Source organism: Jaculus jaculus, chromosome 6 (assembly GCF_020740685.1).
Source record: "Jaculus jaculus isolate mJacJac1 chromosome 6, mJacJac1.mat.Y.cur, whole genome shotgun sequence".
In the NCBI taxonomy this organism is placed as follows: Eukaryota; Metazoa; Chordata; class Mammalia; order Rodentia; family Dipodidae; genus Jaculus; species Jaculus jaculus.
The window spans coordinates 108,189,843-108,261,717 of record NC_059107.1 but is presented as its reverse complement, the minus strand read 5'-3'; the positions used below and the strand labels follow the sequence as shown (position 1 = coordinate 108,261,717).

The 71,875-nt window shown below is 43.8% G+C and overlaps 1 protein-coding gene across 1 annotated transcript; it reads left to right on the top strand.

The window, feature by feature from the left end:
• The first annotated feature begins 12,194 nt into the window (after positions 1-12,194).
• On the top strand, positions 12,195-60,751 carry Gns (glucosamine (N-acetyl)-6-sulfatase). The gene is made up of 14 exons (XM_004650058.3): positions 12,195-12,507; positions 18,685-18,744; positions 24,023-24,229; positions 25,766-25,831; positions 26,216-26,314; positions 27,818-27,985; positions 30,022-30,104; positions 32,318-32,436; positions 34,734-34,837; positions 43,285-43,386; positions 51,678-51,785; positions 52,560-52,670; positions 54,487-54,647; positions 58,288-60,751. The coding sequence occupies exons 1-14, from the start codon at positions 12,313-12,315 to the stop codon at positions 58,364-58,366; spliced, it is 1,662 nt and encodes a 553-aa protein (XP_004650115.1). The 5' UTR covers positions 12,195-12,312; the 3' UTR covers positions 58,367-60,751.
• Positions 60,752-71,875: the final 11,124 nt, after the last annotated feature.

Here is a 71,875-nt window from a genome sequence, read left to right as displayed (position 1 = left end):
TGGTTAAGATGCTTGTTTGCAAAGCCTAAGAACTCATGTTCAAATCTCCAGGTCCCATGCAGCCAGACGCACACTGACACAAAGCACACAATACTGCACATATGCCACAGGGAGGCACACACGTCTGGAGTTCATTCACTGCTAAGCCCTCTTCAACCCATTCTTTTTTCATTTTTAATGTTTTCCGTTAATTTAGTTATTGGTAAGCAGGGGGTGGGGGATGGTGCAGCAGGGCCTTTCTCCCTGCAGACAAACTCTAGATGCATGTGCCACTTTGTACATCTGGCTTTACACGTGCACTGTGGAATCAAATCCAGGGCCATCAGCCTTTGCAAGCAAGGATCTTTAACTGCTGAGCCAACCTTCCATTCCATCATTTGGGATTTCTTTTATTTTAAATATTTTCTTCATTTATTTATTTGCAAGCAGAGAGAGAATATGAATGGGAGCAACAGGGTATCTAGCCACCTCAACTGAATTTTAGATGCATGCACCACTTTGCACACCTGGCTTTATGTGGATACTGGAGAATTGAACCCAGGTTGTTAGGCTTTGCAGGCAAGCACCTTAAACTCTTAGCCATCTCCCCAGCCCCTCATTTGGGATGCCTTTAACCATCTTCACAAGTTATAGCAAATGTCATAAGAAACACTACAATGTAATTATTAAGCCAGCTACAGTTTTACATTTGTAAAATTATAATAACTTACAATTTAAATTTATAACTAAATTCAGACGAAACTGATTTGTAAGAAAAGTCCAGGACTGAAGAGATGGCTTAATGGTTAAGGCACTTGCCAGCAAAACCAAAGAAGCCGGGTTCTATTCCCCAGTATCCACATAAAGCCAGATGCACAAGGTGGCAGCTATATCTAGAATTAATTTGTAGGGGCTAAAGCCCCTGGCATGTCTGTTGTCTCTCTCTCTCAAATAAGTGAACAAAATATTTTTATAATGAAAAGTTCAGTGTTTTCAGAAAATTGTCTCACAAGAATCATTTCTTCTATATGTTTTAAAACTTGTCTTTTATGACTGATTGCAATTCTGTGCACTTAGTTGAACAGATTGTAATTTTTCTGATATTTATTTATTTATTGACATAGGGTTTCACTCTAGCTCAGGCTGACCTGGAATTCACGATGTAGTCCCAGGGTGGCCTCGAACTCACAGTGATCCTCCTACCTCTGCCTCCCTAGTGCTGGGATTAAAGACAGATGCCACCATGCCTGGCTCTGTTGTTTTTTTGAGGTCGGGTCTCACTCTAGCACAGGCTGATCTGGAATTTACTATGTAGTCTCAGGTTGGCCTCAGTCTCACTGATCCTCCTACCTTGGCCTCCCAAGTGATAGGATTAGAGGTGTGAGTCACCATCCCCAGGAAATTTTATTAGCACGCATGCCAGTGTGTGTGTATGGGCACTCCAGGGCCTCTTGTCACTGCAACAAATGGCCACCAGACACTTGTACCACTTTTTTGTTTGTTTGGGTTTTGAGGCAGGGTCTCACTCTAGTCCAGGTTGATCTGGAGTCCATTACGTAGTCTCAGGCCAGACTCAAGCACCTAGTGATCCTCTTACCTCAGCCTTCAGAATGCTGAGATAAAAGGTATGAGCCACTATTTTTCAAATTTATTTGTATATTGGTGTCTTAATTTCATGATATAGTGGTCAGTGAACATACGTCCCATTATTTTTATCCTTTTAAATATATTGAGGTTTACTTTATGGCTAAACATGTGATCAGTCTTGGAGCATAAGGGTACCTGAGAAGAGTGTTTTCTGCTCTTGTTTCTCTTTATGGTGCATGTCACACTCAGGGCTTTGCACATTGTAGCAGTTACCATCAAATTGCTGAGACAGAACACCTCACCAAAATCAATCTATGGAAGAAAATGGTGTATTTCAGCATACAGTCCCAAGGGGAATTTTCATCATGGTGGGGAAAGCACAGCATGAGCAGGAAGCTGGCTCACATCATCATACATCAGCAAGAAAGAAGTAGTCTAAGTGAACTAGCCTGAAGGTGGGCTTTACTACCCCAAACCTGCCTCCAGCAAGGCTCCACCTATCACAACTTTTCCAAATTGCCACCAGCTCATGTGATTCAAACCATGTAAGCCTATGGGGGGCATTTTATTCAAACCATGACACACATGTTGAACATTCTACCACAGTGCAACAACCTCATACTCCCAGCCCCTAGCTCTGCCCATTTTATTATGTTGCCTAGTTGCCCACATATTCTGTCCTTATTCATCTTTTGCCTAGCTGTTCCATTGAATTTTGTTGGTATTTTTTTTGTCATCCATTATTTTTTAAACAAGTTCTGTCAAATTTTATTAAAGAATAATTCACATGGTTTACTTTTTACCAGTCTGTTCTAGCATGATTCTAATGTCAAAAATCACCTGGGCAGGTATTGGAAAGGATGAACAATTTCACTTTGTCCTGTCTGATCATCTTCAGAGTCTGCCTCTACCCCAGCACTTACTTTCCACTTTTATTGTACCTCAGAGCCTGGAGAGGATGGAGTCCAGAGGTTTCTTCTACCACCCAAACATTTCACACAGCCCTGAAACCTCATGTGTGCCACCTCAACATCAGATCCAGTCTTCTGAAACTGAGTCCTTCAATAAAACCTCCAAAGCCATGGAGGGCCTCCTTAGCTCCCTTTGCAATCCTTCAAACATCAATGGCATGCTGTCTACCTGAGTGTTCAGGTCTACTAATTCAGCTAAGACTCAGCCCTCCATGTGAATCAGCAACTGGCTCCACCTCTACCCATTATTGCAAGAATTGAAGTTTCCAACTTCTGTCAGTTGTTTTTTTCATGAATCTTGACACTATTATTAGGTACATAGGTATTTAAAATTATTCTTTTGTTTATCTATTTTGAGACAGGGTCTTATTTTAGCCCAGGCTGGTCTTGAACTGATAACAAGATGACAATTCTCCTATCTCAGCCTCCCAACTGCAGGGATTAAAAGCTGTGCCACTGTGCCTGGCTTCTATTATGTTTTTTTGATACCAGACTGATTTTTTTTTTTTTTTTTTGAGATAGGGTCTCACTCTAGCCCAGCTCAAGCTGACCTAGAATATACTATGTACTCTCAGATGGGCCTTGAACTCATGGCAATCCTCCTACCTCTGCCTCCTGAGTGCTGGGATTAAAGGCATGTGCCACCACGCCCAGCCAACACTGATCTTTTTATCATCATAAAATGTCTCAATTTTGTGTTTTATAAATTTTGTTTGCTATTTAATTATTTCTTTGAGACAGTCTTACTCTGGCCTAGGCCTGTCCTTGAGCTCACAGCAATCCTTCTGCCTCAGCCTCTCCAGTGCTGGAATTATACATAAGAGCCACCGTAGTTGACCCTCTTGGCAGTTGCTGTTCTCATCCCTCTGGCCCCATTCTTTTACTGCCACTATTGTGTCTTTGATTCTAAAGTGTGTCTCCTCTAGATGGCACAGAGCTAGATAAAGGTTTTCTTTTGCTTTGTGGAATAAGACAAGCACTCAATCAAATGAACTATACCTACCCAGTCCCCTAGACCTGGTTCCACAACCTCTGTGTCTTACTGGATTAATATATTTACACTTAATGTTGGTGTTGATACAGCTGATGTGCGCTCACCACTTGTTTTCTACATGTCTCATGCTTTTTCCTTTATTGCTTTTCACTGATTCCTGTTCCATAAGGTAAATATTTCCTAGTACAGCATTTTAACATTTTTTCCCCTTCCTTCTTCTCTTCTTTTTCATTATTCTCTTGGCGATGGCTCTAGATCTTTCCATATCCAACTTACCGAAAGCAGGTTCAGATTTGTGCTCACTGTAGTCCATGAGCTAAAGAAACGTGTGTTCACTGTACATGTGTGCACACTAGATTCCAGTGAGCTATGTAGAGCTAAAGAGAAACACGTGTGATCATTGGATTCCAGTGAACTACGGAGAAACATGTGTGATCACTGGATTTCAGTGAGCTATAGGAACATCACTTCTCAGGACCTATTCCCTTCCCTTTTTGTAGTAGTATTGTTACACATGCTATAGCTGTAAATGTTTCTGTAAATTGATATAAACATCCTGCATGTAATTTTGCATATTTTAAAATTATTATTTTAATTAATTGACTGATTTGCCAAAGAATGGGCATGTCAGGGCCTCCAGCCACTGCAAATGAACTCCAGATATGTGCACCCCCTTGTGTGTCTGACAAATGTGGGTTCTGGGGAATTGAACCTGGGTCCTTTGGCTTTGCAAGCAAATGCCTTAACTGCTAAGCCAGCCCTCCAGCCCCAATTTTGCATAGTCTAAAGCAGCTAAGAATGCAAAGGAATGAAATGTATGTTTATAGTTTTTGTTATATGAACCTTCTTTTGATTATTTCTGATAATCTTCACCTGATCTGTGGGTTTGCATTTGGTTTCCTTCACCCATTGCTATGGAGCCATGGATTTGTTTCACTCAGCTATTTTCTGAACCCAGTGCAACTTTGATCTCATTAGTTTTCTTTGTGCTGTTATTGGCAAGACATTCATTTAGCCTGTCTTTTATCATTGTACAGTTATCTTTACCAGGGCTCTGTCTTCTCTGGCTGTTTCATACAGCCAAAGAACTTTATATCTTTTAAGATAGATCTGCTAGCAACAAGTTATATTTACTTTTTTTTTTTTTGAGGCAGGATCTCACTCTAGCCAAGACTGACTTGGAACTCACTATGTGGCCCAGGCTGGCCTCGAACTCATGGTGGTATTACTACCACAGTCTTGCAAGTGCTAGTATTATAGCTATGAACCACCACACATGGCCCCAATTTGAGGGGTTTTTTTGTTTGTTTTTATTTTTGTTTATCTTAATACTTATTCATTTAATGAATTTATTTATTTATGTGCAAGCAGAGGGAAACAGACAGAGAATGGGTGTACCAGGGTCTCTAGCTGCTGCAAATGAACTACAGGTGCATGCATCACTTTGTACATATGGCCTTCTGTGGGTACTGGGGAATTGAACCCCAGTCACTAGGCCTTGCAGTCAAGGGCCTTAGCTCATGAGCACTCTCTCTAGCCCTATTTTTATGGCCCTCCTATCTCAGCCTCCCCAGTGATGGGATTACAAGTGTGAGCCACTATACCTGGCTTCACCTTCATTTATAAAATAGTTTTGTATATAGGATTGTTGGTTGACAAGACTTGGGATTTTTTTTAGCATACCATCACCTCCTCTATTATTATTACTAGTATTATTAATTTTTTTCCAAAGTAGGGTCTCACTGTAGCCCAGGCGGACCTGGAATTCACTATGTACTCCCAGGCTAGTCTTGAACTCACAACAATCCTCCTACCTCTGCCTCCTGAGTGCTAGGACTAGCTCCTCTAGTATTTGCGATTCATTTTTTCCTCATGTGTGTGTAGGATGTATGTACACTTGTGTGTGTGAGTACAGATATGCACATGCCATGGCACGCACATGGAGATCAAAGGACAGTCTCCCACCTTTGTCTTTGCTTTCCTCCTTGCTTGAGGCAGGGTCTTTTGTTCACCACTGCATATGTCAGGTTACCTGGCCTAAGAGCTTCCGGAGATTCTCCTCTCTCTCTCCTATGCTGGAATTAGAAACCTGCCCTACTATATATACCCTGCTTTATGTGTTCTTGGAATCTGAACTCCACACTTGCACAGCAAGTCAGATGATGTTCTAACAGCAAGGTATGTGGGCGAGAAAATGAATGCCCCAGGAGCTAAGGTCAAAAACTGTAACTCTAGCTGTAACATGGTGGTACATACCTTTAATCCCAGCCCTTGGGAGGCTGAGGTAGGAGGATCACTGTGAGTTTGAGGTCAGCCTGAGACTACATAGTAAATTTAATATCAGCCTGGACTAGAGCAAGACCCTACCTCAAAAAAAAAAAAAAATTGTGACTCTAAAATGTTCTATTCCCCTGGACCTTGGTGATCTAGAACTCTTCTCTCTACAGATAGAGCAAGCTAAAACCAAAAAGTTTACTGTTGCAACTCAAAGAAGTTTCCAAAGTGCTAATTAACTAAGAATATGTAAGTACACACACTACGGTGCCTGAGATACAAGTTCTTTCTCACTTACATACACACATAAAAAGACGATACTGAAGAGTATGTCTGCAATTTCATAGCGTAGAGAAAAGGGCTTACCATGTCCAGCTTTTGGAGGAAATTGCATTTAATGAAAGACCTTAATGTCTGAATCACCAACCCTGCATGTGGGAATCCAACCAAACTGCAGAGAAAGCCTGTGGTAAAGGTTATTGAGGAGGGGAGCACACCTTCCTCCCTCCATGATCACATCTGGACTCAGAGTGCCAAAACACTGATGGGGTTTACACAGAACCTGCCGGTTCGAGGCCACATTGCTAAAGCAGAGAAAAGACACTATGGGTGAGGGGTTTGGGCTGGGGTAAACATGGACTCCTTTCTTTCTTTTATATTTATTTAGTTTGGTTTTTTGAGGCAGGGTCTTACTCTACAGCCCAGGCTGGCTTGAATTCACAGTAATACTCCTACTTCAGCTTCCTAAGTGCTGCTCTTAAAGTCATGAGCTACCAGGCTGGGCAGGCTCCATTATTTCTCTCTCTCTTTTTTTTCTCCCCCCAAAGATAGGGTCTCACTCTCACCCAGGCTAACCTGGAATTCACTATGTGGTCTCAGGCTGGCCTCGAACTCACAATGATCCTCCTACCTCTGCCTCCCGAGTGTTGGGATTAAAGGTGTGTGCCACCACGTCCAGCCAAGCTCCATTATTTCTAATGAGAATCTACTAGTTTTGATGATGTTCCCTTTTTAGTAATGAGTCTTATTTCTCCTGATGCTTCAAGATTTTCCCCTTTGCCTTTCAGCATTTTTTTGTATGTGTACATGTATGTGGTGTGCATGTATATGTGTGTAGGTAGTGTATACAGGCATGATTGCACATATGTGCGGGTGCATGTGGGGGTCACAAATCAACATCACGTGTCTTCCTCAATCAATCTCCAGTTTATTCTTTTTGTTGCTTGTTTTTGTTTTTGAGGTAGGGTCTCTCTCTAGCCCAGCTGTCCTGGAATTCACTATGTAGTCTCAGGATGGCCTTGAACTCACAGCGATCCTCTACCTCTGCCTCCTGAGTGCTGGGATTAAAGGCGTGCACCACCATGCGTGGCTACTTTATTTTTTGAGAAGGAATCACTCACTGAACACATTCAGCTTAACCATCTAGCAAGCAAGCTGTAAGGATCCTCCTATCTCTTCCTCCCCAGTGGTGGAATGATAGGTGCAAGCACACCTGCCTTTACATGGGTATTAGGAATTCAAACTCAGGTCCTGATGCTTGTGTAGCAACCACTTCACTGACAAAACCACTTCCCCAGCTCCCTTTCAGCATTTATTTTGTTTGTTTGTTTGTTCATTTTTATTTATTTGAGAGTGATAGACACAGAGAGAAAGAGGCAGATATATAGAGAGAATTGGTGCGCCAGGGCCTCCAGCTACTGCAAACGAACTCCAGGTGCATGTGCCCTCTTGTGCATCTGGCTAACATGGGTCCTGGGGAATCGAGCCTCGAACCGGGGTCCTTAGGCTTCACAGGCAAGTGCTTAACCGCTAAGCCATCTCTCCAGCCCCTTTCAGCATTTTTGATCATGCTACATCTGTCCATGTATTTCTTTTTTTTTATTAAAATATTTTATTTTTATTTATTTGAGAGTGACAGACAGAGAGAAAAAGAGGGAGAGTGAGAGAGAGAGAGAGAGAGAGAATGGGCGCGCCAGGGCCTCCAGCCACTGCAAACGAACTCCAGACGCGTGCGCCCCCTTGTGCATCTGGCTAACGTGGGTCCTGGGGAGCCAAGCCTCGAACTGGGGTCCTTAGGCTCACAGGCAAGTGCCCTTAAACCCTAAGCCATCTCTCCAGCCCAGTCCATGTATTTCTTGGAATATTTATTTTTCCTTCTTCTGAACTGGCCATAATCTTCAGTGACATTTTGAACAGCAGTATTAAGGGCAAATATTCTTGTAACTGACCTAGGAAGGTAACATTCAGTCTTTTACCATGAAGTGAGATGTTAGCTGTAAGTTTTTCCTAGAATCTTTCTTTTTGGAAGTGGGGGAGGGAGAAATAGGGAATCAAAAGTGGGTCCTTTGGCTTTGCAAGCAAGTGCCTTAACTGCTAAGCCATCCCTCCAGCTCATATTTTAGATATTTGATATTGCTATGTCTTCAAGTTGACTTATAATTCTACCATTGTCTAGACTTCTGCTCATTTAGCCAGTGAATTATTTTGGATGTTATGCTATTCAGTTACATTTTTAAAAAAATCTGAGCTTGATGTAGTGGCATACACCTTTAATCCCAGCACTTGGAAGGCAGAAGTAGGAGGATCACCATGAATTCGAGACCACCATGAGACCACATAGTGAGTTTCAGGTCAGCTTGGACTAGAGAGAGAGACCCTACTTTGGGCAGGGTGGCGGGGGGGAACTTCCACTTTTCAGTGGGTTCATGTTTTCCTATGAATAATTTATCATGGTTCTGACAGGTGAACTTCTTCATCTCTCTCATTATGTTTTAAATGACAGGTTTTTTTCCCCTTCTGGCTATGTGTCACATTCTCCTGCTTTTATTGACTGCATGATACCATAAGTTACATAGCATTATCCAGATTTTGTAGTCTTCCCTTAAAGGGTGTTGGACCTTGTTCTCAAGGCAAAGTGTCTGCAGATCTCCTTGATCTTTTGAAGTGTGTGTTTTAGTTGTGTTACTTAAGTGTGGAATGCTTTCTGATAAGGAGAGATTGGCCTTTCCGCCAGCCTCACTTTGCCAGGTACTGTACTGATGGCTACTGCTGATCTTAACCTTTCCCTCTGCCTGGCCGGATCATGAACATCTCCAACCCTTCTGAGAATTGTCTCATGACATCACCATAGCCATTCTCTAATCTGATAGAAAAACCAATTTCACACCTGGGGGATGGAGAGATGGCTCAGTAGTTAAGGTGCTTGCCCATAAAGCCTAACAACCTGAGTTGGATTCCCCAGTACCCATATAAAGCCAGATGCACAAAGTGCCATATACATCTGGACTTTGTTTGCAGCAGCTAGAGGCACACCCATATTCATTCTCTGTCTCTGTCTCAAATAAATAAATATATAAACAAAATAGTTTAAAAGACTCACACTCAGCCAAGTGTGGTGGCACGTCTTTAATCCCAGCACTTGGAGGTAGGAGGATCGCCGTGAGTTCAAGGCCACCCTGAGACTACACAGTGAATTCTAGGTCAGCCTGGACTAGAGTGAAACTCTACCTCCAAACAACAACAACAAAAGATTCACACTCATGCTGGGTGTGGTGGTACACACCTTTAATCCCAGCAGTCAGAAGGCAGAGGTAGGAGGATTGCCATGAATTCAAGACCAGCCTGAAATTACATAGTGAATTCCAGGTCAGCCTGAGCTAGAGTGAGACCCCACCTTGAAAAAACCAAAAAAATAAAAATAGAAATTAAAAAATGACATTCATGGGGTTGGTGTGGATGTCTGCAAAAGCATGAGTTCAGACCTTCAGCACATAAATGCTAGGCTGGGCATGACCACTTGCCTGTAATCCCAGTGCACAAAAGGCAGAGACTAGAATTGGTTGGGGCAAGATGGCTAGTTATATGAGCTGAATCAGTGAGCTCTAGGTTCCAGTAAGAGACCCTACCTGAGTAAAATAAAGAGGAGAACATTTGAGGAAGACACCCACGTCAGCCTCTGTCATGCACACACACACATACACACACACAATCATGCTTGCAACAATGTAGAATATTATTAGATCCTAACCTGCCCCCACAAACCAATTAAAAAAACCAAAACTATTCTTTGCTTTAATGGCAACAGGGTGAGAGCAAACAGACCTCTTTGACCCTATGTCCAACTCCCTTCTTGGAAAAAAGCCTCTGTTAAAACTTTGCTTGGAGGTTGGAGAGATGGCTCAGCAACTAAGACACTTGTCTACAAAGCCAAACAACATAGGTTCAATTCCCCAGTACCCACATAAAGCCAAATGCACTAAGTAGCACATGCATTTGGAGTCTGTTTGCAGTGGCTGGAGGCCCTGGCATGCCCATTCTCTCCCTCTCTCTCTCCCCCTCACTTTCTGCTTGCAAATAAATAAAAATTAGAAAAAAAAATTTGCTTGGGTTTCATGTTCTGTGCCTTACGTCATCATCACTTGCACAGAAGTTTCCACATCTCCTATCACTCCTTGCTGTTCTCTGGTTTAGGGTCTTAGTGACAGCTCTTTGTTTCCTGCACACGTGGGGCACAGCGTTGCACTGCGTGCTGCCCTCTGTGTGGACACATATTTTCCCTGTTTCTGGTTGTTCATAGCAGGAGAGGTGGTCTGTCACCGTCATGGTGAGAGGTGGGGTTATAAAGTGATTAGAAGTTTAAGTGCGGTCCATGTGTGGTGTCATAACCCCTGCAATCCCAGTAGTCAAGGATGCTGAGGCAGGAACATGAAGTTTAAAGCCAACCTAGGCTACTTGGCAAGTTCAAGGTTAGCATAGCAAGCCTAGGAGGCAAAGCCCTGTCTCCAAGGAAAAAAAGATTAAGTGAGAGATTTATACTTCAGATATCACAGGAGAAGTAATGTTCTCATAATAAAATTTCATGGGAAACGTTTTACCTAATAGTTGGATTTTAGCCATTTTGTTTAAAATCTTAGGGGAAATGCCAAAAATTTTATATATATATACACACACACATACATATACATACATACACACATATACATATATATTTGAGAAAGAGACAATAGAGACAGAGACAGAAATCTCTCAAGAATGGGCACACTAGGTCCTCTTTCCTCTGACAACAAACTCCAGATGAATGAGCCACTATGTGCATCTGGCTCTAAATATCAGAGAATTCGGAATGATAGGTTCCCAGCTGATGGTGATTTGGGAATTAATGCCACCTGGAGGCAGTGTATTGTTGGGGGTGGGCTTATGGGCGTTATAGCCAGCTTTCTCTTGCCAGTGTTTGGCACACTCTCCTGTTGCTATTGTTGGCCAGGAGGTGATGTCTGCCCTGTGCTCATGTTATCATATCCTGCCAGCAATGCAAACCTGACTGCAACAGCCACCATGCCAGACTCAGCAAGATTCTTTTTTTTTTGCAAAATTCTGCATCAGTTTTCAAAAATATTTTTCTTAACTTCTGTAGACTTACTTTAAAACTAAAACAAAATAATAAGTGCTGGGGTTTTAACTCGGTGGTAGAGCACTAGGTCGGCATGCACAAGGGGGGTAGGAGAGAACAAAACAAAGGCCTGTGTCCTTTTGCACAAGCCCTATAGCTGTGTAGATTTCAAGGTGTTTCCAACAATTACTTTTACCTTATGGGTTTTAAGTCTTTTCTTATCTCCTTCTTGCTTAGAGAACACTTTGTTACTAGCAACAAGGTACATCTTGTATTGAGTTGAGGCTATAACTTGACAATTTACCTTACCAGGGATATCTCTTTTTTATAGTGTGAACAGACAGGCAAAGTAGGGCTGTCCAGAGCTTTCCACAGACATATCTAAAGCTCCTAATTTTATGCAATTGTTTCCCTGAAGAAATTGTTCAATCGTTCATACTTCGACAGCTTCCAAAAAGACTTGCAAAAGTTCACCAGGGAACAGTAGATAGAGCTGTCATGATGGCTAAGGTGTTTGTGTGCGTTGCCATGTCAGCAGAAGGAAGTGTTCTATCATCACGCTTCAGAGCAAAGAGCCCTGACTTGGGCTCCAGCTCCACATCTTAGCACGTGAGCCGAATGGAATTACTAAGCCCTGTCTCCTAAGGGCGGTGCAGCGTGCTCAGGGATGAAATATGGAGCTGACCTTACAAACATGGTAGGTACACTCCTCTTCCTCTCATTCGACTACTCTGCAGGCTCATGCCTGCTCCTCATCTTCTCTTCCCTCCCCTCTCTGACCTTTTCCACCAGCCGCCAGAACCCGGTCCTAGCAGAAGGCACCGGGAACCCCGTCCCGGGGCCAGAGGAGGTCCCCGGCTCCCCCTCCCGCAGCTACCCGGCGCTTCCCGCTCGGCGGCTCCCGAGGCCCCGCCCCCGCCCGCCCGTCACGTGACGCGCGCCGAGCTCCGCCCCCCGCTCCGGGCTCACGTGATCGCGTCCGCGGAGAAAACGCCTGACCCCGGCCCCCGGCCTTCACCGCGCAGCCTTTTCCGCCCGCGGCTCTTCGGCCCGGTCGCCCTTCGGTCCCCGGAGCCCTCGGTACCCCGTGCGCGGGTTCGTCCCCAGCCCCGACCGCCATGCGGCTCCTGCCCCGGGCCCCAGGCGGGCCCCGGTGGGGCAGCGCGGACCACCTGTCCGCCTGCCGCCCTGCCCTGCTGCTGCCCCTGCTGCTGAGCGGCTGCCTGGGGCTCCCGGGGGTGGCGGCGGGCGCTCGGAGGCCCAACGTGGTGCTGCTGCTCACCGACGACCAGGACGAAGTGCTCGGCGGCATGGTAACGCTCCTCTTGCTGCCCCGCCCCTCCACCTTCCTGGCCGACTCGGCTTCTTGCTCTTCCCAGACCCCCATCCTCCCACACTGGCCGCCTTGACCGTGGGCGGGCGGGTCTGGGTTTGTCTCTGGAGGCCCTTCACGTAGGTGTAAGTGGGCCCCGGGACTCCTCTGGGTTGATTCGCGTGCACGCACCGCACGGGAGTTTGCATTCACGTCTCGGGGTGGACTCCGGAGTCCCCTTAGGGATCCGAGTGAGTTCGCGAAGAGCAAGGTGATGGGAAGAGCTCACAGCCCTTGATGACTTATGTCCCTTCGGGATTATTGGAGCAGTAGCCCCCACGTCCAGCCTCCTTTCAGGAAGGACCTTCTAGGCCACTGGTGCGTTTGTGCCTAGTCGAGGAAATAAACCAGTCTGGTTGGTGGGCTGTGGAACTATCGAGAGTGTGTTTTGCTTCAGAAGAATCAAATCAATTAGCCTAATTGAAAACCTGGCCGAAGCGTTAGTCAGCTCCATTTACTAGCTGATGAGTGTTATCATGAGACTTCCTTGCAATGAGTTACTTTTGCACTTGTTCTGGAATTTGACTTGTGGGAACATCCACACCATACCCCTTTACAGGGGTGCGAAAGGCTTGTCCACGGCACCAAAGCAGTTACCTCAGACCTCCAGGCAGTCAGGACAAACTCTCCACTGCTCCTCTGATCCTGGGACCAGCTTTGCTGTTGCCTGTCTCTGTCTGTCTGTCTGTCTGTCTGTCTCTCGTTTGTTTTAAGCACTTTGTTGCTTGCTTCTTTCAGTTCCCTTTTTGCTGTCACCTGAGTGCTAAACTGAAACCACGCAGAGTAGGTTTAACTTTTTCTGTGTGATAATACCCTAGGGTCCAGTGTCCTTCAGATGGTTGGTCTGAACACATGAGTGAGTTGTGCAATCACTTTAGTGAGTAGCTACCAACATTTTTTGCTTCCCTGTGGCTGTGAAATCGAAATGTGTGTGCACATTGCATGTGATTATGGTGAGCACATCCATACATACAGTTGCTGGTCACATTGGGGGTTCAGTGGTAGAAGTCTTGCCAACCATATACTTCCTGGTTGTGAAGTAGCAAATATTTTGCACTTAGTGTGTGCCAAAGGCTTTTCTAGCTGACGTTTGAGGCACTTGGTTCTACCTTTCTTTCTCCTTCCACATGTCCTTGCCATTCCTGTCCACTAGGCCACGAGGATACCAAAAGTTGAGATAGGGTCATGTGTATCTCAGGGTGGCCTTGGAACTGGATATAGAGCCAAGGATGACCTTGAATTTCTAATCCTCCTGCCTCTTCCTCCTCTTCCTCCTCCTGAATGTGAGTGCTGGGATCACAGATGTATGCCATCACACCAAGTTTGTGTTGTGCTAGGGATTGAACCCAGGGCTTTGTGCGTGCCAGACAAGCACTCTGCTACCCGAGCTCCAGCTCCAGCTCTGAGAGTCTTGACTTAATTTCCCTCCTAGGTTTTATTCACATTGCAATTCCTGTACTTCCTCCCGCACCCAAAATTGTTTTTTTGTTTTTTAATTTGTATCCTGGTAAAGAGTTTTGTCAACAACAACAAAAAAAGCTGCTTCTACCAATAACTAATGTATTCAATAGGTCAAGCTTTAATGTCTGTTGAGAATAAAATTTATTAGCTGAATATAAGGTGTTCCCAATTCATTGTCTTTCATTCTTTTTTAAAAAATGTTATTTACTTGAGAGAGAGAGAAAGAGACAGATAAAGAATGGGCATGCCAGGGTCTGTAGTCACTGCAAACAAACTCCAGATGCATGTGCCTCTGGCTTATGTGGGTATTTGAGGAGTTGAACCTGAGTCCTTAGGCTTTGCAGGCAAGCACCTTAACCACTAACCCATCTCCCCACCCCTCATTGTCTTTCATTCTTACTGACCTCAGCTGTTATCTGTGTATATTGAGGTCTCACCTTTTTTGGTTTTTCAAGGTAGGGTCTAGCTGTTGCCCACACTAACCTGGAATTTACTATGTGATCTCAGGCTGGCCTCAAACTCAAGGCGAACCTCCTGCCTCTGCCTCCTGAATGCTGGGATTAAAGGTGTGCAACACCACGCCCTGCAAGGTTTTGCCTTTTAATATTAATCCTGCGTGCTGCTTTTAAGCCAGTGGCAGCTCCTTTTTTTAAAATATATTTTATTTATTTATTTATCTGAGCGAGAGAAAGAGGCAGAGAGAGCAAATGGGCTCACCAGGACCTCCAGCCACTGCAAATTCCAGATGCATGTGCCCCCTTGTGCTTCTGGCTTACATGGGTCCTGGAAAGTCAAAGCAGGATCCTAAGCCATCTCTCCAGTCCTTTTTTAAAAGAATTGTTTATACTTGCCAGAGGAGCCAAAATCAAATGGAGGAAACAAATTAGGCTTACTGCTGTCAACTCTTCAGAGAATTATGACTTTTTTTTTTGCAGCACCTTTCAGAGTATTCTGCCATTGTCAGACAGAACTTTATGCAGAAGAGCTAAGGTGGTGACTATGTTTTGAGAGCCTACCTGGTGACAGGTAGTGTGTGAGATGTCTTATATTTGTACTTCAGTCATCACAGCAGTCCTCTGCTGTAGATTCTGTTGTTTCCCTAAAAAGGAAAACAAAACAAAACAGAAATCCTCAGAAGTATGGAAGTAAGTTGGCCAAGGGTCACATAGCTAGTAAGGAGCAAAGCTTGAATGTTTTATGACATCCTGCTTTTTCTGCTGTACAAGAATACTGTGGTAGTTCTGTCTGATCACATGTTATCTTACATACCAACACTTTCACTTACACTGTAGATCAGAGATTCTTCTTTTTCTTTAGTGTCTTGGTAGTTCTGTCTGATCACATGTTATCTTACATACCAACACTTTCACTTACACTGTAGATCAGAGATTCTTCTTTTTCTTTAGTGTCTCGTGTAGTTCAGGCTGGCCTCCAGACTCCTTATGTAGCTGAAGATGACTTTGAACTTTTGATCCTCCTGCCTTCATAGGGTCATAAGCGTGCACTATCACACCCAATCTATGTGGCACTGGGGATCAAACTCAGGATTTCATGCCCGCTAAGCAGGCACTCTACCCACTGCACCACACCCCAGCCTAGATGTGAAATTCTCTAGAGGACATTCTGGAGTACCAGCAGTAGGTTGTCCACGGCCCTTGATTTGTATAAAACTGTATGTAGTCCATTTTCCGTGGAAGGGAGCTCTGTGACCATAGCTGACAAAGTAAGCACTGGGAAACTCCCTTGGACTCTCAGGCCAAAGAATTATAATACTTGTATGATTTTGGCTTGTATCCCTGGCTGATCAGGAACTTGATATGTATGTAGATCAGGCTGGCTTCAAACTTGGCAGCAATCCCCATACCTCTGCCTCCTGCTTAAGTGCTGGGATCACAGGCATGTGCCACCATGCCCTGCTGATATGGAGTTTTTCAGTCATCTTTGATACTGTCTTATTGATAGTCCCATCATCTTTAACATTTCACTGTATCTTTCCCAGGTATCATCTGAGAGGCTCTGCTTTTAGTAGTTTTCTCAGGGATCAGACCCTTTCTGGTTTTTTTGTTTTGTTTTTGGCTTTTCGAGGTAGGGTTTCACTCTAGCCCAGGCTGTCCTGGAATTCACTGTGGAGTCTCAGGGTGGCCTCAAACTCACGGCGATCCCCCTACCTCTGCCTTCCAAGTGTTGGGATTAAAGGCATGCGCCACCATGCCTTGGTACAAATAAATATTATTATTAAAAAACAGAAACAGGCTGGCTTCCTTTCTGTTTTTTAATAATAATATTTATTTGTACCAAGGCATGGTGGCGCATGCCTTTAATCCCAGCACTCAGGAGGCAAAGGTAGGAGGATTGCTCTGAGTTCGAGGCCACCCTGATATTACATAGTGAATTCCAGGCTTGGCTACAGTGAGTCCCTACCTCAGAAAAACAAATGGCCAGGCATGGTGGTGCACGCCTTTAATCCCAGCACTCAGGAGGCAGAGATAGGGGGATCGCTGTGAGTTTGAGGCCACCCTGAGACTCCACAGTGAATTCCAGGACAGCCTGGGCTAGAGTGAAACCCTACCTCGAAAAACCAAAAAAAAAAAAAAAAAATTACATATGTGTATGTATGTATGTATGTATATGTGTGTGTGTGTGTGTATGTATGTGTGTGTGTATATATATATATATATATATATATATATATCTATCTATATATATATATATATAAAATTTGACAGAGAGGAGAGAGAGTAGGTGGTGGTGGGAGGGAGAGCACACCAGGGTCTCTTGCCTCTGCAAACAAACTCCAGATGCATGCTTTATTTTGTGCATCTGACTATGTAGATACTAGGGAATCGAATGCAGGATGGTAGACTTTGCAAGCAAGTGCCTTTTACCACTGAGCCATCTCTCCAGGCTCTTTTCTATTTTTTTTTTAATTTTATGTAATCATAATTATAGTGTGATGGATGCACTGTCATTTACAGAAGCAAAGGTGGTTCTTTTAAAAATCATTACTAGGAAAAAGTAACATTTAGTTAACAGTATCAGAATTGTCAAAACTTTGAAAGTGACTATGCATGGGACCAGGAATGTGAAGGACTCTTCAAGGATCTTATGGAAGGGATTTTGTTTGGGATAAGTAAAATGACACATTGCTCAAATGCAAGTGAAAGTGACTGCTTCTTAATTCTGTCATATGGTTTCCACCTGACCAGCCACTGTCGGTTCAGATTAGCTTGAACACATGTTTTCAGCATCGTGTGGTCTCTTGTTTGGGACTTGTTCGGTCAAGCAGAGACTATGGTTATCACTTGGACTCTTCTAGCAGCATAACAATTATGGTTATTAGTGTGAAGTTCTTAGGCTAAAGTCAAATTCCTCTGCAGTCCTGCATTGCAGCCAGGTCGTAATGCTTTTCCCCCTTTGCCTTTTGAGCTGCTTGTTCCACAATGGCCTCCTTTCTGTTCCTTCCTATGGTGGGCTTTGTGTGTGCCATTCACTAGGCCTGAAAGCATCCTCTTATGGATCCCTGCATGATGGACTATGTGGCTCTCAGCAGTAAGGTCCCTCCTAAAAGAGGACTTTCCCCACCACAAAGTAGCTCTCCCTTCCTTTCCACCAGCTATGTCACGTCAACTTGCCTGATTCTCTCCATGGTGTATGTCACTACCTTCAGTGATTTAGTGAGTACCTTGAATTGTTCAGGTCCCCAGCTGGAGTATCGTGAGGGCAGGACCTTGTTTTATTGGTGAAAAATGGTCAGCGCCAAGTTCAGTGAGAGACTGTTTCAAGGAAATAAGGTAGAGGAATGATAGAAGTCTTCCTCTGGCCTGCCCATGTGTACATATGAGGCACACACTGCATATGCGCGTGCGTGCGCGCACACACACACACACACACACACAGATTTTGAACAAATGACAAAAAGGACATAAAGTGAAGGCTGGGCAGATGCTCATTGAACCTGTCTCGACTTTGCTGCTTGCTTTATGTGGCAGTGGTCCTCTGCTGAGAGCAGCCAGCTGGTACCTGAAGCTGTATGTGTGCTTTACTGAAGGCGGAAGGTGTTAGGCAGCCTCAGCCTCAGGACCTCATCTGGCTTTCAGAATCCAGGTGTTGTCTTCCTTCAGAAAGTGGAAGATGGGGGCTGGAGAGATGGCTTAGCGATTAAGGTGTTCTGCTCCCCAGGACCTACGTAAGTCACATGCACAAGGGGCACATAAATCTGGAGTCAGTTTGCAGTGGCTAGAGGCCCTAGCATGTCTATTCTCTCTCTCTCTCTCTATACGTGTATGTGTCTTCTATCTCTCTCTCTCTGATTGCAAATAAATAATTTTTTTTTAAGTGGAGGATGCCTTTCATATTACCATTTACTGTGTTGGGGCTGGTGGCAAATTAGAAAAGCACTAAAATGTCATCATATTGAAATAAGTACTGATGGGCATTGGTATCAGCTGGCAACATTCCCTTTCCTGCCTGCACTGTCGCATAGGGTATACCCACCTGTACTCATTGTTGATTCATGCCAGAGTCATATGCCTCTCTGGACTGCTGCTTAGTGTTAGAGCTGATTGGGAATAAATGTTCAAGATGTAACAAGACATGAATTTTGGTTTGTGTATTTTAATGTGTCAAATTGTCTAATGGATAATTATTTACTTTATAGACACCACTGAAGAAAACCAAGGCCCTCATTGGAGAGATGGGGATGACTTTCTCCAGCGCTGTAAGTACAGAAGCGAATGTGATCTTGTTAGATTTGGGGTTTATATTCTAAGAAGAAAGCCACTTCTAAAGATAGAGTTCAGTATAATGTGTGTGAGTGTTTTGTTTTTTTGTTTTCCTTTTCTGGTCAAATGTCTGATTTGAAGGTCTTTTATTTACTGTGATAAATTTTTTGAATATAAATATTCTTATCAATTGAAAATTAGTTGATATGTCTAAGCTGTTCTGCAGCTCATAAAACTTCACTATTTGAGATTTGAAAATGAATTTTACTTTGTCAAGGAACAAGTTAAAAAAAACACATTGTGGGCTGGAGAGATGGCTTAGCGGTTAAGCGCTTGCCTGTGAAGCCTAAGGACCCCGGTTCGAGGCTCAGTTACCCAGGTCCCACGTTAGCCAGATGCACAAGGGGGCGCACGTTTCTGGAGTTCATTTGCAGAGGCTGGAAGCCCTGGCGTGCCCATTCTCTCTCTCTCCCTCTATCTGTCTTTCTCTCTATGTCTGTTGCTCTCAAATAAATAAATAAAAAATTTAAAAAAAAACACATTGTATCAATCTAGAACATTTATGCTTCTAGAGCCAAAGCTCAGTTAACCATAATAGCCAAGTGTGACAAAAATAATGGAACTAAGCCGGGCGTGGAAGTGCACGCTTTTAATCCTAGCACTGGGAGGCAAAGGAAGGAGGATCACTGGAGGCCACCCTGAGACTCCATAGTGCATTCCAGGTCAGCCTGAACTAGAGTGAGACCCTACCTTGAAAAACCAAAAAAAAAAATAAATAAAAAATAACTAAAAGTACACACCCACTCAACATAAACATATGACAGTACTGATGGAGGGACTGAGGAAGTGACTTAGTGGATAAAGCTTTTGCTTCTTAAGACTGAAGTCCCAAATTTGATCCCAGGCCCCACATAAAAAGCCAGAAGCCATGATGGGCTTCTGTAGTCCCAGCTATGAGATGGGAGATGGAGACAAGAATTTCCCCAAAGCTCAAAGCAAGGGGGTGGGGGGAGTGGGAGGTAAGGACCAAGCCAAAATTTGTCCTCTAACCTCCAGTGCACAGTGTAGCATATGTACAGGGACACACACATGTAAAAATACAGATGGAAAAATCCAGAACAAAATACTGGCAATTCAGATTCAATAACCATACATATAACTCAGTGAGTGGTAGTCATTTAGGAATGGAATGGTAGCTTAATACCAGGAAATCCGCTGGACAGTAACATGGTCTTAGGCTTAAAGTTAGGCACAAACTCAAGGGCTCACTGCTCTGTTTCCTAGCTCTGTGAGTTTTCACAAGTTATCTACCCTCTCTAGTCCTTGTTTCTCAGCTTAAGTTAGATTCACTAAAGCCTGCCTTAGGGTTATTACAGTTACATGTAAAGAAGGCATGTCCAGCCTGTAACCTACAGGCCACGTGTGTCCCAGGATATCTGTGGGTGTCACCCAACACATTTGTAAATGACAGTGTCATATTGCAGTGTCCAATCAGAAGTATCACTTCTGATGTAAAGCATATACGTAAGGGCTGTGCTTACAGAAAGTGCTGCACAGAGCTGGGTAAATTGTCCACCAACATTCCTTGAAAGAAGGAAAATAGATGTTCATCTCAATCGATGCCTCAAAGTCCTCTGAAAGTTTAGCATTTTTCCTGGTAATGTATCAAACAGTTGTAATAATAAATCTTTCCACAGAGTAGTGGCACACCTTGAGCCTGAAGTAAAAAAAAAAAAATCATCGGGCCTGGCATGGTAGTGTACACTTTTAATCCCAGCACTCAGGAGGCAGAGGTAGGAGGATCACTGTGAGTTCGAGGTCACCCTGAGACTACATAGTGAAATCCAGGTCAGCCTGGGCTAGTGTGAGACCCTACCTCCAAAAAAAAAAAAAAAAAAAATCATTGGGCAACAATGGCTTTGGTGTTTCTCAGTGTCCTGGGTTGTAAAAATAAAACAACAAGGCAACAAAATTATTTCCATTGCTTAGATTTTTTTTTTTTAACCTAGAAAATACAGAATTATTGGGGAATTTGTTTTTTCTCTTTTTTGTCTCATGTAGCCTGGGCTTCCCTCCCACTTGATGTAGCCAAGGATAGTCTATATCTTCTGATCTTCCTGCCCTCACCACCTGAGAGCTAGAATTACAGGTGTTTGCCACCATACCAGTTTATGCGGTGCTGGTTTTCAAACTCTGGGCTTAGTGCTTGGTAGACAGATGGCTCTACCCACTAGCCACATCCCCAGTCTGGAAAACTACTTCAACTACTATAAATCCATGTAATGAGTTACAGATAGAAGTAGAACAGAAGGGCTGGAGAGATGGCTTAGTGGTTAAGGCGCTTGCCTGCAAAGACAAGAAACCTCGGTTCGATTCCCCAGGACCCATGTAAACCAGATGTACAAGGTGGCACATGCATCTGGAATTCATTTGCAGTGGCTGGAAGCCCTGGTGCACTCATTCCCCTCCCTCCCTCTCTCTCTGCCTCTTTCACTCTCTCAAATAAATAAATAAAAATGAAATATTAAAGAAGTAGAACAGAAAAGGTTCCTTTTATTGTAGCAGCAAAACATAAACTCTCCAGCAATAACCACCTGCTGCCATTTAACTGCAGGTGACCTGAAATGGTCGAGATCTGTGCAGGTGATGTTATGGACTTTATGAGTAATAAAAATATGTGAGGCTATAGAGATAGCTTAGAGGTTAAGGCACTTGCCTGCAAAGCCAAAGGACCCAGATTCAATTCCTCAGGACCCATGTAAGCCAGATGGAGGTGACACAGGTGTCTGGAGTTCATTTGCAGTGGCTGGAAGCTCTGGCATGCCCATTCTCTCCCTCCCTCCCTCCCCCCCCCACACCTTTCTGACTCTAATAAAAATATTTTTAAAATATGTGGTATGTAGCTATGCATATCATCTTGTGTGGGAAGACGCTTAAAATAATTATTATTATTGGAATCTCAAGATTTTTTTTAAGGTTCAATTAAATGATTTCAAAAGTTAGCTAGACTAATGAATAGGTAAGAACAATTGTGGTAAGGTATTTTATTTGAAGATTGAAACCAGGGCCTTGAACTCCCCTGAAATGCCCAATCCTAACCCTGCCCCCGTCCCAAGGTTGTTATAGAAGAGATAGAGAGCAAATGGGTGCACCAGGGCCTCCAGCCATTGCCAATGATCTCCAGAGACATGCACCACTTTGTGCATCTGCTTTACATGGGTAAAACCCAGACCATTAGGCTTTATAGGCAAGTGCTTTAGCCACTTAGCCATCTCTTCAACCCCAGGTTGGTTTGTTTTTATTCATTTCAGGGATCAAACCTATCAAGGTAATTTTTTTATTTTTTTATTTTTAAAATTTTTTTTAAAAAATTTATTTATTTGAGAACAACAGAGAGAGAAATAGGCAGATATATAAAGAGAATGGGTGTGCCAGGGCCTCCAGCCACTGCAAATGAACTCCAGACACATGTGCTCCTTGTTATGTATCTGGCTAATGTGGGTCCTGGGGAATCAAGCCTTGAACCGGGGTCCTAAGGCTTCACAGGCAAGCGCTTAACTGCTAAGCCATCTCTCCAGCCTGAGGTAATATTTTAAAATATATTTTATTTATTTATTTGCAAGCAGAAAGAAAAAGAGAATGGGTATGCCAAGGCCTCCAGCCACTGCAGTTGAACTCCAGCTGTGTGTGCCACCTTTGTGCATCTGGCTTATGTGGGACCTGGAAGTCGAACATGGGTCCTTAGGCTCAGCAGGCAAGCACCTTAGCTGCTAAACCATCTCTCTAGCCCCAGAGTTCTGGTTTTTAATCCCCAGCACAAAATGAAAGGAAAAAAGAAAAATCCAGCTTGAAAGACAAAAAATCCTGAGTATTTAAAAGGCATGCTATCTAATGTTAGCATGAGTATGGGCTTAAGTGGGCATTCCTTTCCTTTTGGGGTAAGCAGAAGCTAATACCAGCTTCTATAAAGTAGTTTCATTATTGGGTAAAATAGGGAAATTTTGTCGACAGTAGTTGAGTGAAAATACTAGAGAAAGAAAAATGCACATCCAATGTAATAAATATAAAAAAATACAAAGCTACAGATGGGCCTGAAAATGAATTTCTACTTCTCAATAGTAGGAGACTCAAGTAGCATTCCTTTTTTTTTTGAAATAAACCTTTTATTTATTTATTTATTTGACAGAGAACAAGGGGGGGAGAGAGAAAAAATGAGAGAGAATGGGCACGCCAGGGCCTCCAGCCACTGCAAACAAACTCCAGAAGTGTGCGCTTCCTTGTGCAACTGGCTTATGTGGGTCCTGGGGAACCTGGGTCCTTTGGCATTTGCAGGCAAATGCCTTAACCACTAAGCCATCCCTCCAGCCCAAGTAGTGTTCTTTTGTTTTGTTGCTAATTTCAGTTTAAATTACATTTTAAAAATATTTTTATTTGTGAACAGAAAGAGAGTGTGAGAGTATAGGCAGGCCAAAGCTTGCCACTGCAAACTAACCCCAGATGCATGGCTTTACATGGGCACTGGAGACTCAAGCCCAGGCCAGTGGGCTTTGCAAGCAAGCATCTTTAACTGCTGAGCCATCTCCCCAAGCCTAAATGACAATTTTTTTACAATTTATTTATTTATTATTTGAGAGCGACAGACACAGAAAGACAGATAGAGGGAGAGAGAGAGAATGGGCGTGCCAGGGCTTCCAGCCTCTGCAAATGAACTCCAGATGCGTGCGCCCCCTTGTGCATCTGGCTAACGTGGGACCTGGGGAACTGAGCCTCGAACCGGGGTCCTTAGGCTTCACAGGCAAGCGCTTAACCACTAAGCCATCTCTCCAGCCCCTAAATGACAATTTTTAAGTTAGCATACAAAGTAGTGGGTTCCATGGCATTTTCGTGTATGTCATTACATTTTGTTCTTATTTGTTCCTTCCCTGTCCCACTGACAACCTCTCCCTCCCCCACTGGTTTCTTTTCCCTCCCCAAATAGTTCTCCATTTTCTTCATGTTACGCATATTCCAATACATTGTCCCCCCACCTTAAGGTCTCTTCCACCCACTCATGGTTCCTTTTATTTTTCCCAGTAGCTATTACTCACTGTGTTCTGCTCTGATGTCTCCCCTGTGTGACTTAGCAGTCTGAAGTCAGTCATTTGTAATAAAGTCTCCATCCCCTGAGAAACTAAAACTGAAGCTGGAGTGTTAGTGCCCTCCATACTCTTTAGAAATGGTGAGAAAGCCACCATCTTTCCAGTGTAACTTGTCTTTCACTTCTGTTCTTTGTAGTATGTGCCAAGTGCGCTGTGCTGTCCCAGCAGAGCCAGTATCCTGACAGGAAAGTATCCGCACAATCATCACGTCGTTAACAACACTTTGGAGGGAAACTGCAGTAGCAGGTCTTGGCAGAAGATCCAAGAGCCAAACACATTCCCAGCAATTCTCAGATCAATGTGTGGTTATCAAACCTTCTTTGCTGGGAAATATTTAAATGAGGTATGTTGAATGATCATCTTGTTAGAACTGCCTTTTAAATGTGAATTAGTACAATTCCTGTTGATTATTTCTAGTAGTGTCAGTTCAAGTCATGTTATTAAAGGGGTTTTAGTATATATTTTTCCTAATCTGTCCATTAGTTAACATGAACATATTTACATGATTTGAGTATTGTAGTTATTCTTTCTGAATTTTAATAATTTTAGAAGCATTTATTTAAAAATTGACTACAATGTCTATCTGCCATGTCTTCCGTGTTTTGTTTTGTTTTGTTTTTGGTCAGGAATTCTGCCTGTCATATGGCAGTCACAATGTCTTATTTTCTAGTTCCCCTTTTCAGGAACCAAGAGAAGGAATTTTTTTCCTCCTAAGCTCAGATTTGTTACCCTCATTTCTGAATTATAGAAACTTAATGTTCAGCAGATTTTCTGACATGAAAGGTGAGAACAGATTGTGGAGAGATTATGATGAAGGCCAGCCAGCACCCAGAGCCTAGACAGTTGAAACATGTGGCCAGGTGGCTTACTGCCTGAGTGATGTGATGGCTCATTAGCACAAGTTTCATGGCCCCAAATCTACCTTGGACTTAATAGTTAGTCATTGTCCATACTTGAAAAAAAACAGTGCATTTGAGATGTTTGGGATTAGTTCTAGTAGTTAAACTGGAGGTGCAGGACAAAGAGCGTCTACTTTTCTCACATTTTTCTGACCCAGATTTTCTTTTCTTCCCTCTCCCCAATAATTGAGAGAGTCTGTAACTGTGTGGGTTTGATGGAAGATGAGTCAATTTGAAAGAAACATGAGAAGTTGGCTGTGGGGTTGGAGCATTGGGTCATAAAAGAAACTTAAAGCTGCTTTGCACATCTGATGTGCATATACAGAATAGAAACCTTTTAAAGTACAGAGATAGTTTCCAGGAATTAAATTCTACCTTGATACTAAACTTCATTAAGTGGGTAGGAGCATCCTGTGGTCTGTACACTTTTTCATCTCATCAGATAACTATGACTTCCAAAGCACATTTCATCAGGACACCTAAATAAATGGGCTGATAGCCCACAGCCTGGTTATTATGGCTTTTCCTAGCCAGTGGTCAGGTGGGCTGTTCATTCGGTGCCATCACAGCTCAGTGTTCACCCCATGAATGAGTCATGTGCCATGGGCCATATGCAGTGTTTTCGTAAATGGACCAGATGGTAACTGTTCTAGGTTTTGTAGACTACTCATCTCTTATAGCTGTGTGACATTGGCAGCATAGCCAGAAATCATCCAGAGATAATACATAAGCAAATGAGTATGGCTGTCTTCAAGTAAAGCAGTAACTTGAATTTCACGTACCTCACATTTCACAAAATACTTCTTTTGGCTGGTAGTTTTATACATTTAAATGATTAAATTATTAATACTCTGGCCATGCAAAACAGCTAACAGGTCAGATTTGGCCCACCAACTCTTGCTTAAAAAATTCCTTGGATTATAGAGTTTATTCTGGTCTGGTTCAAGGAGTTCAGATGTCCTGCTTGGCTGTCTTTTCAGTATGGAGCTCCAGATGCAGGTGGACTAGAACATGTTCCTCTGGGCTGGAGTTACTGGTATGCTCTGGTGAGTATGGAAATCAATGACAATTAGACACAGGCCAAAATACGAAGTGTATTTATTCTAACTTAACTCCAATATAATTCACTGTTTTATCTCCTTAACGGAAAGTCTGTTGACTGGTGAGTCACTCCTGCCTAAATGTCTTCCCTGCCATTAGTGGGGCTGGGAGTGTCTGTCCTTCCTGATCCACTTTTGCCTTTTAAGGTAGATTAATTTATTGAAACTGTGCTAGTCTTTGACAAAGTCCTCGTTGAAAACTCCAATTCATTATTGACCCAAGGAACTTGTGTTTTATCACTGTGTAAGCAGTACAGTTTAGTCTAGTGTGGATTCAGACTTTGAGTCTGTATGCTGACGTCACAACAAGTATTACTTCCTCCTGCCCAGGAAAAGAACTCTAAATACTACAACTACACCCTCTCTATCAATGGGAAGGCCCGGAAACATGGTGAAAACTACAGTGTGGACTACCTGACAGATGTTCTGGTGAGTTGTTGAAAGTCCAGAGCTGTGGCATGGCAAGTTTAGGTCACACTTGGTTTAACACTTGAGAAAAGTCTGGTCTTACTTATATCAGGTAGCATACATGCATATAATGACTTGGCCTAACTGCCAAAGAATATTTCCACCTGATTGAAAAACTCCAGAGGGTGTTTTTCTTTGTCTATAAACTAGACAAATCCAATGTTCTCACAGTTCCAACGACAAGTTCCCTCATCTAAAAGGTAATCTCTAAACTGTGCAGATTACTTTAGAGGATTCCTACCTCCTGTGTTCCCTGTGTTGACCCCAGTTTTCTTCACAAGTTGCAAGATGCAGCTTCACAGGCCTTGTGTGGATGAAGGCACAGGGATTGTGGGCAGGGTGTGTGTGTGGAAAGGGTACTTACTAGACAGGTGGAACCTTCCCATCCTGATGTGTTTCCAGTGGAAACTTTCCACAGGGTATTTCTTCACCAAATAGAGTTCATCCTATGGGAGGTAACTACTTCATGCATATGTGTTATGTGTGGGTAGTTGCACATACGTGTTCATTTGTTGCTTCATCAGCTGATGATCAGTTTAGACAGATAAGTAACATTTAAGCAGAACCCTGAAGGTGAGAGTGATGTACACAGGTGAGGGAAAGAGTGCTACGAGCAGAGGGAATAGTAAGTGTGAGGGCTTCAGCTGAGCGGACTGTGCCTGGCTTATTGGAGAAACCACAGGAAGGTGTTAGCACTGGAATAAAGTAGGTGGGAAGATGACAGGACAGATACCCTCTCTAGCTCCTGAGTTAGTGTAAATGAAGGTCAGACTCTACTAGAACAGTGAAAACCAGCATGCATGTGGGATGTTTCCTTTTCATAATTATCTCCAGATGGTAGCAATCACAAATGTGAGGACCATATAAAACCCCAGAGGGAGGGTGTCTTTGGTAGGTGGTTTTAACTGGTGTTCTCTGGTTTTGTTTCTTGTGGTTTTGGTGTTAGGGATTGAACCCAACACCTCTTATGTGCTAAGCATGTATTTTTCCACTCCCTGACCCTAGTATGTTGAGTGTAGCTCATTAAATTTAGCTTCTTCAGATGGCACAAATAACATCTGCTTTCTTCATATTTTTGTAAGGTAAAGGTAACTTTTTCTCACTACTCTCTTTAATTTTTTTTTAACATTCTTTTAAAGAATCAAAGATGTACACTGTAAACTTTGTTTTCATAAGTTAATACTAAAATGACCATATTACTATTTATTTCTATAGGAGTAACAAAAAAATCTAGGTCCTGTAAAGTCAGGGTCTGAAGTGTTTTCTTGAAATGGTGAGCTTTTCAGTTTTGTAAGCATTGCCTAAAGCAAGCGCATTTAACAAAGTGTCTGCATACATCGAATGAAATCATGTGTTAAGATGAACAGCCAACATAACTCTGTACTCTTTCTCCACTAAAAGAAATTTATCAACTAGATACTCAATTATTGAGTAGAGGAGGTGACAAATCTTTGTATGTATCAGGCTAATGTCTCCTTGGATTTCCTGGACTACAAGTCCAACTCTGAGCCATTCTTCATGATGATCGCCACTCCAGCACCTCATTCACCTTGGACAGCTGCACCTCAGTACCAAAAGGCTTTCCAGAATGTCTTTGCACCAAGAAGCAAGAACTTTAATGTCCATGGAACGGTAGGTGCCTCGTACCCTTGAAATGATCCATACTCACTAGAACTAGCTGTGTCATGGATTCGTCAGAAAACCATTGAGCCGTAGCGCAGGTTCTTTCAGTACCTCTTAGAAGTAGCTACCCCTATTCCTCATACAACAGACAGTATAAACTTGTTTCACAGGTAGGGATAAGGTTTCTGCCACACATCCAATGAAGCACTGTCGGGACCAGGGGATAGTAAAGAACACCATCTCTTGATTACAGAGTGTCCCTTGGCTGTCCTCTTTCCTGGCATTATCTGAGACCCGTCCCCAGGGACTGAGCTGCATGTGCAGCAGTCTTGCCTGTTGACTTGTGGGTCCTAGGCATAGGAAGAAGGGAGCTTCAGTGGGACAAGGTGGCAGGGAACATGACTGAAGACCATCACTCAGACTGCCAGCTGATGTTATCTTTCTCTAAGTTGTGCCCAGTAAGCTACTCTGTTCTCTATTTTCCTACCCACAGTAACAGTCCCCTTGGATCCCTAGGACAAATCCTAAATTCTTAAACCTTCTAGTCAGAGATTTAAAAGGGTCCTCATTTAAATAAAAGTACATTTTTAAGAATCCAAACCTAGCCAGGTCTGCTGGTGCCACACCTTTAATCCCAGCACTCTGGAGGCAGAGATAGGAGGATCACCATGAGTTCAAGGCCACCCTGAGAATACATAGTGAATTCCAGGTCAGCCTGGACTAGAGCAAGACCCTACCTCAGAGGGGGCGTGGGGGGGGGAAGGAACCCAAACCTTCCCACACCCTATTCCCTCTTGTCTATTGACAAAACTCTAAGCCATCATCTCCCAAACTATGTTCCTCAAAATATTCTTTGGCTGATAGTTAATATTTCCCCTGCACAAAGTGTAGGCAGTTCCCTGGTTCAAAGAGAAGTCTCCACTACCTGTGTCTGTTTCCTAGAAGCCATGCTTGTAAGGATATAGAAAGAATGAGTCTTGAAGTTAGAGCCAGGAGAGCTGTAAAGGGGCATGATACTTACCTCCTGTTCTTCTGCCCCAAAAATCTCCCTCTTGGGCTGATTGTAAGGATTAAAGTGTATGGAAACATCTAGTATGCTGCCAGCTATGCCACAGCATGTTTTTTGTTAAATGTGACTTTGAAGTTGAGTAAACTAGGCTTTAAACTGGAGGACTATTCTCAATTTGTGTTCTGAAGGGGCTACTAGATGTTACTGGGACCAGTATGATTGGTAACTGGGTTAAGTAAGTTACTCTGTAACTTTTGAGAGATCTATGTGAATCTGCAACATTTCTCAAACTGAACAACCAAAGAACAACTTTGAGGAATGTAGTTTAGAAGGTGGTAACTTACAGCTTAATAAATAAATAGAACTAATGGTAAGATGTTTTAATATGTGGATTTTATTTAAATGGGAAGGACCTTCCAGATTTGGACTTGAAGTTTTAGGGAAGTGCTATGATAGGATTTTCCCTGGGATGTCAGTGTATTGGGTTGTAAAGTAGATAACAAAGGAGTGACTTATTAGGCCAAAACTTAGATAAAGATAAAGTTAATGGCTGCCAGGTTGTGGCTATAGGATCATAGTTATAAATATAATCTCATTTATGGCTTAGTGGGTAAGGCACTTGCTTGCAAAACCTAAGGACCCATGTTTGGCACTCCAGGTCCCAAGCAAGCCAGACATACAAGGTAACACAAGTACACTCCTGGAGTTCTATTACAGCGGTGTGCACTGGCACACCAATTCTCTCCCGCATTCCCCCTCTCTCTCTTGCATTAAAAAAAGAAAAAGGCCTGTCTGTTGGGCTTGCCTCAAAAAAAAAATCTCATTTTAGCTGATGGTTTGTCTTATTGATGCTGCTAAAAGAGCCAAGGTATTGACTACTGATAGAATGATAAAAAGTAAACCTGAGAAACTTCACTTTTAGGAACACTGGAAGGAGAGACAGTCTGACACTGTTTCAACACGTGTATCTGCTCTAATAATCTAGCAGTTTAATAATGGTGATTTGGTGTTAACACTTTTTTCTTCTAAATTTTAGAACAAGCACTGGTTAATTAGACAAGCCAAGACTCCAATGACTAACTCTTCAATACAGTTTTTAGATGATGCATTTAGAAGAAGGTAAGAGCTGCAGCTTTCTCAGTTTGGGTGACTCTGAGGATAGGGACTATGCCAGTCTGTTATCTTTGAAACAGATAGGGAAGTGAGTCAGTGGGAGAGATGCTTTGGGATATCAGCCACTTCAGAAGCCAATAGACACAATAGACATTCCTTTACCTTCAGGTGTATGGACCCTGAGGGGCCATCTTTTTTTTTTTTTTTTTTAATTTAAAGTTCCACACCTTTGTTGCTTTATTGAGTTGGGGGTATTCTGCTGGGGCTTCAGCAATGCTCATAGCTGGCGGGCAAAGGGTTGACATGGGGACTGTGGAAGAGGGTGTGGTTGCCATCCCCCCAGGAGAAGGGCTTAGTGCAGATGCGGAGGTGGTGGGAGGGGATCAACTCGGGATGCTCATGGTGGCCTGTGTGCAGCCAGCAGTCGAGGGTGCAGGGGACCACTCCAGGGGCACTAGCACTAAGGTCAACAGGCACCAGATGCCAGAGAATCCAGGAGAAGTTCCATGGATGGCAGAAGCTGGCTGCCATCCAAAAAACAGCTGGCACAAAAATCCCCAAAGCTCAGACTTCTCTACATACCTTTAAGCTAGAACTGAGATCCACCCCCAAAACACCTTAGGGCTGAACCCCAGGATCCACAACCCACCCCCACAGTGACACCTTCTCCAACTAAGAGCTTTTTTTTCCCCCTTCCCTGTTTTTTCAAGGTAGTCCAGGCTGACCTGGAATTCACTATGTATTCTCAGGGTGGCCTCGAACTAATGGTGATCCTCCTACATCCTCCTACGTCTGCCTCCCAAGTGCTGGGATTAAAGGCCAGTTACAGCAAATCTCAACCATAGGCCTCAGATGCTATCTGAGGACATTCTTAGCCCTTGGGTTGGTGGAAGCTAGGAGTCTGTTCTTGCATTTCAAGAGGGATTACACCTGATCAACTGATAGTCACCAGGATGTTAGTTTAGTCACAGAGGTGGACAATAAATGGCTATTAAGGGCCTAAAGGCAGCCCAAGGTAATTTGGCTCTGACTTGCAACATTCCATCATTCTGTGACCACAGGAGCTTTATCAGTCCATTCAGCCTTCCTGGAAGTAGGTGCAGCAGATAGAGCTGTTTTCTGGGAACTTTAGTTCACAGCACCAATAATACTTTATAAAAACAATAGACAAGCTTTGACATGCTGGCCATAGTGTGTCAGTGCCTAGAGTGCAGATTATTAAAGTGGCACAGCCAGGCATGGTGGCACATACCTTTGATAATCCCAGCCCTCAAAAGACAGTGTTAGGTAGTATCATCATGAGTTTGAAGCCACCTTGAGACTATATATTGAATTCCAGGTCAGCCTGGGCTAACGTGAGACCCTGCTTCAAGGAAAAAAGAAAGCTGGCCCTGACATATTTGATTATCTCTAGTCTCATTCTCATTGCCGGTGTAGCCACTGAAGTAGCTAAAAAGTGAAGGCAGGGCTGGAGAGATGGCTTAGCGGGTAAGCCTTTGCCTGTGAAGCCTAAGGACCCTGATTCAAGGCTCGATTTCCCCAGGACCCATGTAAGCCAGATGCACAAGGTGGCACATGGATCTGGAGTTCATTTGCAGTGGCTGGAGGGCCTGGCGTGCCCATTCTGTATCTCCCTCTTTGTCGGTCTGTCACTCTCAAATAAATAGATAAAAATAAAAACAAAAATATACATATAAAAAGTGAATGGCTGGGGAGATGGCTTATAGCGGTTAAGCACTTGCCTGTGAAGCCTAAGGACCCCAGTTCAAGGCTCGATCCCCAGGACCCATGTTAGCCAGATGCACAAGGGGGCGCACAGTTCATTTGTAGTGGCTGGATGCCCTGGCATGCCCATTTTCTCTCTCTCTATTGCTTCTTTCTCTCTATGCCTGTCACTCTCAAATAAATAAATGAAAATAAACAAAATTTTTTTTTTAAAAAAAAGTGAAGGTAACTGATTATTAGAACCCTACTCTACTTCCTTGGCACAGTTAACTCTAAAATGAATTACGTTCTGAAATTTTCTAATTTGTCTTTTCAGTGACCTGCTTGAGCATCTCATGTTTATTAGGAAAAGCCTTTGTTTTGTTTTATTTTGCTTTTGCTTATTTGTCAATATAGTGATAATTTGGGGCTGGGGAGATGTCTCAGTGATTAAAGATAGTGATCCTTGAGCCATTGCCCCTGAAGCCACATTTCTGCCTTCTGTTCACACCCAGGTGGCAAACTCTACTCTCAGTTGATGACCTTGTGGAGAAACTAGTGAAGAGATTGAACTTCACTGGAGAGCTGGACAACACATACATCTTCTATACCTCCGACAACGGCTATCACACAGGTGAGAGGCAGCGTTGGTGCTCCTGTCATCTTGGAGAACATCTGCTTCCCTTCCTCATTAGTAACCCACCTTACCTCGCAGGAGGTTAGAGGGTCATGGTATTCCCACAGGGAGAGGCCAAGTTTCACTATTTGCTGTTTCATGAGCTAAATTACCTGGCGTCTCAGTGCAGGAATAAAGAGTGATTTTTAATGGCTAGAGATAGAAGTAGGGAAATGATAAGAAGATGAATTCATTTTAAGGATAAGTGGATGAATAGGACTGGACTGTGAAGATGGCTCAATGGATAAAGCATTTCCTGTGCAAGCATGATACATAAATTCAGAGCCCAGACCCCATGTTAAGCCCTAAGCTCACATACGCATAATCCTAGTGCTATGGCAAGATAGGAGGCAGAAACAGGAAATTGCCTGGAATCTCCCGGGCCATCTTGGGGTATATATCAACAAACAGTAGACCTGGTATCAAGTAAAGTGGAGTGCCCTGACTGACACCAGAGATTATCTTCAGACCTCCTCACATACCCACACTTGTAAGGTTCAGGAGTGACCAAGACCACAGAAACCACTCTGAGGCAAAGATGAAAGCTTTTATTCAGAAAAACATCAGCTTCCAGGGCTGGCTCACAAGAGAGGAGCTCAGCCAACCTCAGTTTCCAAATAGTGAGCTTTACAGGGCTTCTTCAGTTGGGGGAAGGTGAGGAAGGGAAAAGAACTTTTTTGTTGTATACATTAGCCATTTCATATAGTGAGGGTGTGAAACCAGAACAGTGAGCAGGCAACTTATGAGATGAGGGGGCAGGAAACCATGACCTGGGGCCATTGTTAGGCAAGGAAGGAATAATGGCTGGGCAGTTTCTTGAGGATGTGGATAAGTCTCTGTCAGTGTCCCACTGTCCTTGGTGACTCCATTTTGGGAGCCTGTCCCAACCTAACAACACTCACACAAAATATTCTTTGAAAAAAACTAGAGCAAAGACATTCTTCAAAGGAAAATGAGAAGGCTGTCTTTTTTTTTTTTGCCCCTCAAATATTTGTATTTACTTGAGAGAGTGTATGGGTGCGCAAAGACCTCTTGTCACTGCAAATGAACTCCAGATGCATGCATCACTTTGTGCATCTGGCTTATGGGTACTGGGAAGTTGAACCCAGGCTATCAAGCTTTGTAAGCAAGTGTCTTTGACCCTTGAGTTATCTGCACAGCCCAAGAAGGTTGTCTCATAGGAAAATTGCTATTACTAAATTTTGTAAATAATTTTGGCCTTTGAAATCTGCAGTGAGTCAACTCCATGACACTATACCTTTAGTTTTGAGGTTTCTTAATTGTCACTTGCTAGTGACTTAGAAAAATGGATCTTTTGTCCTTTAGAACATTCCACATTCTAGATTGGGCTAATTGTTGCCTTGGGAGGGGGGAACTTATTCATTTCTATTCAGCATTTCCTGTAGATTGGTAATGAGATCTTGAGACTTTTAGAAATTAGCATCTTCAGGCACAAAGACTTCTGTAATAATACTGTGGTATGCTTGCTGTCGAGGGCTGTCTCACTTTGGTGATTCTAGTGTTATTTGATGGACCAGATGATTTTAGCCTGACCCCTTCCTGAGAATCTGTCTCTCACTGAAATTCCCCTTGAAATGAAAACTTAAAATCCATAGTTTCCTCAAACTGAAATCTGTAAATTTTTGACTTAATACCTGCTTCTGCCCTTGTTCATCTGTTAGAATTCCTTGGAAGACCCTCCCCTCATCAGATATTTAGGTATCTTTTTTTGTTTTAGCTCAGGCTGACCTGGAATTCACTATGTAGTCTTAGGGTGGCCTCGAACTTGTAGGGATCCACCTACCTCTGCCTCTTGAATGCTGAGATTAAAGTCATGCCCCACCACACACAGCCGGGTATCTTTTGCTATTTCATTTGAGAAAGGCAGGATAAATAAATATTTTCTCCCTTTATCTAGAAGTGTTCGAAGTACCATCATTCAACTATGATCAGGCTGAATACATGCATAATTTTTATGTGTTTGTCTTTCAGTGCTACTTGCTCACTACTTTTGCTCAATTTGTCTTATTTATAAAATAGGTAGTTAATTGCTTTTAGTTCTTTATGTGGAGAAGGGGTGGACACATTGTTTTTCCTGCCTTGTGGCACTGAGACCCAAGCAAGTTAAGTTTCAGTTAAAACATCAGAACAAAAGTAAAGTACTTTTAGTTTTTGCTGTTGGTTAGTCAATCAAACAAGCTATGAGCTTCACCTCTGTCATGGCTCTAAGTTTACTTTATGCATTTTGTTTCCAGGACAGTTTTCCTTGCCAATAGACAAAAGACAGCTGTATGAGTTTGATATCAAGGTTCCACTATTGGTTCGAGGACCTGGGATCAAACCAAATCAAACAAGCAAGGTAGGTTTGTCTGAGTGCAAAGCTGAACCCATGTACAGGTAGGCACTTCCTGAGGTACTAGGGTGGTTTGAGCTTCTCTAAGGATGAAGGCTGATTGGTATATGCTGTGTGTTGGTGAGCCTTAACTCCCACCACCCTCCGCTAAGTGTGTCTCTTGCTGCTTGCATGTCACATCAGCATATATAGCTTTTGTTGGATTTTAGATCTTTTCAAAAAGATTTTAAATTTTTTATTATTCATTTGCCAAGGAAGGGGAAGTATGCACATGTCATGGTGCATGTATAGAGGTCAAAGGACAACTTTTGGGTCAGTCACCTGTCTACCCCATATGAGACAGGGTTTCTCCTCTGGATTCTCTCTCTGCTGATCTTCGCTGTGCTCACCATGAGCTTTGGGGAAATCTCTCCCATCTCACTGTCAGTATGCTGGGATGACAGTAGCCTACCACAGCTTCTGGGCTTGTTGTGTGGGGTCTGGAGATCAAATTCAGGTACAACAGCTGAGAAGCATGTGCTTTATCTGCTGAGCCACCTCCCAGCCATATTTTCAGGTCTTTCTCCTGCACTAGTGACTGAGCAGAAGGGATATCTGAAATGGTGAAAATGGACAGTACTATATGCTTGGGCCTCCTAAGAGATTTTGATTGGCCAAGAGTGGGGTGTAGGGACCCAGCATCTGCTTTTTTCCCCTCCCAACTTAGGTGGTAGCAAGGCAGCCTTGTTTGGTGCCCACTTTTCGTAGAGGGAGCTCCTCAGGCTTGGCTGTGGGAACTTCTTGGGCTTCTTGTTCTTAGAGCAGGTATGAAGAGATGACAAGGAATGGACATGGGGAAGGACAAAAGGACACATGTGACATGTAAACCGAAGGGGGAAGGAGAATCGACTAAATCAAATTATATTTGAAAATGCCATGATTCCCTAAAACTCTGTATGCTAAGTGAAAAATTCACAATTAAAAAAATGCAGGTTCTCGGGCTGCAGAGATGACTTAGTAATTAAAGCACTTGCCTGTGAAGCCTAAGAACCCATGTTCCCCTCACCAGATCTCACGTAAGCTGGGCACACTAGGTGAGGCATGCGCAAGGTTATGCTTACACATAAGGTGGCACACACATCTGCAGTTTGATTGCAGTGGCTGGAGGCGCCAGTGTGCCAGTTCTCTCTCTCATAATTTGTTTTTTTAAAGTGCAGGTTCTGGCTCCACTTCTGACCAGCTCCTCTGTGATGACTGATGCTGGTCTAACCTCATGTTGAGTATAAGGCTGTGGAAATGTGTGACTTTTATTGCGGAAAAATGAACAAATGTCTCTTCACCCCAGTAGGGCACTGATAACAGGCCAAAGAAAAAATTCTACCCAAATCTAGCTTAGTGAACCAGTGAGTGTGTTGGGACTCCTTATAGGAGTATGGGTGACTGAAAGCCAGCTATAATACTGTAAAGCCCTCTCCAGCTTGAGTGACTACTCAGGAAAGCTGCATCCCTGAAGCTCCCTGCCCACCTTGCAGCAGCCCCACTGAAGAGCCTCCTAGGAGTCCACCAATTGTTCACTGCTTATATGTAACCTCAAGGAAGGGCCTTGTTAGTCTTGTAATTTTCTGATCTTTACTGAGTATTATAGCTGTCCTGACCCTTAGGAACATTCCTTTACCCTCCCAGTTTGGAGGTGATAGCTAGATAATGGAAAAGCATACTTTGAAAATTTCTTCGTATGTGGGACCTCTTATGAATGCTTTCTGCTTCCCTGTAAGCCTGTAACACAGTCTTCTGTTCCTTCCATTGGTCTCATTGTTAACTTATCATTGAGACACTTTGGGGTTGGTGGACACCTTGATCTAAGGCAATTCCTCCCATACTCGGGACATAACTGATGGGCCCCCGTTATGACATCTCTCTTTCCTAATATCATATCGGCAGTCTTACAAAAACAATGAGCAACACATAATTGTAGCTAAAATTGCAAAATGAATTGCAAAAGGGGCCAGATTTGCTGGGCACGTAGGGTGTTTGGGGGTGGGAAGAGTTAATAGTCATTTCACTTTGTGCCTGTATCTTATTTCCTACTACAGTGTTTTTGATGCAGTACTGTCAAATTTCTCTCAGGTAAAATGGCGTTCATAACTGTCATTTGTGGTTTGTTTTTTTTTTTTCTAAGATCTGTGTTCCTAAAGCTGCTCAATTCCACTACAGTGTCAACACCCTCTAGGCAGGCCACTTTGTTCAAGGGAGATTGGCATATTCAGAAGGTCATTAAATCTCTGGTATGCTTTACTGAGGCCGGCATCTGGAGCTGAGCACAGTCAGTGTCAGCAGGTTGTGCGCTTCCGAGAAGCAGGGGTGCTGGGACTGCATACGCCATGTGGAGAAGCAGGCTGAGTGGGAATGCCACGACATGTGTTAAGTAGTTGCCTGCGGAACAGACTATTCCTCCTTTTCCTCAAGTTAACAGTGCTGTATAAGTGCTCAAATCAGAACTTGACCTTTTCTAAATGATTGAAATGATGTCTGGTTCCTTGAAGCTATTTTAACAATAACTTCCAATTAATGCATGCTCAATATCAACAGGTAGTATTCTAAGAATATTATTACAACCTCAGTCAACTCAACCTTCAGTCTCATGAGATACATACACACACACATTTATATATGTATATGCATATATATGTATACAAGTGTGTGTACATATATGTGTGTGTGTGTGTGTGTGTGTGTATGTACACACACATACATACTGTTAGATTGTACAGAGCAGGAAATTAAGGTATGGAAGCGAATTGGCTTGCCTAAGCTTATATGGTTAAAAAGAAGCAGAGCCCTGCATTTGAGCTCAGTCTGGCTCAGAGTCCACATATTTGTAGCCCCCTCCACAGGTACTTACTTGTTAAGTTTCTTCTTCTGTGGCACTATATACTTGGAGCCTTAGACACAGCAGGGAGAAGTCAGCAAGGATGAATTCCTAAATCCCTGTGTCAGAGACCAGGAAGCTTCCCTTGACCAGTGAAAGCCTCTGAGGCCTTCCAGACCAGGTACTGAAAAGAATGGAGTCACCCACATTTTTTAGGGAGAGTGTGCTGAGCAGAACAGTGAGTGAAAAGGCACAGAAGTTGGGGTAAGTTAGTTGTGCTCAGGGGCAGGAGGCAGCGTTGATTTGTACCAAACTGCTTTCACCTTCTAAGTGAACCATCCGTGGCCTCTCTCCACTTTTTTTTTTTTTTTTTTAATCTCTCCACTTTGGTATATGACTGACTGCTGCTCCTTTCTGGAATGCTCAGCTCAGACCCCTTTATCTGTCAGCCTACTTGTCCTTTAGGAATTTGGTTTAAGGTTCCTGCAGGAAGTCATTTCACACACTCCCCTTAATATGGGGTATCTATCTTACCTTCCTTTGTTTACTGTTGGCCTCACACTTCTCATGACCACTGAATTTGTCTGTCTTAGTCTGGGTCTTCTGAGGAAGAACTATCAAGACTTGAACACCCATCCCTCCACAGGCACTGTGGGGGGGGGGGGGGAATACATGCAGAGTCCAGTAGTAAGTAGGGCCAGACCTATCATTAACTCAGATGAACTGTGTCTCTTCTCAGGACATGCTTTGTCAGACTGCTATGCTGATGGATGTGTGAAATGCCTCCGAGCACTGTCTTTGTGTATTGGCAGCAGTTGTCTTGGGGCACGTTGTTCTGTGAGTGGCACAAGCTACACACATTGGGTGTGCTGGACTGAGCCACCCACACAGCCTGGAAACCAAAGAGCAGCATGCATTTGGCTGGCCCATGGACTAAGCCGGGTGTCGCTGCTTGGGAGCAGGAGCTGGTGGTGTGTGTAGAAGCCAAAGGTTGGCTGGTATGGCATTCTCCTCCAGCTGGATGTTAATCTGGTCCTAGATTTGGTGGTGGTAGTTCTTCACAAAGGTTCCTAGAAAGGAAGAGGTAAGCCAGGAAGGGATCATTGGCTTCGCCTCCAAATGACAAGATGCTTCACCTGCACTCCTCCCTCAAGTGTCACTGGGTGGCACCTGTCTTCTTCCTTGATGGGGAAGCTGCAGTTAAGGGCACAAGCACCAGGAGCAGCCCAAGACATGGGAGCTCTTGGCTCTCCTCCACTTCCTATGCCTTAAACTACGTCCTGGGTACTTACCTGGTGTGCTCTTAGAAAGCTGTATAGCTTTGGTGAATTATTTAGCATCAGAGCTTAAGTGTCTGAAAATCTGATGTGTTCTGAGAGCCTGTTGTCTTGTTTTCAATCATTCTCAGCATCACAGTTCTTCCACAGCTAAAAATAAGCAGGGCCAGGACATCCTTTGCATTCGTGCCTCCGGGGCTTTTACTTGATCAGAATATATGCACTCAAATCCCAAGAACATGCCCAAACTGAGAATATGTATGGAATAATTTATCTTTGGTCGTGTGAAAGCTTTTTCTGCTTCCATCTGTAAGCAAATCTAAGTTTACAATGAAAGACTATCATAACAGCAGTGCTATTCTAGGAATGTGGAACTCTAATCTTTCAAGAGTCATTGTCATGGTGGTCCATAGAATCTGCTCTGTTCACATATGTCTCTGTTGAATTAATTATTCATAATCTGTGTCACATAGTCTCAGTCTCCTGATATATAGATTTTGTGCCTTCTTCTTAGGCTAAACTCTTGTCATATTTAGAAAAATATGATAATTGTTGTAGGTATATAGGAGGGAAAAGCACTCTAAGGTCACATGTGTTTGTAGTACTTATGCTGAATCTTAGTGACTTGATTTTATGCTGGAATTTGTAGGACTTGCTGTTGAGCAAGACACCATTAGAAAGAAAGTTCTTCCATCATCAGCTGCTGGCTCTTTTAAAGTGTTTTGGATTTTTTTGTTTTGTTTTGTTTGTTGTTTTTGTTTTTGTTTTTGTTTTTGTTTTGGGGGGTAAGTTCTCACTGTAGCCCAAGCTGACCTGGAATTAACTATGTAATCTCAGGGTGGCCTCGAACTCATAGCAGTCCTCCTACCTCCTCCTCCCTAAAGGCATGCGCCACTACACCCAGCTCTTAAAGTGTGTTTTGGTTTTTTTGTTTGTTTGTTTGTTTTTAATTATTTTTATTTATTTATTTGAGAGAGAGAGAGAGATACAGAAATAGGCAGGTAGACAGAGAGAATGGGCGCGCCAGGGCTTCCAGCCACTGCAAACGAACTCCAGATGCTTGCACCCCCTTGTGCATCTGGCTAACATGGGTCCTGGGGAGTCGAGCCTTGAACCGGGGTCCTTAGGCTGCACAGGCAAGTGCTTAACCGCTAAGCCATCTCTCCAGCCCTTAAAGTGTGTTTTGATAAGACTGGCAATCACCATTTTATCTCTGAGGTTTTTTGTTGTTTGTTTGTTTTTCGAGGTAGCATCTCCCTCTAGCCCAGACTGACCTGGAATTCGCTGTGTAGTCTCAGGGTGGCCTCGACTGCGATTCTCCTACCTCTGCCTTGTGCACCACCATGCCCACCTATCTCTGAGTTTTTAATATTTTGATATTTACCCTTTTCCTTACACAACTGCCTTGGACAAATTTGTAGTACCTATGTAATGGGCTCTATTCTGATCACTTATGGACTCTCAGATCAGTTTTTTTGAATTCTCTCCTCTCCTGTGGTGATCTGATTCAAACTTGATGACTTTATACAAGCTGCCCAGGAAGCCTGAGGAACATGTGAGGAAGAAAATGATCTGTCACAGTGGGGCTTGTGTGATCCCTAGAGACAGCTTGGGGGTGTTTTTCAGTGACATATGGATTACCTCTTCCTGCATCATCTCCACAAAATGGTAATTTGTGAGAGCTGCAGAAACATTGATTGATTCTGAGCTGGGGTATATATTCTTGACCCTCAGAGAGCCATCTGGGCCTGGGGAAACTCTACCTCTGATGAACAGTGCCCTGAGGGTGTTTTCTTGTTGCTCACATCTGTACTTCTACTTTGGTTTTAAATTAAAATGACTAGGTTAGTTGACTTTTTTTTTTAGAGGGGGGCTTTCTATAATAAATGCTCTCCGAAGTTTCAAAGATTTCTTTTCAGCAAAAGACCGTCTCTAGTTATAAGCTGTAAACTTTGTTCTGATGACTTCTTGTATTTGATTTCTTCATCTATAAAATGGGGGAAGTACTGCATCTCAGGATGGAGTAAGGATTAAGCAAACATAGAGGTTAAATACCTGACATGGAGAGGGTACTCAGTAAACTTGCACTTCCCTTTGTGTCTCTGCATTGCTTTTACAGTTGAAGGCTTTTCACACCTGAGAGCAATGGCTTTTAGGCCTACACTTAGGCGCATCTTAGGTCTTCACTAGCCAGATGTGGATGACCCAAATTAAAAATGGGTCATTGTCATGGAAAATGCTAATAAAAATTTTTTTTAAGATGGGTCATTGTAAAATGCCATGTTTCAAAAAACTGATTTAAAAACATTAACTGCTTTATGTTTCTTATCATTTGAAATAGTAATACTTCTGTATTTTGTGTTAGATAATGTTCAGTGTTGGGCTGGAGAGAGGGCTTAGTAGTTAACACACTTCCCTCAAAGCCAAAGGACCTCAGTTCAGTTCCCCAGGACCCACATAAGCCAGATGCACAAGGTGGCACCTGCATCTGGAGTTTGTTTGTAATGGCTGGAGGCCCTGTCACGCCCATTCTGTCTCTCTGTCAAATAAAAAAAATTTTTTGGGGGGGGGTGGTTTGAGGTAGGGTCTCACTCTAGTCCAGGCTGACCTGGAATTCACTATGTAGTCTCAGGGTAGCCTCGGCCTCCGGAGTGCTGGGATTGAAGGCGTGTGCCACCACACCCAGCTCAAATAAATTTTTGAAAAAGTATTAATAATAATGTTTTAATAATAATAATCAGTGTATTTTACCTGTCTCCTTCTGTTTGAGTGTGTTTTTAATAATGCATGCATTGTCTGAGTGTGCACCATGTGCAGGTGTGTGTGCATGTGGTTGGCAGAGGACAGCCTCGGGTCTCATCCTCAGGAACGTTGTCCACCTGTTTTTTTTTGTTGTTGTTGTTTGGTTTTGTTTTTATTTTAGAGAGAGGGTCCCTTGTTAATGTGGAGCTCACCAGTTAGGCTGCATTGGTTGTCCAGCAAGTGCCAGGGTCCTCCTACCTCTGTCTGCCCAGTACTAGGATTATAGGCCTACCCCCAGCATTTTCCATGGATGCTGGGGATCAATCTCAAATCCTTATGCTTACAAAGCAGGCACTTACCAGCTGAGCCATCTCCTCAGCCATGAATATGGTTACTACAAAAATTTAAATAGCTGGGGCTGGAGAGGTAGCTTAGAAGTTGAGGTGTTTGCCTGTGAGGCCTAAGGACCCATGTTCAATTCCTCAGTACCCATGTAAGCCAGATGCACAAGGGAGCACATGCATCTGGAGTTTGTTTGTGGTGGCTGAAGGCCCTGGCAGCCCATTTGTTCTCTCTCTCTCTCCCAAATGAATAACTGCAGTTAAAAAAAAATTTTTTTAATTGCAAATGTGGTTCCCATTATATTCACATTGAACTATGCAGGGTGAGGTCCTAGAAAGGTATCATACACAGAAGGAAAACTGTCTCATAAACCAAAAAAAGTAAGGCAAGGTAAGAATGAAAGACATTGTTTCTAATTTTGAGAGTGCTTTAAAACAACTGTTTTGCCTTCTTTAAGGAAACTTGCTGACATATTGGAGTAAGTTCCTACAGCTTTCAAAGCCTGTGGAAGGTTAAGCACAGAAGCACACAGCTGTGACCTTTCATTCAGGAGTCAGAGGCAAGAGGGTCACAAGTTAGAGGCCAGCTTGGGCTACATATGTAGCAAGACCCTGCCTAAAAAAATTTTTTAGTGGTGTTGCCATTTTGAAAACTGTAAAATGGGCTCACCATCTTCATTGATAGCAAGCATTCAGCCTTTGAGACTTGAGTGAAGTCAAATTTAGTGAGCTAGAGTGAACAGTCAAGTTGGAAAACACTGCATATACACCACTAGCCCAAGATTGTGTTCGTGATTAATAAATAAGGAAATTCCAAGAGGTTTTTCAAATGTTTGGACAATAAAAATAATTAGAATAAATATATAATTTCACATACGCATATGTAAGGCCTTATAAGCCTTTTAAAAAACATTTATTTTTATTTACTAATGAGCAGAAAAAAAAATGAGTGGGTGTGGCGGGGCCTCATGTCTTTGCAAATGAACTACAGACACATGTGCCATGTTGTGCATCTGGCTTTTCATGAGTACTGGGGAATTGAGCTCAGGCCTTGTAAGCCTTATGATTTGTCTCTTCAAATTATTGAATCTGAATGTGTGAAACTATAAGGTGAAAGGAGAATGGACTGTACAAAAGGCAACAGTGCTGTTTGTCTTGGATGGGTGGGGAAAATAACTTTAGAATTGATGGGTAAGAAAAACAGGACCAGTTGTGTTCTATATTGTTTATTTCTCGTTTTCTTAGATGCTTGTTGCCAATATTGACTTGGGCCCTACTATCTTGGACATTGCTGGCTATAACGTGAATAAGACACAGATGGATGGGATGTCCCTGTTACCCATTTTGGTAAGTCTTAAGCCAGTCCTGAGCTAAAACTCTGAAATAGATTCCAGGTATATAAAAACTAAGCAAAAAGATCTTAAAGTTACTGAATCTGAAGGGTAGAGACAAGTTTTTCTCTGATCTGTGGAGAGAAGGAGTTTATAAAGGAAAAGACATGATTGGAGCAAACCCAACCTTAAGCTTCTGTATCCTCTTCTCATGCATCAAAGTGAAGGCAGGTGACACATTTAGAAAACATTTACAACATATGTGCAGAAGGGAAGTTCTTAGAAAGCAGAGGTTAATATCCCAGTACAAAAATGGACCAGAGACTCATACGAGAATTAGAAATGGCCCAAGTCATTGCAAAAGGAGTACTTCAGTATGTATCAAAGACATGCCTATTCAAAGGAGGCCTTTATCACCTGTGAGCTGGCAAAGATTGAAAAGGGCCAGTGTTGGCAGAAGTCCACGAGATTGGAAACTGTTCATACACTATTCTTAGATGTGCATGCTGTGTAACTCAGGAGGCTAGTTTAACAAGGCATATTGCTTCAGAACAGAATACACATATCTAGCAATCCCATGTGAGGAAGTACTTTAGGAACATGTCCATTGCAAAAATGCTGGAGTGTAATCTATGCCTGGCACTACACAGAGATGTGTCTAAAAAATTTACCTGCAGTGCTGATAGAAACTGAAAGCCTAAATGCCTGCTAGACAATGGGTTCAATGTGAAAACCCAGCCATAGGACATAAAGCCAGCACTACATGATGCAGGTCTGAAGTCGCTGGCTTGGAAAGATGCCTGCCACATACTGTGACTAGAAGTTCCGTTCACACCAGCATCTCACCCATTACAAGTACCCACAAGTAGTTAAGATATAGAGAAGCTCAGAAGGGTCAGTCGTGTATGATAGCCCTCTCTCTGGCTTACAAAATTACAGGCAACTCATTCAACTGAGCGTTAAAGTTTGTTAGTAGGCAATATGATTCATATAGTACATGACACATAAGTTACTAGAACCAGCCACTCTGTTTTTTAACTTGTTTTATTGACAGCTTCCATAATTATAGACAATAAACAATGAGAATTCCCTCCCCACCCTCATTTCCCCCTCACAAATCCACCCTCCATCATATCCCCACCCCTTTAGTTAGTCTCTTTTATTTTGATGTCATCATCTTTTCTTCCTGTTATGAGGGTCTTATAGAGGTCATGGACAACCAGGCCATTTTGTGTCTGGTAGATTGCATTGTAAGGAGTCCTACCCTTCCCTGGGCTCTTACATTCTTTCTACCACCTCTTCCACAGTGGACCCTGAGCCTTGGAAGGTGTGAGAGATACCTCAATGCTGAGCACTCCTCTGTCACTTCTTCTCAGTACTATAGTGACTTTTGAGTCATCCCAGTAGTCACTGCCATCTAAAAAAGAGAAGCTTCACTGGGCATGGTGACACACGCCTTTAATCCCAGCACTCTGGGAAGCAGAGGGAGGATTGCCATGAGTTCGAGGCCACCCTGAGACTACTTAGCAAATTCTAGGTCAGCCTGGGCTATAGTGAAACCTAAAAAAAAAAAAGCGAGAGTAGCAGTAATATATGGGTATTAACATTAAGAAAAGAGTTTGCAGGCCAGTTTGGTGGAATAATATTTGCATTTAGCCAGATACTACTACTGCAGGGCTCATGACCACCCCTGCCATAAGCTTTTGAGTAGGTTTTCAGTACCAGGCATGTATTCTCTCCCATGTTAAAGAACAGTTGGTTTTCCCCATAACAGACATGTCACTGTTGCACCAGTTGGCCCATTTGGCCTGGCTGGCCAGTCTTAAGGCTTGCAAAGTCCTCTGCTGTTTACCATTATTGGTGACTTCTCTCTCCCACAGGTCTTCATGCCGCATAGCTTTTTCCAGCTTTCTGTTAGTGGGTTCACAGGGATGGGGGTTTCAGCTCAGTTCCAGATTGATTTCTCAATGGCCTGCAGCCCAAGCATGTGGAGTCTTGAGAGATAGGGCCTTACCATCTAGTTCTGGTGGGAAATCAAGAAATTTGGCAATGGCCTATAGTATTTTGGGGCCATCAGGGACTCTCTGGCCAACAACTCACTAGACAATATCCTATCTCTGACTCTGAAATTTTTCTAGTAACAATTTATGGCTTCTGGGTACACCATTATCAAAGATGATTTCCATATGGCTTATTCATAACATCTTAATTTTTTTGTTTTTTTTTTATATTTATTTATTTGAGGGGGGGAGCAGATGGAGAGAAAGAGAATGGATGCGACAAGGCCTCTAGCCACTGCAACTGAATTCTATATGCATGCACCACCTAATGCAACTGACTTTATGTGGGTACTGGGGAATTAAACATGGGTCCCTTGGCTTTGCAGGCAAGCAACTTAGCCATTTTTCTAGCCCACAACATTCTAAGTTGTGATTAACCCTCCCCCCACCTTTCCTTTACTCAGTCCCTTCCCCTGACCTCACTTAGGCCATTGCACCCCCAATAATCTATTCATCTACTTACATACATACAATACCCTCCCCTTAAGTCTGCCCCTCTCCTCCCTCCTGTTAGACCCTTGCTGGTCTCTGCTCCTGACTTTTACTCCAATTTACACACAAGTCTAAAAATTTGTAGCTGGGATTTGAGAGAGATCATGTGGCATTCAGCTTTCTGGGAGTGCAGCTCAGTAGCAAAGCACTTAGCAATCATCACAAGGCCTTGAGTTCAGTCTCTAACACCTCTGGTTAGGGGGAGACCTAGGCAGACCCAGACCCTGGGGTCAGTGGGTTCCTGTGTGAGAGAGAAAGAGGAGAGAGATTTGTAAGCAATCAGATCTGACCACTTAGTCATCTCCCCAGCCCTTACATTGTCATTTTTTAATAAAGTTTATTTTATTTTTATTTATTTGCAAGGGGGGAAGAGAGAGAAAATGGGCATACCAAGGCATTTTGCCATTGCAAACAAATTCCAAAAGCATACGCCCCTTTGTGCATCTGGTTTTACATGTTGCATGGGGAATCAAACCTGGGTCATCAATCAGACTTTGCAAGGAAGCACCTTTAACCACTGAGCCATCTCTTCAGCCCCCTTTATGTTGTCTTTTGAGAAAGAGAGAGAGAGTATAAGCACACCAGAGCCCTAGCCACTGCAAATGAATTCCAGACGTGTGCACCCCCTTGTGCATCTGGCTAACATGGGTCCTAGGGAATCCAACGTGGGTCCTTTGGCTTTGCAGGCAAATGCCTTAACCACTAAGCCATCCCTCCAGCCCTGGAGGGAAAAGTTTTATCAGCATAGCCCCACTCATCCATCAGCCTGTAGCTGCTGAGCTGAGTAGATGTAACACATCACTTAGTCATGGAGCCTAAATAGACATTTTCTGACCTTTCCCAGAAAGTTAGTTTTGTTTGGTTGGCTTTTTTGGTTTTGGTAGGTTTTGTTGTTATTGCAGTTTTTTGTTTTTACATCTAATACTGCTCATTTAACTTTAAAAACATTTCACATTCTAGACTTTCAAGAGGAGTCTGGAAGGATGGCTCAGTGTGAGTTCTTGCCACAAGTGGAGGGCCTGAGAGGTTCTTGAATTTTCATTTACGTAGTTCTCTGACAATGAGGAGTTCAACAGTTTGTTTTAAAACGGTCTGTTATACTACACTTAAAAACGTCTAAACAAGCCGGGCTTGGTGGCGCACGCCTTTAATCCCAGCACTCGGGAGGCAGAGGTAGGAGGATCGCCATGAGTTCGAGGCCATTCTGAGACTACAGAGTTAATTCCAGGTCAGCCTGGACCAGAGTGAGACCCTACCTTGAAAAACCAAAAAAAACAAAAAAGTCTAAACAGTTCTCATGCCAGCTTACTCTTCCACTTCCACAACGGAGAGTGTCTGTGGAAGGTTATGTCATTGTATATAAAAACAAGAGGGCTGGAGAGATGCCTTAGCGGTTAAGCGCTTGCCTGTGAAGCCTAAGGACCCTGGTTTGAGGCTCGGTTCCCCAGGTCCCACGTTAGCCAGATGCACAAGGGGGCGCACGCATCTGGAGTTCGTTTGCAGAGGCTGGAAGCCCTGGCGCGCCCATTCTCTCTCTCTCCCTCTATCTGTCTTTCTCTCTGTGGCTGTCGCGCTCAAATAAATAAATAAATAAATTGTTTAAAAACAAGAAACCTGAAGCTAGGTGGATGCCCACATAGTGTCCCCAGGTCCAGCCTCACAGTATACACCCCAAGCTACAGCTCCCAGAGGTGTCTTCCGCCATAGCATCCATGCTAGGCAAGGGGTATCCAGAGTTGATCTCTAGCTAATAACCAGACAGCTAACACCACCTTACAAGTTGAAAACAAATTGCCAGAACCATCGTAAAATGCCTCCTCACACCAGCAGCACAGTGCACAGAGTAAAAACATGACAATGCTCATTTTAAAACTGATTTAAGGAAATATGTAACTTTGAAACAGTGTCAAGGCACACCAGACACCCATGCCCACTTCATGTAACACCTGACCCTTTGAGAGACTACCAACAGCCACATGCAACCAAGGACAGCTATGATTTTGACCCAAAATTGAAGATACTTATTTTGTGTAACTCCATTGCACATTGCTCAAAAATATAAGCCTTGTAGGTGACAATGTTGTAATGCACTGTCAAAAGGTTGACACCCGCCTGAGACTTCTTAGTGCATTCCAGGTCAGCCTGGGCCAAAGTGAGACCCTACCTCAAAAAAACCAAAAATGAAATAAAATAAAATAATAAATAAATTAAAAAAAAAAGGTTGACACCCAATAGAGGGTAGATTTGGGAGGGGAAAAATAAGGATAATAGGAGGTAATTATCATGGTTTATTGTCTCTACTTACAGAAGTTGTCAATATAGTTTTAAAAGGGGGTTTGATATCCCTGGACTACAATAAGATCATGATCAAGGTTTGGAGGGATAGCTTAGCAGTTAAGGTCCTTGCCTGCAAAACCAAAAGACCCAGGTTTGACTTCCCCAGGACCCATGTAAGCCAGATACACAAGGTGGCACATGTGTCTGGAGTTTGTGGTGGCTGAAGGCCGTGGAGCATCCATTCTCTCACACACACATAAATTAATATTTAAAAAGATCAGAATCAAATTTTGTCATTAACTCCGGTAAGAGTGAGAGAGGGTAAGAGAGAGCTCAGAAAGAAGATGTCCACCATGGCACTCCCCTGTTCTAAGGCGCTTCAGAGAAGACACCACTTTGTTTACCCTCGCCTCTCTTGACCTTCCTTTTGCACCATGAAGCATAGCCTTCACTTCCCACCCATAGTTTCCTTCATCTGTCTTTGCCATTTCATCAAGTCTAGAGTTCTCTTTTTCCAGACATCATCTTCATCTACAAGAGCCCTTCTTGGAAAATTCTGCAAAATTGATAGGGGTTTAGTTCTTGTCTGTACAAAGACGGCAGAGGCAAACATCTTGCCCTTCTTTCCTGGAGTCACTTTGGCCTTTTTGTGGATTGTCTCTGGGTGGTACAGGGCACAGTTCTCTGACCTCACCCCAGCTGCCTCCATGAGAACCACAGAAAATTTCAAGGGCCTCTCCGTGACAGAAGTTTCAAACATGGTCAAGTCAGTCACCTTGGAAACCCAAAGCCAATGCTTGGTTCTAACCCAGAGATTCTGATGTGAGGGGCGTGGGATATAACCTGGCCCTGGAGGCTTTTCAAGCTCCCCTGTTGATTTTTAATAATGTAGCAAACTTTGGGAACCATGGATGGAGTCTTTCCTCTGGCCACTTGACGCTCAAGTGTGGGACTTGGAGGTGCACTGAAGTGTAGCATATACCTTCCCCAGGCTTTCAGCTTGCCTGGGTTGGGATTAGCAGCCAGAGTAAGGAAGCATGGCACTTCTGAAGTCTGCAGTGACTCTTAATTTCTGAGACCTGGAGGTGTACAAGATTGTTTAGGTTTTGTTGTCTGTGAGAGTAAGAAAATATTCCTGTTTCCAACTCCCCTTTCTTATCCTTGGCACACTAGCTCTCACGCACCTCCCCCATACACACACACGCATGCTTATGCAGCTGAAGTGTTTTTTTAGAGGAGTGGATCTTACACCAGCATTCTCCAGAGACACTTGTGGGGTTGCTCAAAACCTAGTTCCTCTTCACCTGCATTAGAAGCTAAGATTTTGCATTTGTCGTAAGTTCTCCACTTTGGGCTTTAACCACTGCTTCAGAAGATGTTTCTCACATTTTGCTATGCGTGGAAGTAACCTGATAAGCTTATTAAAATAGAGATTTTGAGGGCTGGAAACATGGCTTAATGGTTAAGGCACTTGCCTGTAAAGCCAAAGGACCAGGTTCAACTCCCCAGGAACCATGTAAGCCAGATGTACAAGGGGGCGCATGTGTCTGGAGTTTGCAGTAGCTGAAGGCCCTGGCATGCCCATTCTCTTTCTGTCTGCCTCTTTCTCTCTCTCTCTCTCTCTCTCTCTCTCTCTCTCTCTCTCTCTCTTTCCCTTCCCTTACAAATAGGTTAAATTAAAATTTTATTAAAGATTTTTGAGGACTAGGAAGATGACTCAGCAGTTAAGGGCACTTGCAAGACTTGCTGGCCGAGATTCAGTTTCTAAGCTGTCCACATGAATCAAATGCAAAAAGTGGTGCAAGCATCTGATGTTAATTTGCAGTAGAAAAAGATCCTGGTGTACCTACACATACAAACATAATTTAAAAAAAAATTGTTGTTGTTTGTAAGCAGAGAGCGCATGATAATGGACACTCCAGGGCTTAGTGCTGCTGCAAAGGAACTGCAGAACATGCACCACTTTGTGCTTTTTGTGGGTACTGGGGAATAGCACCCAGCTCATCAGGCTTTGCAAGCAAGTGCCTTTAAGTGCCGAGCCATCTCTCTAGCCCCAAATAAATTTGTTTTAATATTTATTTAATATTTTGGCTCAGCAGACCTCTTGTAGGGAGCTGGCCATGTAGTTCAGTGGTAGAGCACCTGCCCAGCACGTGCGTCCCTGGGCTTGATCCCCACACTGGGACGAGAGTAGGGCTGAGAGTGTTCCTGTCCTTTCCTGCACTCGGCCACCTGGCCTTTTGCAGGAACAGGGAAAACCACTTTAAGGTCTCCTTATTGTTATCTCTCTGGTCCATTCTAGATTTTGCTCCGGGGGCTGACTTCTGAGCAGGCAACTTTAACCGCCACTTTGTGCATCTGGCTTTGTGGGGGTACTGGAGAGTCAAGACCAGGCCATCAGGCTTTGCAAACTAGCACCTTTTAACCACTAAGCCATCCCTCCAGATGTATGTTGTCTTTTTTATTTTTCAACGCAGGGTCTCACTCTAGCCCAGGCTGACCTGGAATTCACTATGTAGCCTCAGGGTAGCCTTGAACTCACAGTAATCCTCCTACCCCTGCCTTCCAAGTGCTGGGATTAGTGTGTGCCACCACACCCAGCCCAGCTCTGTTTTGGAGGGAAAAGTGCAGTCTTGCTCAGAAACTTCCCATTTTTCCCATCACCTGACATTCTTGTGTTCTTTAGAGATGGGGTCTTGCCCAGATTGGTCTCAGCCTCCCACATGGCTGGGATGACAGGTATGTCCTCTGCACCCAGCTTCTCTGCTATTCAGCCTCCTGGTGTGACCTCTGGCCTCCGCCCAACCTTGTGCTTCCTGATCTGAAAGCTGTGTGCTTGGAGCCATGCCATCAGGTGCTCTGCTTCTGGCCTGTACTCATCTGCTTTTGATTCAGAACTTGTTCTTCTAGATCCTTCCTTGCTTTACCATTTGTGTACGCCTCTTAAATTGTTGGATTTAAATTCTGCCTCCTCTTCCCCTACACACCACCAGTGCACAGTGCAAAGTAAACAAGGGGATATGTACTATACCTTCATCGCAAGTGGCTCAACCAGTCACTCCTCAGCACTCCAGCCCTCTTGACTTGCTTTCCTATCCTGTTAGGTTAGGAGTCTTCTGAGTCTAAGGTTAGAACACGTCACACAGTGCCTGAGTTGCATTTTCACTGTAAGCTTGACTTTGAGCAGTTTTTCCTCCAACTCTGATTATTGTTTAGCTGCTTTATTAGTTTCCATGCCGGGCATGGAACTATTAAATGTTCAAAGCATTTGACTACTACTTTAAAATGCTATAAATACCATATGTGATACTCAGTAGCTTTCATATGCATCCTTCTAAGCCATTCCTTTTATTCTTGAATGAATCCACTGGTTTTGACTCCCAACTCCCCTTTGGCAGTGAAGTAAAATGATGGCAGTCTAGATCTTCCCTGTGCATACCACAAAGAAACCACCTTTGCTGTTGTTTTTTTTTCCTAGAAAGGTGCCAGTAATTTCACCTGGAGATCGGATGTTCTGGTGGAATATCAAGGAGAAGGCCGTAATGTCACTGACCCGACCTGTCCTTCCCTGAGTCCTGGAGTGTCTGTGAGTAGCAGTTTGTATTGGCTTAAGCTGTTTTCTCACATGGTAGTCGGGTGCTACTCCTTAGTCACCTGAACTGTGCTTTGAACTCTTGCCATTTGTGTGAGAAGCATATGTATCTGCCCACATTATTATTTGGCCAGTTCTATTTCAGTTTTTCTATACTTCCTAATAGTGTGCCATTTTTTACTAGGGACTTTTTTGTTTGTCTGTGTGTTTTTTGAGTTAGGATCTCGCTGAAGCCCCGGTTGACCTGGAACTCACTAGACTTGAACTCATGACTATCCCCCTACCTCTGCCTCCCAAATGCTGGGATTAAAGGCGTGTGCCACCGCACTCGGCTCTTATGGGGACTTCCAATGAGAGAGAGATAGGGTTCCCATCATGTGTACCTTGCATTGTTGGCAGCCAGGCAGATGTTGAAGTTGCTAACAGCCATGCTGACCTGGCTTTGGAGAATAGAAAGACAGTTGCCAACATGTTTCATGTAAAGGATCCAACAACTTGTGGACCAGCACAGTCTGTGGAAGACATGAAGTCAGCTTGGTTACATAGTGATGTGTTCACTTGCAAGGGATTTCACAAACTTCTTTGTGCGTTTTCCCCTTGTCCTTCAGGATGATGGTTCCAGATAGTCCTCAAAGTGACTCATTTGAATACTTCTTTTACTTCTTTATCTCTGCAAATTCACAACTGGTCTTAGCCAACTTGGCTGCCCTATAAGTTTTTGCTGCCATTGAAGAAGCCTTCAGTTTAACTTTTAAAATATTCTTACAGCAATGTTTCCCAGACTGTGTTTGTGAAGATGCTTATAACAATACCTATGCTTGTGTGAGGACGATGTCAGCATTGTGGAATTTACAGTACTGCGAGTTCGATGACCAAGAGGTAAGAGTGGCATCTGTCTGTACCTCTTTCTGCACCCCGTGTCTGGTTCCACTGCTTTGTTGACTGGGCTTGGAGACAAAAGTACAGTTCCAAGGGTTCTACCCAGGGAGCATGAGCGTCCTTCATGCATTTACACTTGGTTATCCTGTAGTCAATGAAACACGAGTTTCCTAAGTACAGGCCTCACTTCTCTAACTGAATGGAATAGCAGTTTTCTCCACTCACCAACCCAAAGCAGACACACAGTTCCCTTTTTCAGAATGGCGCATGATAGCATGTGGCCTGCTCTGGTGATGGGGGTAAAACTGAATCACATCTGTGGAGATAAGAGGAATTGGAAGAATTTCCTAGCAAGCTGAGCAGGAGCCATTCCTTGCACTGCAGTCCAGTCCGGTGCCGTTCAGTACAGTCGGGCAAAGGCCAGGGAGAACCAGCCATGCAAGAAAGTGGGCCTTGGGCCGTACCAATGGTATGGAACATTTGATCCTGTGACTGTCCTGCCGTCCGTCCATTGAGCTCTCTCTGTTGTCAGCATGTGCTCACCTGCTCCACGTGGCCACCCTCATCCAACCGTCTGGAGAGGTCACCATTCTGTTCGCAGCTCAGAAGCACATTGGGCCAGCAAGAGTGCTTTCCTCAGCTGAGCACCTCTTCTTCCTTCCCCCATGGTGTTTATCTGGTTGAGAACTATTTGATAGTCTGAGGATGATCAGTTAAAGCCATTAGAGGCAGCATTTACCTCCTGGACTCTTGACCTATCATTTGACTTCAATTTGGAAAAAAGCATGTTGTTTAGAGAAGGAATATTGACATTGGACATGTCTAATGTTAGAAATAATACTGTATCCTCCTCCAACTCAGGTAAGCCATTCCAACCCACTTTTAAAATAGAAGAAAACATAAGCTGAGTGTGGTGGCACATGCTATTAATCCCAGCACTCGGGAGGCAGAGGTGGGAGGATCACCATGAGTTCCAGGCCACCCTGAGACTACATAGTGAATTTCAAGTCAGCCTGGGCTAGAATGAAAATCTACCTTGAATAAAATCAGAAAAAGAAAAAAAAATAGGAAAAAAACATTTGTATTGTAGAAGTTAAAGCACCCTTCATATTTATTCTCTTATTGGAATCTTTCAACTATGAGGCGAAAATAAGCCTTCTGGACCAGGTTCAGTTCCCCAGCAACTACATTAAAGCTCTGGACCATGCATCTGGCGTTTGTTGGCAATGGCAAGATTCTCTGGCACACGCATACATGCAACACACACAGCTAACATACATAATTTCTCTTAAGTCTCCAAATGCTAACCTCCCTTGAGTAGCTTTGTTACTGTGCTGTTACTGAGACTTTGCTATGGAGGGCCCTCCCTGCCTTCTGTTGTCTGCGCTAGTTACAGAGTGGTTGTTTCGTCTCCTGCCTTGTCTTGAAGACATGAGTGTGCAGGTGGTTCTTTTCCATCATTGGGCTGTAGGGCCAGAATAGCACAGGTGCACCACTGTTTCAGTTGGCTCACTGAGGGGTCCTTAGAACAGGCTTAGTCTTTTCATCGACTTCTCCCATCCCCTTTAAAATAATTTGCAAGCCAGGCGTGGTGGCACATCCCTTTAATCCCAGCATTTTGGGAGGCAGAGGTAGGATTGCCTTGAATTCAAGGCCACCCTGACACTACATAGTGAATTCCAGGTCAGCCTGGATTAGAGTGAAACCCTACTTGGAACCCCCCCCCCCAAAGAAAAAGCATTAGGACTATTTCCTTGATATTAATAACCTTGTTTTCCCCCCACCTCTCCTTCTTCCCTCCTCCCTTTGCCTCTAGGTGTTTGTAGAAGTCTATAATCTGACTGCAGACCCAGAGCAGATCACTAACATCGCTAAAAGTATAGACCCAGAGCTGTTAGGAAAGATGAACTATCGGCTAATGATGCTGCAGTCCTGTTCTGGGCCAACCTGTCGCACCCCAGGGGTTTTTGACCCCGGGTAAGTTTCCTTTGTCTTCAGTTTCTTTGCCAAGATGTCTCCAATGGTCATGCTGTTCTGGAAGAGAAAGGGAGCCTGGGGCTTCCTTTGGCTTTGAGCTGAGCTGTGTTTATTCTTTGGCTTTGGCAAGAGACTGCTGTGTTCTTGCTGTGTCAGCCTGTTGTGCTGGGAAGATAAGCTGCCTGAAGCAGGCTGTCTGTGTGGTGCCAGTGGATGCTGTAGTGGCTTCCCCTGCCTGGAGAGTCTCTAACTCTTGTCAGGGAACCACTTGGTTATACAGTCACCACTGACCTATACTGCCCTGTTCTTATATTGCTTCATTTTTAGAAACACAGATTGCAAGGCTAGGGAGATGGCTGACTCTGCTTGTGAGAGAGATTGCCATGCAAGAATGAGGGCTTCATACCACCTGAGCTTGATTCCCCACACCCACATAAACAGTTAGGTATGGCCATGCATACCTGTAGCCCCGGTCCTGTGGTAGCAGAGGTGGGAGAACCTTTCTGACCAAAATTATGAGCTCCAGGTTCAGTGTGAGACTGTCTCAAGGAACTCCATGAATGAGCAGTATTGGAGGGCATGTGATTCTCTCCTGTGGCCCCCACACATATGCCGCATGAGGCACAAACATCGGACACACCACGCCATGCATGCTACACACAGATTTGCCAGCATTTTTCTGTATTAAAATCTATGGTAATAAATATAAGCTCAGGTGCTGAAATGTAAACCCACTGTAGCATGTGGAGTGTAAAAGGGTTTCTCGCCTCCTAAGTGGGACTTTTTGTGTATGTGGACTTTTTTCTTTGAGGAAGGGGGACTTGTTAATACAGTACCTCATCAGCAGGACACTGGCTATTAGTGTTCCATGGATTCAAATTGCTATGATGAGAGGCATGGCATTACTTTATGCTTGAAGATTATGAAGATAAAGTCAGCCTGTCACTATAATGACACAGTTCTTGCACTGAATGTAGGGAGAGAGGAAAGTGAAGGTTTTAGTTGATAGTAACTTGTTTAGCCATCTTCACATTAAATTTTGTCTTCACTCCAAAATGGAGATGAATGTGAGTGAGCAGAAAAACTAGATTACAGATTGTTAACTGTGATGTCTATTTATAAATAGTGCTTATTTGGCCAGAGACACAGAGTCCAGTTCACTAAAACTAGGGCGGGGGAAATGGCTTAGTCAAGACACTTGCTTGTGAAGCCTGCTGGCCCTAGCAGTTCCCCAGTACCCATATCACAAACCAAGATACAAAGTGCTGCATACATGTGGAGTTTGTTTACAGCAACTAGAGGCAATGGCATGCCCATTCTCATTTTCTTTCTGTCTCTCTTTCCTGGAAAATAAGTAAAACTAATTTAAAGGTAAATAAAACTGGTCACTAACACAGTGCTAACATCGTTCAGTGCGTTCGGAACCCTCATCTGTAGCGTGCAGGGGTCTCTGGGTTCAATCCCTAGCATTGCAAAGACAAAACTAATGTTAAAAAATAAATAATAGGGGCCTGGAGAGATGACTCAGTGATTAAGGCACTTTATCTGCAATGCCTTATGACTTGAATTTGATTCTCCAGTATCCACATAAAGCCAGATGCACAAAGTGGTACATCCATCTGAAGTTGGCCAGAGGTCCTAACACATGTGTGCACATTCTCTTTCTCTGCCAGGTGTGGTGGCACACGCCTTTAATCCCAGCACTCAGGAGGCAGAGATAGGAGGATTGCTATGAGTTTGAGGCCAGCCTGAGAGTATATAGTGAATTCTAGGTCAGCCTGGGCTAGCATGAGACCCTACCTCAAAAAAAAATTAAAAAAAAAAAATCAGGCTTGGTGGCACACATCTTTAATTCCAGAAGTTTGGGAAACAGAGGTAGAGGATGCCTGTGATTTTAAAACCAGCCTGAGACTACATAGTGAATTCCAGGTCAGCGTGGGCTAGAGTGAGACCCTACCTCAAAAAAAAATTAAAAAAAAAAATCAGGCTTGGTGGCACACATCTTTAATTCCAGAAGTTTGGGAAACAGAGGTAGAGGATGCCTGTGATTTTAAAACCAGCCTGAGACTACATAGTGAATTCCAGGTCAGCCTGGGCTAGAGTGAGACCCTACCTCAAGAAAAAAAATTAAGTTAGGTGTTGTAGCACGTCTTTAATCCCAGTACTCGGGAGGCTAAGGTAGGAGGGTTACTGAGTTCAAGGCCACCCTCACCTACAAAGTAAGTTCCAAGACAAGCTAGGGTAGAATGAAACCCAACCTTGGGGAAAAAAGAAAAACAGCAAAAAACATCTATAATTCTATTACTTAAACTAAATAACTTTCTTGATTTACTGTAGTAAGATTGGTCAAGCACTTCTAGCGCCCAGCTCTGTTCACTCTCAAAAGCACAGACTAAGCCAGGCATGGTGGTGCACACCTTTAATCCCAGTGCTCAAGAAGCAGAGGTAGAAGGATCACTGAGTTCAAGGCCACCCTGAGACTACAGAATCAATTCCAGGTCAGTCTGGGCTAGAGCCAGACCCTGACTCAAAAAAAAAGAAAAGAAAAGAAACAAAAACAAACCCCACAGAGTTTCAGCTGACAAGTGCTGATTTTGGAGTATCCAATAGCTCCTTAGCTCACAGTCTTACCAAACCGAATTGAGTTATATGTTGATAGCAGGTAATGCTTTTAAGCATGTATTCTTTGACTGGCTTTGGAAATTTGAAGCTAAGTTCTAATCCCTTGAATGGAGGGTGAAGGCACTTGGACCTCTTGGGTTCTAACCACTCTACTGCCGTGCCCACATCTGTCCAATTCAGGACAGCTGCAGGAGCTGCGTTGTTTGTACTGAGCATCAAGATCCAGTTGTAGACACTACATGCAGCTCTCAGAGCCCAAGCAGCTTGTCCAAGACTCCAAAGAATAGATCCAGTGTGGTCTAGCTCCCAGGACATGCCCTCTGATTTTGCTGTATATACGTATCAGCCCTGATTATTCTTCACGACCACATGTTATTTGGCCCTATAAAATTCTCTGAAGTGGGGTCAGCTTAGTAGAGCATGTAGGCCTAACTGTTGGAACATAGCCACCCACATTAATATTGTCTGTGGCTAGTTTGGACTCAATAAAGTTAAATGACTAGGACAGAGACTGTATGGGTTGCAACTAGCAACCACTAAAATATCTAGCTTTTTATTAAAAAAATTGTTATAAATAATACTAAGATGTATAATAATACATTGTTATAAATAATACTAAGAGTTTATAGGTGGCAGGTGTAAATTGTAGTTTTGTTTTTAGCCTGTACACCTAAAATAGCAGTATGTTCTGTACATCTACCAGGTCCCAGCTAAGTTACCATTCTGCATTCACTCTGCCTTTCCCCTTAAGGAATTAGTAGGGTTTTGTGTCAAATGTCTTCCATGACAGCCTTTTATTTTATTGGTGGCCACAGAGATTATCAGAGAGATTAGTTGGCCTCTCAGCATGTATGGTACACGATGCTGAGCTTATAACTACTGAGTCCCCATGCTGTTTCCCACTAGGATCCCTTGTGGTTTCTTTTATGCTCCTTCCTGCCAGCTTTCTGCTGGAGAATAGTCTGAAGTACTCTGTCACTAGCTGGAGTTTTTGTAACTTCCTTTTCTCATCTTGCAGGTACAGGTTTGACCCACGCCTCATGTTCAGTAACCATGGCATTGTCAGGACGCGAAGGTACTCAAGACATCCTCTGTAGCGACTGTGTCTGCAGTGGGATCCTGCACGCCTCTTTCTGATGAAGTGATTGTAGTCGGTGTCTATAGCTCATCTTTGAGACCACACCTAGAAGAGCTCTGGACTGCCAGTTTAAGTCCTGTTTGAAAGCAACTCAGTCAGCTGACTTCTTGTGCAACATGTCTATGGATCTGACCCTGGTCTCTTCCCTCAGATGACAAATGGACACTCCTGAGGTCTTTGTCCTCACCTTTCCCTTCATCATTGGGCCACAGTGCGTGATTATTCCCCACGTGGTCCAAGTCAGAATTTGTAAACCCATTCAGGTAAATGGCAATACTTTAGGGCAAAGAAAACCTTTTAGTGTATAGCAAGGCCCAGAATCAAAGCCCTGCATAACATTTCAGAAAACCCCTCACTATCAAAAATACTAACATCACATGGCTTGAAGAATAACCACCAGAGCTGAGTCACCTGACTTAAGAATCAGTGCCATTGTTTTAGGTAAGGAACACTGTTCATAAAATCACAGTATGGCAGACACGTCACCCAAGCTCTGTTCATGTTTGTGGAATTCTGGACAAGAACAGAAAGCTGTGGTAAAGGCTAATCCCCAGCAGCTGCTGAAGGGAATGGCCGTCTGTTTCCCATTGGCTGTCCACCATGTAGAAAGCCCGGCAACACCAGCCCCGCTGAGCTGTCCGTTCCTGAGAGACGTCATAGCGCCGTGAGAAGGAAAGACTGCCGCCAGTGCGAACAGTGCCTCCGAGAGCCTTCGGAGGAGAGCGCTCTTGTGGCTGGTTGAAAGCTGCATATAGAGTGAAGTGCCTGTCCTGCAGGAAGCCTGGGTGCAGGTGCCACGAATGAAGTCATTGGCTGTCATTCTCATTTGTTTTCAGATTATCAATGTCTTAACGGTTGGTGTGAAGTACCAACTACTTTATTCCACTTTCTTCTCCCCTTTGCATAGATTCATTCTGTGTCTGGAGTCTTGAATAACTAGGGGTCCAGTCAATATTCCCCTGTCAGAACCAGCTCTCTATTCCTCACTGTTTAGAACTTTTCTACAGTTACATTCCTTGGCGTGAAGTCCAAGTAACTTTCTAACATTTTCACAAAAACTCTTAACTGGTCATGGGGATGACAGGGGAGAAGGATGAGCCATGATTTTAACCTGTTCAACTCAGGCAGTGATTTTTAGCTTTACTTAAGGCCTTCTGTCAAGCTTTAAGCACTTGGTAAGACATGGCCATAAGTCAGTTTTCTTTCAGAATTCCTGAGAGCCATGTTGGGTTACTAGCCACTGGGTTTATTCCTTTACCTCATGTGACCCCAGCAACTGGTGAGGTCTAGAGACCAAGAGTCAATGAAATGGACACCTCTGCTGTGAATGAGGAAGCAATTCCTTCAGAGTTGTTTTTTTTTTTAAGTTCAAGCAAATTACAAAGTTGAATATGGATACTGGTTTTATTTTCCATTTCAATTAATATAATTAATTAACTTGAAATTAGTGAAAGTTGACCATAGCTATTCCCAAATAAAAAGAAACCAACTCTCACCCAGGTCTTGGACTGAGATGTCATATTATTCAGTTTTACGATGCTGGTTTCTGGAAGTAGATGCTGTCAGAAATGACAGTCAGCTGCCAGCAGTGTCCATCTTACTGCTATTACATTCGGCTGGCATGGTTGGGTGGTAGAAAATGGTGATGTCCTCTCCCTACCGCCTAGTTGTGGCACCTTTCCCAGTTAACATCTGAGTAGAGACCTCATTAGCCTAGCAAACAACAGAATGCGCTGCACTACGAGAAGCTTGCCTTGCTCTTTCTTAATTGTTCTGACTTAGAGTCTTCTCCCTTTGAAGGAGTTCACATCAGTGTTTGCTGGTGACCTTCACAAATAGAGGACCATAAAACCATTGGAATAAAAAAGGTTACACGGTTTCCTATTTTAAAGTTCTTTCACATACCATTTCAAAAGTAGGGAATGCCTCTTGAGCGTCTTTGGATTGAACAAAGGGTGCTGCTGTAGACACATTTTGAGTTGGGAGTACTAGGAGGTTTTGTTCAAACTAGTAAGGATAGCAAGGAGAAAGTGTGTCTGAGGATGTGTGCTTTGTTTACTGAAATGGGGTGGAGAGGTAGGGTTAGATCTGTGATCCTTCCAAAAGAGCAGAAGGAATTTCCCTAACCCACTGATGGGACTTAGATAGGTACATTTTGAGCTCCTTAATTTCGCTACCACTTCATTCCCAGTGGATTTTGTAAATTCCTTCATTGTCATCAGTTGTTCCTCAAAGTTAATTCTGCCCTGGCTCTATCTCAGCCATTCTCTTAGAAGTGCCCTTCACAGGACCCCTGTTCACTGCTGCACTTTTCAATGAATTAAAATTTATCTCTGTACTAGTAGGAATGTGTCCTTTTTATAGTCCTCAAATAGCAACTCTGACAGGTACTGTTTTATCAAGATGCTGCAGGGAGTCAAGCCCAAGGCTCACATATATCAGGTAAGTGTTGTCCCACTGAGATGAGATACATCATTGGACTACTGTTTAATGTTTAAGTCACTCACTCACCCAGTATTGAAAATTTCCCATTTCCTCATCAAGTTCCTTAGTTTCTACCTGACTAGGAAGAACTTACACATATGGCCCCTACCTTAGCTTTTTTTGTTGTTGTTGTTGAGAGGGAGAATTAATTGGTGTACCAGGTGCTCAGCCATTGCAATCGAACTCCAAATGTGCTACCTACTGGGCATATAAGACCTTGTGCTTGCCTCACCTTTGTGTGTCTGGCTTATGTGGGATGTGGAGAGTCAAACATGGGTCCTTAGGCTTCACAGGCAAGTGCCTTCACCACTAAACCATCTCTCCAGCCCTTGGCCAGCTTTTTTGTTGTTGTTGTTGTTGTTTCTTGTCTTTTCAAGGTAGGGTTTCACTCTACTTCAGGCTGACCTGGAATTCCCTATGTAGTCTCAGGATGGCCTCAACTCATGGCAGTCCTCTAACTTTGCCTCCTGACTGCTGGGATTAAAGGCGTGCACCACCACACCTGGCTTTGTTTTTGTTTTTGGCAAGATGGCTTTAGTGGTTAAGGTGCTTGCCTGCAAAGTCTAAGTACTTGGGTTCAATTCCCCAGTACCCATGTATGCACAAGTTGGCACGTGTATCTGCAGTTTGTTTGCAGTGGCTAGAGGCCCTGGTTGGCTGGCGCACATGTGCTCACTCGCTCACTTGCTCTCTCTCACATGGTGTTTTTATTTGCAAGGAGAGAGAGGGGAAATGGGCATAGTAGGTCCTCTTGCCACTGCAAATGAACTCCAGATGCACTTGTGCATCTAGCTGTATGTGGGTGCCAGGGAATTGAACCCAAGTCCTTAGGCTTTGCAGGCAAGTGCCTAAACTGCTGAGAAATCCCTCCAACCCCATGTGATAAGTTGTACTGAAGGGAGAATACTGAACTTGAACTTCTATTTTATAGCAAGCCTGCTCTTTGCTCCAGAAGGAAAAAAAAAAAAACTTCATCCCTCGAAGTTGCTCACTACAAACACAGTGATACCAACAAGAATGCAGCCATGCTTGGGGCCCATGGTAGACTGTCTTCCTCAGTGTTGCTCAGCTGGTTAGTAGCAGGGGTCACCTATCTAGATACTTCCTCTGTCCTATCCAAAGAGGCTGTCCAAGAACAATAGCTAGGATGAGATTAGATGAGCTGCCTTGAATCTCAGAAGTCAGGTAGGAAGATTGCCAACTTTGAGGCCAGCCTGGGACTACAAAGTGAGTTTTGGGTCATCTGGGTCTGGAGTGAGACTCTACATGGAAAAACAAAAAGGGGGAAGCTATCCTGGACTATATAGTAGAACCTTGTCTTAAAAAGACAAAGGGAGCCAGGTGTGGTGGTGCACACCTTAAATCCCAGCACTCGGGAGGCAGAGGTAGTAGGATCGTTACGAGTTCGAGGCCACCCTGAGACTACATAGTGAATTCCAGGTCAGCCTGGGCCACAGTTAGACCCTACCTCGGGGAAAAAAAAAAAAAAAGACAGGGAGTGGAGCTGGAGAGATGGCTCAGCAGTTAAGGCACTTGCCGCAAAGCCTGACATCCTGGGTTCGGTTCCTCAGTATTGATGTAAAGCCAGATGCACAAAATGGTGTATGCATCTGGGGTTCTGCAGCATCTACAACCTCTGGCTCGCCCATTCTTTCTCCTTGGAAATAACTAAAATATTAAAAAAGGGGGAGTAGCCAGGTGCTATTACTCATGCCTTTAATCCCAGAACTCTGGGATCTGAAGTAGGCTCACCATGAGTCAAGGCCATCCTGGACACACACACACACACACACACACACACACAAAACACACATATAGCGGATTCCAGATCGGCCAGGGCTATAATGAGATTGTCTCAAAAATGAAAAGTCCTATTGCAGTTAGCTTTTTATTGCTAAGACATACATATGCTAAGAAGCAGCATACAAGAGGAAAGTGCTTATTGCAGGTTTACAGATTCCAGGGGAATTTTCATCATGTCAGAAGAAGCTGGCTTACTTTAGCATCCACAGAGAAGCTAACACCAGCAAGCACAAACAGCCAGAGCTCAAACTTGGCTCTCAACACACCTTAGTAGGGCTGGACTCTTGATACAGCTCCTCCAACAGGCTGCTGGAGACATAAGTAGGAAGCTTGATCAGAACTCCAAGCCTATGCAGGCATACATTCACATTCAAACCATCACATTCCACCCCTAGCACCCATAGACTTATGATCATCTCACAATGCAATCAAAAGTCCAAAATCTCATCTGAGATTCAAGACTATCTCTTAATTATGAGCCCTGTAAACTCAAAACACAACTTTCATACTTCCAGTACATAATGGCACAGAGTAAAAACATTTCCACTGGGGGGAAAAAAAGCATAACGAGCAGAGACTGTACCAATGTAAAATAATAACCAGCAGGTAAAAATTATCTGCAGTTTCAAGTCCAACATGGACTTATGAGCCAATGGACCAGTGGTGAAAGTCTCTTGATTTCTAATTTTGCCCTCTACCTGGGCTGCTCACAACATGGGGAAAATTCTGTCCTGAGCCAGCAGCTCTCCATGGCAGCCATCCCACAGTACTGGTATTTCCAAAACATCTTTAGGTCTATACTGCAAACTACATTTTCATTTTCACAGAACCGTACAATGGCCTTATTTGGCCTCCACATAGGAATTCCAATCCTGCTTCACATCACCAAGGGGCCATTTCCAAAAACCAAAACTGTTAAACATCCAATGACCCTTTCTTTCCAGTATTTGTTATACTCCATAGGACCAGGTGAGCTGCCAAGTTTGTTAATGCAGGGAGGAATAAATCTTGACCTTGAAAAGGATACTCCTTTACTAGTCTTCCTTCAAGCCACTTCTTTTCAAAAGAAGTTGCATTCTTACCAGCTTGAGATTGCTTTTTTTAAAAATATTTCATCTATTTATTTTAAAGAGAAAGAGGGCGGGGGGAGAGAATGGGCAGGCCAGGGCGTCTAGCCACTGCAAACAAACGCCAGACATGTGTGCCCCCTTGTGCATCTGGCCAATGTGGGTCCTGGGGTCAAATTGAACCTGGGTCCTTTGGCTTTGCAGGCAAAACAACTGCTAAGCCATCTCTCCAGACCTCTTTTTTTTTTTTTTTTTTTCATTAAGTTTTTAAGGTTGGGACTCACTCTAGCCTAGGCTGACCTGGAACTTATTCTAGTCTCAGGCTGGCCTCCAACTCACATCAGTCCTCCTACCTCTGCCTCCTGAGTGTTGGGATTAAAGGCATATGCCACCATGCCCAGCTCTAGCTTGAGCTTTCTATGGGTGGACTTTACCTTTTGGTGTCTTTTCTATTGTCCCAATGCAAAGCAGTTGGCTCACTCTTGGTGGTGATTAACGTAATTGTAGTTTAAGTAACCTAAAACCAATCTCTGTGCCTTTAACTTCAAACTTGCTTGAATTTGTCCTATAACAAACTACATGTTTCATGTCTTTCTGTTTTATACCTCTGCCAAGCACTCTAGTCCATTACTTTAAAATTCAGCCTTGTTCAGGGCAAAACAACACAGCCAGCCTTTCCACCAATAGCCCAGTTCCAACAAAGTTTTCTTTTTCCCCTTTAAATATTCATAAACCATGCTGGACGTGGTGGTGCTTGCCTTTAATCCAAGCACTTGGGTGGTAGAAGTAGGAGGATCACTTTTAATTCAAGGCCAGCCTGAGATTACATAGTGAATTCCAGGTCAGCCTGGGTTCAAGCAAGGCCCTACCTCAAAACAACTAAAACAAAGTTCATAAGCCAAGCCTTCATGGTCCACTATTCTCTATACATTTAGATTTTTTTTTTTTTTTTTTTTGAGGTAGGGCCTCACTCTAGCTCAGGCTGACCTGGAATTAACTATGTAGTCTCAAGGTAGCCTCAAACTCACAGCAATCCTATCTCTGCCCCCCAAAGGCTGGGATTAAAGGCGTGTGCCACCATACCTAACTTACATTTAGAATTTTTAAACTCTCATGAGAATAGCCTATTGTGCTCAGCTTACAGTACTGCATTGCTTCTCTGATCCAAAATACCAAGACCTATATTCCAACCACAGACACATTCCAAAAGACCAAAGATCACCTGATCAGATTTATTGCACCAATGACCCCACTACTTGGTACCAATTTTACTGTCACAGTTACCTTCTCATTGCTGGGACAAACACCTGACCAGAAGTAGCTGACAGGAGGAAGGGGTTTATTTCAGGTTTCTAGAATCCAGGGGAAGCTTCAATATGGTAGAAGCTGGCTCACTTGCATAGATCCATTGCAGAGAGGCATTGCCAACAGCCTGAAACACACAGAGCTAGAGCTCAAATTTGGCACTCTACACAACCTTAGTAAAGCTGAAAAGATCTGCCTTCAGGGACTAGAGAGATTGCTTAGTGGTTAAGGCATTTGCCTGCAAAGCCAAAGGACCCCAGTTTGATTCCCCAGGACCCACGTTAGCCAGATGCACAAAGGGGTACGTGTGTCTAGAGTTTGTTTGCAGTACCTGGAGGTTCAGGTGCACCCATTCTCTCTCCCCCCCCCTTTCTCTGTCAAGTAAATATTTTAAGCCGGGTGTGATGGCACATACCTTTAATCCCAGCACTCGGGAGGCAGAGTTAGGAGGATCACTGTGAGTTCAGGCCGCCCTGAGACTACATAGTTAATTCCAGGTCAGCCTGGACCAGAGTGAGACCCTACCTTGAAAAAAAAAAAATACACACACACATACACACATATATATTTTAAAGATCTGCCTCCAGTGACAGCTCCTCCAGCAGGGTATGGTGGCCTTTAATCCCAGCACTCAGGAAGCACTGGTAAGAGGAGTGCTGTGAGTTCAAAGCCAGCTTGTAACTATACAGTGTGTTGCAGGTCAGCTGGGCTAGAGTGAGAAGCTACCTTGAAAAAAAAGTCTGAGACTATGGGAGACATACATTCACATTCAAACCAGCACAAACCATCTCTGGGGTTTTGTTTTTTGAGGTAGGGCCTCACTGTAGTCCAGGCTGACCTGGAATTCTCAGTGTAGTCACAGGGTGACCTCAAACTCATAGCAATCCTACCACTGCTTCCCGAGTGCTGGGATTAAAACCAGCATCTTTTTTTTTTTAATGCTGGACTTGAACCCTTGAACATGCTAATAAGCACATGCCAATCCACTGAGCTGTGGTCCCTGCACCAAATCCAGCTTTCTATTAAATACTACCATCTCTGCTCTATGAAGGATTTGTCTCTCCCCCATCACACAGCAGACTTTACTGTGCCAGGTAATGGTCTGCTGGGCTTGGTTGTGAAAGGAAATTGGTCTGTTCCTACAGGACAGTATGTAGAAGGGGAAGAAAGCCTGTCTTTATACAAGAAGTGTCTCTACCATTCAAGCTCGTGTCATACTTCTCAGCATCGTTGGTGGACAGTGAAAAGAGGACTCCCCTCACCCCCATTAATGATTCCCATTTTGGCTGCAGTAGCCGGCTTCCAAAACGGCTGTTAATGGTCCTGTGTGGTTCCTATGCACAGTGCATCACGGTTGGTCAATGTAACTAGCAGAATATGGTATGTGTGATGGCATATGGCTTCCAAGACTAGGTCATAAATGCTGTGGCCACTTCTGCCTTGCCCTCTCTTGGATTATTACTTTAGGAGAAAACTGCCACCATATTATGAGGCAGTGTTTGGGTAGACCTGCTTTTGAGAGCAACTGCTCTGTCCAAAACAGTAGAGAACAGGTGTGGTGAGGTCCACAGTAAGTATGTGAAGCTACCTCTGAAAGATCAGCCCCAACTTGGCAGCCATGTGAGGGAGTCATTTTGAAAGCACACTTTTCAGCCCCAGTCAAAATTTCAGATGTCTGCAGACTTAGTCAACATCTTCAGTTTCACCAGTAAGTTTCTTTTTTTTTTTTCAAATTTTTTATTTATTTATTTGAGAGCGACAGACACAGAGAGAAAGACAGATAGAGGGAGAGAGAGAGAATGGGCGCGCCAGGGCTTCCAGCCTCTGCAAACGAACTCCAGACGCATGCGCCCCCTTGTGCATCTGGCTAACGTGGGACCTGGGGAACCGAGCCTCGAACCGGGGTCCTTAGGCTTCACAGGCAAGCGCTTAACCGCTAAGCCATCTCTCCAGCCCACCAGTAAGTTTCTAAGTAAGGGGCACCCAGCTAAACTGCTCCCTAACTCATGACCCTAAGAATATCATGATGTGCTATAAAAAAAAATGTTGAGAGTGCTGGAGAAATGGCTCAGCAGTTAAAGGCTTGCAAAGCCTCATGGCCTGGGTTCAATTCTCCAGTATCCCAAGTAAATCCAGATGCGCAAAGTGGTGCGTGCATCTGGAATTTGCAATGGTAAAAGTTCTTAGCGCACTCCTTCTCTTTGTGTGTCTTTCTCTTAAATAAAAATTTTAAATGTTTCAAACTGCGGATTTGAAGGTCATTTGTTACACAGCAATGTATGAATATTGTAATATCCATACTACTTTATGAAGAGATAAACTGGCTCAGGCCTTTTTCCAAAGCTCATTTAACTATAGGTGCCTGAGGCAAGGCCAAGCTGTTTAGTGGCAGAGGTTCATCTTGTCTCCAAAGAGGAAAAATGTCTATAGTGTGGTGGCTCACAGTGTAACCCCAGCACTAACACTTAAGCTTCTTTTTATACTTTTCTCCCCAATCCCTATCTTCTATCATCTCCCTGGAGGTTGGACGATCAAAAATTCATGGCCAGCTAGCCCTAACTATATAGTGAGACTCAGAAAACCAAGGCTGGACTGGAGAAATGGCTTAGTAGATAAGACGCTTGCCTGCAAAACCAAAGGACCCAGGTTCAATTCCTTAGGAGCCATTATAAGCCAGAAGCCCAGGGGATGCATGCATCTGGAGTTCGTTTGCAGTGGCTGGAGGCCCGGGTGCCCCCATTCTCTCCTCTCCTGCCTATTTCTCTCAAATAAATAAAAATAAAAGGAAAAAAACGAGGGCTGAGGATGTAGCTTGGTGGTGTAGTGTATGTGCCTGGTATTCATAAGGCTCTGAGTTGAATCCCTAGCACTGTGTGTGTGTGTGTGTGTGTGTGTGTGTGTGTGTGTGTGTGTGTATTAAACTCGAAAAATATAAATACATCCTGCTTCCCACCTATTGTTACTAAGACCAAGGAGATGCTTCTCTGTGGAATGACTGCTGAGATGCCCTCGGCACATGTTGGAAACTATTTTAATGGGCTGGGTTGCCTGGCAGGTTCGTCACACGTCCAAGGCTCTCTAGTGTGTCTCCATAATTTCAAAAGCTGGTGCAGGGAGTTGGAAGGGGGGAATCAGCCCTTAGCAGCTGCAGATGCCAAGAGTGGGGCTTAGTTCCTACGGCACCTGTTGTCTCTATGCCTTCTCTCCCCTGGGGCTGGGAAGGCGGCTCAGATGTATAACTGATTGAATTCCATCTTCAGTCCCCAAGACTCACTTGCTCTGTGCTCTTTTCTTCCCAGGCTGCCTCTCCCAGCATCTCCCAGATGAGGTTCGCGGCAACATTAATTAGGCCTGAAGTCGGCCTGACACCTTGGGTTCTTTCTAGGGTTCTGGAACGAGTGATTGCTAACATTGAAACACCTTTCAGGGCAGCCATCAGCCCTCCACTGCGCTCCCTTGAATGCTTTCCCAGAGAAAGTAGCCTATGGTTTCATGTTGGGTCCTCCACACAGCCAGGGAAGCTTGAAGTTCCTGCTGGCCCCATCCGGGCCCTCGCCCTCTCCCTCTTACCTGTCATGTGTGAATGCCCCGCTGAGGGCTCAGCCACATGGGTAATCGCTGCTGGCAGAGGGGCAGGAAACTGCAGCAAGGGTGTGTCTAAGGAGCCCTTCCTGTCTCCAAACCGCTAAAATGGCTATTTCCTGACCTGGCTATGAAACATTCCCACAAACTTACCGCAGCTAGAGGAGATGCAAAGGATGCCCGAAGATGATGTCCAGTCTCCAAGGACATAAGCAGTTTCAGGGAGTCAGGTGGTGCTTGTTGATGTTGTTATGTGTTTGATTTTGGTGGGGAGTTGAGACAGGGGCCTCATGTGTAGCACCGGCTGGCCTTGACTCTGCAGTCCTCTGGCCTTAGCCTTGAGTGATGGGATGACAGGCATACACAACCACGTCTGACTCATGAAAGTCAAGGCCACCAGCTGTATCCACTAAGCATCACTGTCTGCCTTCTGCTGACACAACAGCCTGGCAGCCCCAGTCCCAGCTGCTGAGGGCACTTTGATTCTAACTTGGCAGGGAAGAAAGATAACACGTTGTAACTGACTGTCTTTATGGGGAACACAAGGGAAAGCCCTAAATGATTCTTTCATCACTAATTGCCCTAGATTTTGAGTGTTCTGTTTTTAAGTCCATTTCCTTCTGTAGGTATAACTTTTTAAAAAACAAAATAAAACCAAGACACATGGCAGTACTCACTATGCAGATCAGGTTCCCCCTAGCTCACACACCTTGCTTCTCCTCCTCCATCAGCCATGTCTGACAAACCCCATATGGCCAAGATAAAAAATTCAATAAGTCAAAGCTGAAGACTGCTGAGAGATGGCTCAGCAGGTAAAGATGCTTGCTTGCAAAACCTGACAGCCTGGGTTCAATTTCCCAGTACTTACGAAAAGCCAGACACACAAAGTGACACATGCATCTGGAGCTCATTTGTAGCGGCAGGAAGCCCTAGCATGCCCATATCCTCCCTCCCTCTCTCTCAAAAACATTAGTCGGAAGCTGGGCGTGGAGGCGCACACCTTTAATCCCAGCACTTGTGAGGCAGAGATAGGAGGATCGCCATGAGTTCGAGGCCACCCTGAGTCTCCATAGTGAATTCCAGATCAGCCTGGGGTGGAGTGAGACCCTACCTCGAAAAACCAAAAAACAACATTAGTCAGGTGTGGTGTTACATGCCTTTAACCCCAGCACTTGGGAGACAGAGGATCGCTGTGAGTTCAAGGCCACCCTGAGACTATGTAGTGAATTCCAGGTCAGCCTGGGCCAGAGTGAGACTGTACCTCGAAAAACAAACAAAAAAACCTGAAGATGACAAAAGAGGAAAATCCAGTCTTCAAAAGCAATGGAGGAAGCACATGGGTAAAGTAATGGAGTGTAAATTGCCTATGTGCTGTACTTTTCACAGCATTGCTCTCTCCTTTTAGTTCTTTCAGCTGCTTAACTCTGTAACATAGAAAACGGGGTACATTGAATTTAAATGACTGCTGGGGCTAGAGGAAGCTCAGAGGAAGGGCATGGGCTTTGCATGCAGGAGACTCTGGGCTCAAGCTCCAGTGTCACATTAAGCAAAAAGCTTGTGATGTTCTACTACATTCTACTGCCCATGCCAAGACAGTTTGATCAAGGTTAAATTTGTTTTTTTTTAAATAAACTTATTTTTGTTTATTTTATTTATTTATTTGAGAGTGACAGACAAACAAAGAGGCAGAGAGAGAGAGAGAATGGGCACACCAGGGCTTCCAGCCTCTGCAAACGAACTCCAGATGTGTGCGCCCCCTTGTGCATCTGGCTAACGTGGGTCCTGGGGAATTGAGCCTTGTACTGGGGTTCTTAGACTTCACAGGCAAGTGCTTAACCGCTAATCCATCTCTCCAGCCCCTGAAGGTTAAATTTGTAATGGACTGATATGCTTGGCTAAAAATATAAAACTAAAAAAAAAAATTAAGATTAAAAAAAAAATATTTTATGTCTTTGAGAAAGAGAGAGAGAGCTGGAGAGATGGCTTAGTGGTTAAGCGCTTGCCTGTGAAGCCTAAGGACCCCGGTTCGAGGCTCGATTCTCCAGGACCCACGTTAGCCAGATGCACAAGGGGGCGTACACATCTGGAGTTCCTTTGCAGTGGCTGGAGGCCCTGGCACGCCCATTCTCTCTCTCTCTCTCTCTCTCTCTCTCTCTCTCTCTCTCTCTCTCAGTCTCTCTCTCCTCCTCCTCCTTTCTGTCACTCTCAAATAAATAAATAAAAATAAACAAAAAATAAAATAAAATAAAAAAGGCGTGCTCCACCACGCCTGGCTTTCTAAAAAAAAAAAAAAAAAAAAAGAGAGAGAGAGAGAAAGGATGGGCTCACTAGGGCCTCCCACCACTGCAAATGAACTCCAGATGCATGTGCCACCTTCTGCATCTGGCTTACATGGGTCCTGGTAGGGTCTCACTCTGGCCCAGGCTGACTTGGAATTCACTATGTAGTCTCATGGTGGCCTCAAACTCATGGCAATCCTCCTACCTTTGCCTCCCGAGTGCTGGGATTGAAGGCACAGGCCATCATGCCCAGCAAGGTTTAAAATTTAAAAACCTCAAACAAGTTTAAAATTTACTGACACAGAGACAGGTTTTAGGTTACTAAAGCTGCTATTGTCAAACACATTGACAAGATGTATAAGATGTCCCAAATTGTTTTACATTAAAACAATGGTAAGCCAGGCATGGTGCTGCACGCCTTTAATTCCAGCACTTGGGAGACAGAGGTTAAGGAGGATCATTGTAAGTTTATGGCCACCCTGAGACTACAGACTGAATTCCACATCAGCCTGTGCCAGAGTGAGACCCTACCTCAAAACAACAAAAAAAGGTAAAAATATATTATTTTTAAAAAAGATCTAAGGGCTGGAAAAATGGCTTAGCGGTTAAGCGCTTGCCTATGAAGCCTAGGGACCCCGGTTCAAGGCTCGATTCCCCAGGACCCACGTTAGCCAGATGCACAAGGGGGCACACGCATCTGGAGTTCACTTGCAGTGGCTGGAGGCCCTGGCATGCCCATTCTCTATCTGCCTCTTTTCCTCTCTGTCTTTTGCTCTCAAATAAATAAAAATAAAATTTAAAAAAGTTTAAAAAAGATCTTCAAGTTCATGATTTGTCTTGTCCCTAAATTAAAAATATGACTGTAGGAGCTGGAGAGATGGCATTTGCCTGCAAAGCCAAAGGACCCCAGTTCAGTTCCGCAGGACCCATGTAAGCCAGGAGTCCATT

Excerpts from the sequence above, each read along its gene's own strand:
- Gns (XM_004650058.3), top strand. The coding sequence starts at position 12,313 with ATGCGGCTCCTGCCCCGGGCCCCAGGCGGGCCCCGGTGGGGCAGCGCG. Across the intron at positions 18,745-24,022 it reads GGATGACTTTCTCCAGCGCT|TATGTGCCAAGTGCGCTGTG; the intron begins GTAAGTACAGAA and ends TGTTCTTTGTAG. Across the intron at positions 25,832-26,215 it reads GGAGTTACTGGTATGCTCTG|GAAAAGAACTCTAAATACTA; the intron begins GTGAGTATGGAA and ends CCTCCTGCCCAG.